Source organism: Bufo gargarizans, chromosome 2, assembly GCF_014858855.1.
Source record: "Bufo gargarizans isolate SCDJY-AF-19 chromosome 2, ASM1485885v1, whole genome shotgun sequence".
Taxonomy (NCBI): domain Eukaryota; kingdom Metazoa; phylum Chordata; class Amphibia; order Anura; family Bufonidae; genus Bufo; species Bufo gargarizans.
Window position 1 is genome coordinate 229,104,397 of NC_058081.1, and position 72,089 is coordinate 229,176,485.

Genomic DNA, 72,089 nt, shown 5'->3' on the forward strand with positions numbered 1-72,089 from the left:
GGAGAAATCTCGCCTTGCAGCGCCGCATACACCGACTTTTGTGTAATCTGACAGCAGCGCAATGCTTCTGTCAGAATGCACATCAGTGCTGCAGCTACTTGATCGCTTGGTCCACCTAGAAGGTAAAAAAAAAAAAAAAAAGGCCGCAACGCAATACATTTATTAACATTAACTTTAGAGAACATTAACTTTTATAAACTTTTGAAACTGAACAATAACTTTTTTGCTTACCAGTGATTTTTTTTAACCTTTATAAGACAAACCTCTCCTTCCCCATGGGACAATGTGCAAAGTGCAAATCGCCCAGAGATGTGGCGAAGTACATTCTGCACTTTGTCCCAGGTGAAAGGAGAGGTTTGTGGCAACTCTGTGTGAAAGGGCCCTAAGACCCCTGTGTGCCTGTCCTGTGTACGCAATCCCTACGCTAATAGTGTACCTGAGTGTGGAACTTGCGGAAACACTCCCCTATGCATAGGGCAGGCTGGTCAGGACAGTCAGGACAAAAAAAAGGTGGTGTCACGCCTTATTCCACCCCTGCTACAGACACAACATCTTTTTCTTGGGAAACGTTGAGTTGGGGTACCAGGATAGACAGACGGGAAGTGTCTGCCTTGTAGCCGGCTCACTACATCAGGGACTTGGGGCACGGACCCTCCTGGATACAGGATTTCCAAAATGATCTCTTCCTGGAATTTTAGGAAGGATCCTGTTCTCCCAGCCTTACTGTAGAGAACAAAACTATTATAAAGAGCCAATTGGATCAAATATACAGACACCTTCTTATACCAGCGTCTGGTGCGTCGGGAAACTAAATAGGGAGCCAACTTCTGGTCATTGAAGTCCACCCCTCCCATGTGAAGGTTATAGTCGTGGACAGAGAGGGGTTTCACAATGACTCCAGTTGCCCTTTCAATTTGTACAGTCGTGTCTGCGTGAATGGTGGACAGAAGGTAAACATCCCTCTTGTCCCTCCACTTCACTGTGAGCAGTTCTTGGTCACACAAGGCAGCCCACTCCCCCCGTGCAAGTCGGGTACTAACGAGCCGTTGGGGGAAGCCCCGGCGACTAGGTCGCGCGGTGCCACAGCATTGAATTCCAACTAGATGTAAGTGCCGAAAGAGGGCCACGCTTGAGTAAAAATTGTCCACGTATAAGTGGTACCCCTTGTGGAGTAAGGATGACACCAAGTCCCAGACAATCTTGCTACTGCTCCCCAGGTAGTCAGGACATCCGACCGGCTCCAGTTTTGAGTCTTTTCCCTCATGGACCCTAAAATGATATGTATAGCCTGTGGCCCTTTCACAGAGCTTATACAGTTTGACCCCATACCGGGCGCGCTTGCTGGGGATGTACTGTTTTATGCCAAGGCGCCCGGTAAAATGTACTAGGAACTCGTCAATGCAGATGTTTTGAATAGGGGTATACGCATCTGCAAATCTGAATGACAAATGGTCTATGAGGGGCCGAATTTTGTGGAGCCGGTCATAAGCAGGGTGGCCTCTTGGATGACAGGTGCTATTGTCAGCGAAATGCATAAAGCACATGATGACTTCAAAACGTGCCCTGGACATTGCAGCAGAGAACATGGGCATGTAATGCATTGGGTCTTTAGACCAATATGACAGCAACACATTTTTTTTTGTTAGACCCATGCTGAGGATACGGCCCCAAAAAAAAATAAACTCGGAAACTGTGACTGGTTTCCACCGGAAACGCTGGGCATAGAAGCTTTCCGGATTGGCGGTAATAAACTGTGTGGCGTAGCGGTTGGTTTCTGCCACAACTGGGTCATAGAGATCCGCGGTGAAGAACAGCTCAAAAAACTGAAGGGCCGATCCTAAATGAGCCGTCTCCACGCGAACTCCAGACTGGGCGGTGAATGAGGGCAATACGGGTGCGGGGGATGCAGGGGATTGCTAATTAGGATTTGCCAGCAACTCTGGGAGACTAAGCGTTCTACGGGCCTGTGAACGCGGTGGCTGTGACGGGGGAGTTATTGCACGTACCACCGTACCAGCTGGAACTGCCCTTCTGGTGCTCGCCACTTCACCAGGGAATACGGCAGTGCTGGTAGAAGGTCCAGGGTGTGCTGCGCTACTGGTGTATGCCGCACCATAAACAAGATCAGCGCTAGCACCACTCTGCTGCAAATGAGGACCGTAGCAGGGACCTCTACCTCGGATCCCAGACTTCTTCTCACGCTTTAGAGCCCCTAAAATGCCAGGGCAGTATAAATACCCCATATGTAAACCTATTTTTGGAAAGAAGACATCCCAAGGTATTCAATGAGGGGCATGGCGAGTTGATAGAAGATTTTTTTTTGGCACAAGTTAGCGGAAATAGATTTTTTATTTTTTTCTCACAAAGTCTCCCTTTCCGCTAACTTGGGGCAAAAAGTTCAATCTTTTATGGACTCAATATGCCCCTCACGGAATACCTTGGGGTGTCTTCTTTCCGAAATGGGGTCACATGTGGAGCATTTATACTGCCCTGGCATTTTAGGGGCCCTAAAGCGTGAGAAGAAGTCTGGAATATAAATGTCTAAAAAATTTTACGCATTTGGATTCCGTGAGGGGTATGGGGAGTTCATGTGAGATTTTATTTTTTGTCACAATTTAGTGGAATATGAGACTTTTTAAGAAAAAACAAAACAAAAAAATATCAATTTCCGCTAACTTGTGCCCAAAAAATTTCTGAATGGAGCCGGATCCGCGAAAAACATACGGACATCTGAATGGAGCCTTACAGGGGGGTGATCAATGACAGGGGGGTGATCACCCCATATAGACTCCCTTATCACCCCCTGTCAATGATCACCCCCCTGTAAGGCTCCATTCAGAGGTCCGTATGTGTTTTGCGGATCCATGGATCGGATCCGAAAAACACATACGGACGTCTGAATGGAGCCTTACAGGGGGGTGATCAATGACAGGGGGGTGATCAGGGAGTCTATATGGGGTGATCACCCCCCAGTAAGGCTCCATTCAGAGGTCCGTATGTGTTTTGCGGATCCGATCCATGGATCCGTAAAACACATACGGACGTCTGAATGGAGCCTTACAGGGGGGTGATCAATGACAGGAGGGTGATCAATGGCAGGGGGGTGATCAGGGAGTCTATATGGGGTGATCACCACCCGGTCATTGATCACCCCCCTGTAAGGCTCCATTCAGACGTTCGTATGTGTTTTGCGGATCCGAAAAAGACATACGGACGTCTGAATGGAGCCTTACAGGGGGGTGATCAATGACAGGGGGGGTGATCAGGGAGTCTATATGGGGTGATCAGGGGTTAGTAAGGGGTTAATAAGTGACGGGGGCGGTGTAGTGTAGTGTGGTGCTACTTATTACAGAGCTGCCTGTGTCCTCTGGTGGTCGATCCAAGCAAAAGGGACCACCAGAGGACCAGGTAGCAGGTATATTAGACACTGTTATCAAAACAGCGTCTAATTAAAAAAAATCCGCTGCCGCTGGCAGGCTGTAGATCCACTTGCTTGCCTGCAGTTCCTGTGAACGCGCGCGCCTGTGTGCGCGCGTTCACAGGAAATCTCGCGCCTCGCGAGATGACGCGTAGATGCGTGACTGTGCCTGAGTGAGCCGCCTCCGGAACGGGATCCTGCGTTAGACGGTCCGGAGGCGGTTAAAAGGGAAACAGTCAAAAATGTCGGTATTAGATGACTATTTGATTGGTACTATTTTAGGGAAACAGTCAAAAATGTGGCCTGCTGGAGCCTAGACACATTTTATTTTAGGCCCCACGGGAGTATAGGCCCCAAAAATTATTTATTCACCGGACAGAAAAGATCAAGTGATTATGTGGCTGGAGGTATATTAGACGGTCATTGGATATCAATTTTACTGCAAGCCAGTACAAATACATGTCAAATACATATGTTTAAATGAACAAAAAATATAAAATTGGATTAAAAACATGGCTAACGAAATCCCCCCTCTTGGAAAAAACCCAAATGATAATAATTTAAAGTCGATAACACGTGGTCGTCACAGGTGTTGAATTCCTCCGAGGTCCCAAACATTAGGCATTCGCTGTACAGAAAAGGCCTTTTATGCCGCTGTATTTACATAAGACAGGGACCATTATTTGTTCTGGGTGGTGGTGGATATGTGTGGGCTGGCATGAGGAAATTCAATTAAACGTGGTCGTCACAAGGGTTGAATTCCTCCAGGATACATGCCGCATTCATTTTTAGAAATGTGAGGTAGTCCACACTGTCGTGAGCAAGGCGAGTGCGCTTATCGGTCACGATCCCCCCCGCTGCGCTGAACGTCCTTTCGGACAAGACACTCGACGAGGGGCAAGCCAAGAGTTCCATGGCAAATTGTGCCAGCTCTGGCCACAGGTCAAGCCTGAACAGCTAGTAGGGGGACGGATCCATGGGGGACGGATCCATTTTCAATTGCACCATATTGTGTCAGTGAAAAAGGGATCCGTCCCCGTTGACTTACATTGTAAGTCAAGACGTATCCGTTTGGCTCCGCATAGTCAGATGGTCACCAAAACGCTGCAAGCTGCGTTTTAGTGATCGTCTAAAAAATGCAACAGAGGCCAAACGCAGCCAAATTTATGCATTCTGAACGGATCCTTATCCATTCAGAATGCATTTGGGCTTAACTGATCCGTTTTGGGCCGCTTGTTAGAGCCCTGAAACGGATCTCACAACCGGACCCAGAAACGCCAGTGTGAAAGTAGCCTTATACGGGGGTCCCTCTTCAAAGACTGGAGCATGAAGGCCCCCATTTGCACTAAATTGGAAGCGGTGGTGGAGACTGGCTCCTGCTCATCGCCCAGGAGAATGTCGTCCTCTGTATCCTTCCCCCATCCACAGACAACACCAGGGATCCCAGAAAAGTTTAAAGCCTTCTCTTCTTGCTCCTACTTCTAGGCACCATCCTCCTCTGACACGTCTAAAGAGTCCTGCTGACTTGTCTCAGATGGAGTAGCCCCGCTGGGAATTCATTCAGCATTGCAACCTCCTCATCTTCCACGTCCTGCTCCTCGACGCCTTGTTCAATGACACGATGCAATGCACGCTCCAGAAAGAAAGTGTAAGCTACGATGTCACTGACGGCGCCCCTGGCTGCGACTGACCAGTTTGGTGATCTCATCAAATGGCCGCAGAAGTCTGCATGGATCACGCATGAGCAGCCACTGGCACAGTGGGGGAAAAAACAAGCTCCCCAGAATCTGTCCTGCCGCAGAGTTCGTACAGGCAGTTGTTAACGGCACGTTTCTGCTGGAGAAGCCTATCAAGCATATACAAGGTGGAGTTCCAGCGCATCGGGCAGTCACAAATCAGACATCTGACGGCAAATATTTCCTTCTGGGGACCTTCCATTGCAGTGTGCCAATGGCTACAAATTTTCTAAAGGCCTCTGAGTCCACCAGTTTATATGGCAATCACCAAAAACAAGACACACATGAATATTAAAGTAACATATCACGTATGGATCACATGGTCAGGGCTAGGACTGCGATATGAGGAGTTAGGGCATAATACAGTCTGACCGATCCACTCACTCGAGGTGTATCAGGTAATGATGGGGGTTTGTCCAATTGTAGGCAGGATACGGAGAGGGATGGGTGAGATGTTTAGACATGCCCCCAGGAAGAAGCTCAGGCGATACGTGCGTTAGGGTTGGTGTGCCCTGTCACTCTCCTAGTCTGTATGACAATGATAGCTATTTCTCACATGGATATTGTCAAGTGGTTGCCTTGTGGGTTGAATTATATAGTGTTGATTGCATATTGAGGACAGTTGTTCCCTTATACTATATGCTTGCAACAGTGTAGCCAACCTGCTGGGCATTATATGCGATATGTGGTATGGTGTATTAGCTACATATGGGACAATTAGGTTTGGATTACAATATGTAATTGATATTAGGATTTACCATTGCCTACTGTCTCTTAGTGATGTATTTTTTTTGGACTGGGAGTATCTTGGGGATATCTCTAACATTGCTGCTTATTTTCATATATTTTATTGTCTGATAATTAATTGATTTGTAATAATAAATGTTAATTTACTATTCAGGTGTGTCTTGTGATTGTTGATGTTGTGTAGCACACATTCAAACTTGGTAGTTTGTCAACTTTTTTGGTTTTGCAGTTTATATGGCAGTAGTTGGCAGGCTAGCAGTTCCGACAAGCCGGCGGGCAGCCGTTGGGCAAGATAGTTACCCGGTGTCATCAACTTTTTATGTTCGAACATTTGTGCCACGGAAGCTTGCCTTTTGCCAGATGAACGCGACGACGGCATGGTGGAAGGTGGAGGAGAAATGGGAGAAGAAGAAGCAGGACGTGGAGCGCCGGGAGTGTGGCTTTGTGGGTTCTGACGGTTTTGCTCCCACTGGGCTCAGTTATCGGAGGCCAGGTGTCTTCTTAAAGGGATTCTGTCACCAGGATTAACGATATGTAGATATTTATATGTGCCCATTAGTCTTCATGCAGTGTTTATAATGATCCCTCTGTTTATGCTCTGTGTGCCTTATATTCTTATGTCAGGAGTCCAAGGGGTTGTCCCACAATCTCCTGTAAACCAGCACCGCCTACTACTTAAGTTATTCAGTGCACTATCCTGACGTCATGTAATCTCTGCTCCGTATTTTCTCGCTTGCTGCGAGACTACGGAGCAGAGATTACATGACGTCAGGATAGTGCAGTGAATAAATTAAGTAGTGGGCGGTGCTGGGCTCCGGATCGATGGGCATGGCCGGGCTCCAGGAGATCGTGGGACAACCCCATGAGCTTCTGACAGAGGTTATTTACATATTAATAAGATTGCTTTATATAAGAATATAAGGCACACAGAGCATAAACAGAGGGCTCATTGTAAACACTGCATGAAGACTAATGGGCACATAAAAAATATCTACATATCGTTAATCCTGGTGACAGAATCCCTTTAAGGTGGTCGTCCCCAGGTGAGTGTTGGGCTTACCGCGACTTATGCATTGACAGCACAGGCTGCAGATGGCAACACTATTGTCAGCAGCTGACACGTTAAAAAAAAAAGCACACACTGCGGAGCCATGTGCCGGTGTCCTGGGAGCAGATGTGACCGTGCATGGTGGATGGCTCGCTCCAGATACATTTGCAGTCTGCTTTTTGCCTCCTGTGCACTGAGTTATGCCTGCTTCTCCTCCCTATCTGCTGCGCCGTCTCTCCCTTTGAACTCCCCTTCTCTTCCTCTCTTCTGGGCACCCACGTGACGTCCATCGACAGGTCATCATCGTCACCTTCACCACCACTGACATTAGAGATGTCGGAGTAGGCAGCAACAGCGGCACCACCCTCTTTGGGCTGATCTGGGTACTGTCGTAAGACCGCTGGGTGGTGGCCTTTGCTACCTCCTCTTCCTGATCCGATGCAAAGAATGGCTGCGCATCGGTAAGGTCTGGGAATGGATGGGAAAATAATTCCTCTGACTCGAGTGGAGCGGCTATGGTAGTGGTAGTGTCTTTGGGGGTACACACAGCAGAGAGTAAGGAGGGTGCCGATACAGAGGATGAGGAGGGTGCAGAAGCAGAAGGCTGAGTAAGCCACTCAACCAACTCTGGTACATCCTTTGACGCAATCGCACGCACCTTCTCCAACTTAAACTCCGGCCTGGTGCACCTGCCTGACCCTTACCACCCCTGCGGAATGGCCTGCCTCTTCATCTGCCTGTCATTTTCAAAATGACCCTATAGAAGAGCAGTATTTGTGGAAGCAGGTATATAGAACCCCTTAATGAGTATTTGCTGGAAGCAGGTATATCAAACTCCCAACGCTCAAACAAGTTCTTGAGCTTTTTTGGGGCGTTTTGCCGCGCGTTCCCGTACATAGATATTCGGGAACGCGCAACAATGTGTGTTCGCCTGTCTCTGTATGCGCGATTGTAAACGCCGGTACAATCGCGCATACAGAGTGCTCCTTTCAGAACGCTCAGGTCTGAACCCAGGGTAATAGTCTTGTCATAAGACTACGAAACCAATAGATGGAGCTGTTCATGAATAGTGTAAATTGCGAATATTCTAATCACTAATTTTTATCGCAAATATTCCATGTAAGTGGTTTTTCGGCTGAAAAACAAGGCAGATTCTGCTCATTTGCATGTCTTTCCCATATGCCTATGTTTATGCAAATGAGTCTACATGACAAAACTGTATAGAACAGTTATTGAATATTATGTTAAGACAATCAGAAAACTTTGTCATCCGAATGATATTGATCTAGGTGCGCAGATCCACCCAACAGATATGAAGCAACTTTGAGGCTTACTGGCTCTCAGTTAGATGAGAGCTGGTTTGGAATGTCTCAGTACAAAAGGCTGCCATTGTAAGTTATGCTGACTGATATCAGTCTTATGGATAGATTGTTGGCTTGCACATACCTGGCTTTTGGCATATAGCCTTTATGTGGTTGTCTATTGCAGGCATCCAGGGCTGTTGCAAAACTGCTCGAACAGCCTACAGGTATCGGCCTACAGCAGGGCATTGTGGGAGTTGTAGTTTACAACAGCTGGAGGGCTGCAGTTTGAGATAGCCTGGTCTATTGTATATCATAGTTAATGGGAGTCCAAGATGCATCCACCCATCCTCCTAATGCGGTTTCCAAACCATTTTGATGGCGTTTCTATCAATTTCTAACCTTTTTTGTTAACCAGACACCCTCTTCTTCAGGGCGGTGCCTGGTTTGATGCCCACGTCTCCCACCGACTTTCACTGTATTAAAATCGTACTTGAGCACACGCAGTACTCGGCCGAACACTGCAATGTGCAGAGCATAGCGATACTCGAGCCGAACAGCAGTTTGACCAAGCATGCTCGCTCACCACTTTGGGATTGGCACCATTTCAATTGGCACTACTTTGGGGTGCATATGACTTTGAATGCTTGCTCTGACACTTTGTGATAAAAAGGTGACAAAAAAATTGCTTTTTTGACACTGCTTTCATTTAATATTTTTTAAGGTGGTGTTCACCTGAGGGACTTCATATGTACCCGTATATTTTGCTTAAGACGCAAAATGGCCGTGCATCTTATAAAGCGAATACTTCGCTGGCCGCTATGCTGCACAGCGCGGCCACGAAGTATCAGTGTGGAGAGAGGAGGCGGGGACAATCATGGCCAGGCCCGATGCAGTGACTCTACTCTAATACACCGGGCCCCGCAACTGTTAAACATTCAATCTGATCTACGGTATATCTAATTGTATATGCTCTGTACGGTACTTAGGCCCCTTTCACACGGGCGAGATTTCCGCGCGGGTGCGATGCGTGAGTTGAACGCATTGCACCCGCACTGAATCCGGACCCATTCATTTCTATAGAGGTGTGCATATGAGCAGTGATTTTCACGCATCACTTATGCGTTGCGTGAAAATCGCAGCATGTTCTATATTCAGCGTTTTTCACGTAACGCAGGCCCCATAGAAATTAATGGGGTTGCGTGAAAATCGCAAGCATCCGCAAGCAAGTGCGGATGCGGTGCGATTTTCACGCACGGTTGCTAGGTGACAGTCTATTCACTGTATTATTTTCCCTTATAACATGGTTATAAGGGAAAATAATAGCATTCTGAATACAGAATGCATAGTATAATAGGGCTGGGAGGGTTAAAAAAAAAAAAAGTTAACTCACCATATCCCCATGATCGCCTAGTTCCCGGTCGGTCTGTTCTTTAGCTGTGGCTAAAGGACCTGTGGTGATGTCAGATCACATGCTCCATCACCATGGTGATGGACCATGTGATTGGAGCATGTGATCTGACATCACCAAAGGTCATTCAGCAGACAGCTAAAGAACAGACCGGGATCTACACGATCATGGGGATAAGGTGAGTAAACTTTTTTATTTTTTTTAACCCTTCCAGCGCTATTATACTAAGCATTCTGTATTCAGAATGCTATTATTTTCCCTTATAACCATGTTATAAGGGAAAATAATACAATCTTCAGAACATCAATCCCAAGCCCGAACTTCTGTGAAGAAGTTCGGGTTTGGATACCAAACATGCGCGGTTTTTCTCACGCGAGTGCAAAACGCATTACAATGTTTTGCACTCGCGCGGAAAAATCGCGGGTGTTTCCGCAACGCACCCGCACATTTTTCCGCAACGCCCGTGTGAAACCAGCCTTACTGTAGTACCGCAAGTATAGCATTAAGACGGCGCAGACCGGCATCTCCCTTGGTCATGCGCCGCCTGCACCAGTTCCCTCTGTCATGCGCCGCCTGCCTGTTCATTCATAAAGCGAGATAAGCAGGCAGGTGGCACATGAGGAGGGAGCTGGGGCAGGCGGCGCATGAGGAGGGAGATGCCGGTCTGCGCCGTCTTAATGCTATACTTACGGTATTGGACTGGGCCCCGCCTCCTCCCTCCACACTGATGCATCTGATGGGGGATCTGTGGATGACAAGCGTCATCCACAGATCCCCCCCTAACAGTGCGTCATCCACAGATCCCCCCCTAACAGTGCGTCATCCACAGACCCCCCCCCCTAACAGTGCGTCATCCACAGATCCCCCCCTAACAGTGCGTCATCCACAGATCCCCCCCTAACAGTGCGTCATCCACAGATCCCCCCCTACAGTGAGTCATCCACAGATCCCCCCCTAACAGTGCGTCATCCATAGATTCCCCCACCCCCAACAGTGCGTCATCCACAGATCCCCCCCCAACAGTGCGTCATCCACAGATCCCCCCCCCAACAGTGCGTCATCCACAGATCCCCCCCCAACAGTGCGTCATCCACAGATCCCCCCCCAACAGTGCGTCATCCACAGATCCCCCCCCCTAACAGTGCATCATCCACAGATCCCCCCCTAACAGTGCGTCATCCACAGATCCCCCCTACAGTGCGTCATCCACAGATCCCCCCCTAACAGTGCGTCATCCATAGATTCCCCCCCCCAACAGTGCGTCATCCACAGATCCCCCCCCCCAACAGTGCGTCATCCACAGATCCCCCCCCCAACAGTGCGTCATCCACAGATCCCCCCCCCTAACAGTGCATCATCCACAGATCCCCCCCCAACAGTGCGTCATCCACAGATCCCCCCCTACAGTGCGTCATCCACAGATCCCCCCCTAACAGTGCGTCATCCATAGATTCCCCCCCCAACAGTGCGTCATCCACAGATCCCCCCCCCCAACAGTGCGTCATCCACAGATCCCCCCCCCAACAGTGCGTCATCCACAGATCCCCCCCCCCAACAGTGCGTCATCCACAGATCCCCCCCCCCAACAGTGCGTCATCCACAGATCCCCCCCCCCAACAGTGCGTCATCCACAGATCCCCCCCCCCAACAGTGCATCATCCACAGATCCCCCCCTAACAGTGCGTCATCCACAGATCCCCCCCTAACAGTGCGTCATCCACAGATCCCCCCCCTAACAGTGCGTCATCCACAGATCCCCCCCTAACAGTGCGTCATCCACAGATCCCCCCCTAACAGTGCGTCATCCACAGACCCCCCCCCCTAACAGTGCGTCATCCACAGATCCCCCCCTAACAGTGCGTCATCCACAGATCCCCCCCTACAGTGCGTCATCCACAGATCCCCCCCCTAACAGTGCGTCATCCACAGATCCCCCCCCCTAACAGTGCGTCATCCACAGATCCCCCCCCTAACAGTGCATCATCCACAGATCCCCCCCCTAACAGTGCGTCATCCACAGATCCCCCCCCTAACAGTGCGTCATCCACAGATCCCCCCCTCTAACAGTGCTTCATCCACAGATCCCCCCCCACAGTGCGTCATCCACAGATCCCCCCCTAACAGTGCGTCATCCACAGATCCCCCCCTAACAGTGCGTCATCCATAGATTCCCCCCCCCAACAGTGCGTCATCCACAGACCACCATTAGTTCAAAACCTACCAAAAGCACACCTTTTTGTTCAAAATATTTTTTTCTTATTTTCCTCCTCAAAAACCTAGGCGAGTCTTAAAGCAAAAAAATACGGTATACATCTCGATACAGACGCGACAATACCTAATGTCTACTTCCCTTATGTTACAAATTTTTTAACTTTATTTTTAGAAAAGGACGCTTTTTACTTGAAAAATTGATTTTTTTAACTTTACTTTTTTGTCCCACTCTGGGACTTGAACTTTTGGGGGTCTGTTCCCCTTTACAATGCATTACGATACTTCTGTATTGTGATGCATTGGCTGTAAGTGTATTACACACTAATACACTTACAGCCTGTCTGCCTGTGAGAGGGGCTGGATCTCACAGGCTGTCACGGAAGGCAGCCACGATGCCTAAGGAAGGCATCGGCCTGCGTTCCCTGCCATTGGGTCCCCATCACAGCAGCACGGGGATCTGATGGCTGCTTTCTCCCTGCACTGACAACGGCTGTGCAGGGGTTAATGCGCCAGCACCGGTGATTTTACCGATGCCGCCGCATACAGCCAGGCTCCAGCTATCAGTATTATCAGTAACTGCTAGACCCCTGCTGCTGATCGGGCGGGCGCAGCTCCTGCACTGCCCAATCAGCACACCGTACATGTATGGTGCTGGGCGTGAAGGGGTTAAAAAGAAAAAAAAAAAAGAAAAAAAAAAAAAAAAAAAAGAAAAGAGACAAACATCGGCTTATTTGGTAAAATATTCAGTTTTTATTAGGTCACAGACAAATAGGTCAAAAACATTAACTGTTCCTACTACATTGGCTGAAACATTAAAAACAAAGTGGTTAGTGCAATGGTCATTTATCGCTTTAATGTGTATAGACAGTGAGTGTTTTGTAAAACACAAAAAGCTAATTCCTCAGTCTCTAAACAGGAGCACCGCAAAAGTCCAATCAAAAGTAGGTCAACTTCAAATCATCAATAATGTGCAGTACCAGACTTGCGCTGCTTCTACAGGACAAACAATGGTTCGATGGAGATAACTGTTACCACATCCACTCCGAGATTTTGAAGATCCCTCTCGATTTCACCACTGGTATAGTCCATCACTGTTCCCAGCTGTGAAGCACCGCACTCAAAAAGAAAAAAAAAAAAAAACACAAAGGAGCATCCCAATAGTGAAGTACTGCAGACCAAAGTGCTTCTGCACTTGCTGGATGGACCGATAAACTATCACTTGTTTGCTAATTAACTGAGTGTCATAGTGATTTTGACTATTGCACGTGGTAAATCTATCATTGAGCACCAGACCGACATTTTATGTCAGAGTGCCAAGCATTTTCTTCTGTTGGGCTGGGACAGGGAGACCAGAGGCAGGGTGACATTCCTCTGCATCATATGGTTATCCAGCATCTCCAATGTTTTATTTGACGTTTGAGGCTGTAGCGCTCACAGGAATGCTTCAAACAGTCGATCAGCAGAGGATCTGATCTTTAGCTCTTAAACAAATCTGTTCACCATATCACCACCAGCAGTTAAAACGCAAATCATACTTCCCTTCACCGAGTGCTTGTCATTTGAATTACACAAGAAATAATTTCAGATCTTGAACATGAGAATGAGAACGATAGAGACATTTTAAGGACAAGCGTTCTTTGTGGCACAAGGAAATCAGAACACCAGTTACAGGTTGATTCTCTCTCCTTGTACAACTCGTGCTTTTACCATCCATACATCCTGAAGCAAAAAAAAAAAAAAAGTCAGAGAAAACGCTGCTGCGACATAAATTACTACAACTAAAAATAAACTCTTGAAACAAATCTGTACTGGTAATTCAGCAGAACCAAAAATGAAAAAAAAATCAAAATATGTACAGATGTATCCATTCTTATTTGTTCTCTTGCTGCACTTTCTGTATAACAATGATGCAATAAATACACTCTTTCAATGGCTTTTGTTGTCTAATGAAGAGATAAGGCACTACAATGGCTCACACTGAGTAAGAATGGATGCATCTGTATTGTACTTCACTGGGTGCAAGTTATTATTTGTACAGCCTAAATATGCATTACTTTTGCTGGTCCAGATTTACAGCTAGTAATATACGCTGGTTGTCAGTCCAAACAATTGACAGCTCTGCTGTAGGACACATCCAGTCTCAGTGAGAAGTTCCCAAAAGCAAAGAAATCAGCTAATATTTCAGAGAGATTACAGCTGTCTAAGGCCTCATGCACATGAATGTGTGGCAGCCGAGCCTGTGCTGCAGGTTGCGGTCCGCAACACACGGGCACTGATCGCATGCTCATCGTCTGCGGACACAGACCCATTTACGTGAATGGGGTCCGCAATACACATCCCGCGGTCTGCATTGCAAAAAAGTAGTACATGCACTCCTTTTTTGCGGTGCGGAGGCACAGACAGAAAACCCACAGAAGGACTCCATAGTGCATCCGATCCGTGCTTCCATGCCGCACCTTCCGAATTGTGGACCCATTCAAGTCAATAAATCCACAACTGTGATACGGTGAACACACAGCCAGTGCATGTATATTGCAGATCTGCTGTTTGCGGGACACAATATTCGCACAGACCTGCTAAGATCATATTTATGAGGACCAAGTATGAAACCTGATAGGCTCATTACAAGTCAAAAGAGATGATCTGTGAGGCTCCTTTGCAAAATGGTTCAGTTGTAAGAAAGGTTCCCCATGGTGTCCATGAAACCCATAAGCCTTGACACCAGTGTGAACAGGGCTTTAAGAACAGTGATCTACTAAATGTCTTTTTAGGCAATTGAGCCAAATTAGCTGTGAAACAAGATCGCACAGTGTAATAAATGAAGCATGATTACATACATCATACATTCTTACTTTACTGTGTAGTGAACAGAGCTAGTTACTGCAGCGCTGCGCCATTTGAAGTGAATGAGCGCAGCACTACAGTAACCAGCTCTACCCATTATGAATTGGACAGAGCTGGTGATCGTGGCGTGGGTCTGACCCCTGCTACTGGTTTCTCCTCAGGCCATCAATATTAGAATCCTGGAATCCCCCTTTAAATAAATAAAAAAATATATAGTTTCCAAGTAATGTAACGGCGTAATGTTATACCTTTAAGGTCCTAAGTGACTCCATTGCAAGCTGTTTCTTTACTAATTCAACAAACTCTCTCTCAATGTATTCCTGACTTGTTCCCTTGACATCTATATAGTAGCACTCTGAGCTGGCAAAATGGCAGGAAATAGCCTATAATCACAAGATAAAAACAGGGATTTATTCCACACGGACAATATAAATAGCATTAAATCTAAGAGTACTGTCACACTAACGCTTTTGTTTTCCGTGTCACAGGAGCTCAATACTGGAACGTTTTAGCCTAATACATTCTGAATGGAGAGTATTCCGTTCAAGATGCATCAGTTCAGTCCCTCTTACGTTTTTGGACGGAGAAAATACCGCAGCATGCTGCAGTTTTCTCTCCCGCCAAAAATACTGATCACTTGTTGCCAGCATTAATTTACATTGTAGTGTATTAGTGTTAAAGCAAAGTGGATCTGGCCTTAGTCTGCGCATGCGCTAACCTTTAAAAATGAAAAAATAAATAAAATACTGGATACGTTTTTCCCAGATGATACCGGAGAGACGGATCCGGTATTTCAGTGCATTTGTCAGACGAATCCGCCTGACAAATGCCATCAGTTTACGTCCGGATTGCCGGATCCGGCAGGTAGTTACGGCGACAGAACTGCCAGCCGGAATCCTCTGCCGCAAGTGTGAAAGTACCCTAAAGCTCGACATAACTAATACTTCTGTAGTCAGGGTGAAACATAAAACATTTATGTTTACTTTTTTTCTGTATTTCTACTTAGGATAGTTGTTGCTGACATCATATAACTTCATATTGTTGTGCATTTTCATACGTATACAATAATATCTAATGACATTATAACCAACATGAATGCTCATCTCATTGCCTTTAAGAATAAAATCAGCCTGAACCAAAGTTCTATTATGTGGCCGAGTTCATGGCAAGTTCAGTTTATATAAAAATATTTGTGAACATAAACAGACATTGTATTTAAAAGTTATTGCTAAGGATATGGGTTTATCTATGCGGAGTATACCAGCCTCCTCAGACATGTCTGTCTGAAGGGCACAAGGTTGTTTCATGGATAAGCCATGACATAAGAATTCATATCCTTGAGGCACACCTGCTGTATGAGGTTCACTATATATATGTGTATATATGCACACACATACATATCTATCTATCTCCCATCTATGTATGGTATACTTAGTTTACAATATATTTTAACCAATAATCCATATAATGTGTTATCCATGCGTAACAATGCATCGATTTATATAGATATTATACCATGTATTTATCAGGTATTGTAGAAGGTAATGAAACATTGAAGTAAGTTTATGTTAAATTGGATTTCTGAGAAGAGTAAATGTCATTTCAAAACAATAGTTATTCATGGATGTAGATAAGTGAAATGTACAAGTTCCGATGCCAAGCATCAAAGCAGTTATATAAAATTTTTATCAAGTTAACACACATTTCAAAAAGATAGGATAAGATAGCCAACTCCAACAAGTCCAGGATATAGGTAATTAAAAAAGTGTCAGGGAAAGACCTTCCTCAATGATGTTAATTAATAAGGTCAAGAAGGTCATGTGAATGTATTAGATAGTTCGTTTTAAATGCTTAGAAGTTGTGATGTTAATCTGCAATACCACAGTGCCATCTGGAGGCAGATGGACAATATTATATTATTTCATTATTTGTTCTATGCCATATTAGGATTTAATATGACATCATGATATTAGCATGCAAATACACCCACCTTACCCGATTGGAAATCCCTAATTTAAAAAGGGGATGATTCTTAGATAAGGGGGGGGGGGGGGGGAATAATTACTCGTGTGCAGAGCATTAGGGGAGCGAGAGAGCCATAGATTCATTGATCCATCCAATCAAGACAAAGATAATTTTACGAGAAGAAACTTGGATTATTTGTTTTGATTACTAGGAAAGTTCTTGAGAACTGGTCCCATCTAAACTCTGTCTACATTTTGACCCAGTAACATATTTTGTTTAGTGCTCGTGATATTAAAGGGATTCTGTCACCACGTTTCACCCCCTCCAGATAAAAATATGGTTATGTTCAGGGAGCTTTAACCATTCCTAATGTGGTCTTATAAATGTAATCTGTAGGTTCATTTTGCTAAAAATACACCATTACTAACCTGTCATTCATAAAAATAAGGTGCCCAAGGGGATGTAAATGGCTCCAAGCTGCCGCCCGCACCTGCTGCCGTTCGTGCCCAACCCCACCTCATAATCTTCTGTGACGTCTCCTGTTCTCCCTCCCTCCTCCTAGATTCACACTGAAGGCATCAAAACTATGAATTAACACATGTGGAATTATATACATAACAAAAAAGTGTGAAACAACTGAAAATATGTCATATTCTAGGTTCTTCAAAGTAGCCACCTTTTGCTTTGATTACTGCTTTGCACGCTCTTGGCATTCTCTGGATGAGCTTCAAGAGGTAGTCACCTGAAATGGTTTTCACTTCACAGGTGTGCCCTGTCAGGTTTAATAAGTGGGATTTCTTGCCTTATAAATTGGGTTGGGACCATCAGTTGCATTGTGGAGAAGTCAGGTGGATACACAGCTGATAGTCCTACTGAATAGACTGTTAGAATTTGTATTATGGCAAGAAAAAAAAAAAGCAGCCAAGTAAAGAAAAACAAGTGGCCATCATTACTTTAAGAAATGAAGGTCAGTCAGTCCAAAAATTGGGAAAACTTTGAAAGTGTCCCCAAGTGCAGTCACAAAAACCATCAAGCGCTACAAAGAAACTGTCTCACGTGTGGACCGCCCCAGGAAAGGAAGACCAAGAGTCACCTCTGCTGCGGAGGATAAGTTCATCCGAGTCACCAGCCTCAGAAATCGCAGGTTAACAGCAGCTCAGATTAGAGACCAGGTCAATGCCACACAGAGTACTAGCAGCAGACACATCTCTAGAACAACTGTTAAGAGGAGACTGTGTCAATCAGACCTTCATGGTAGAATATCTGCTAGGAAACCACTGCTAAGGACAGGGAACAAGCAGAGGAGACTTGTTTGGGCTAAAGAACACAAGGAATGGACATTAGACCAGTGGAAATCTGTGCTTTGGTCTGATGAGTCCAAATTGGAGATCTCTGGTTCCAACCACCGTGTCTTTGTGCGACGCAGAAAAGGTGAACGGATGGACTCTACATGCCTGGTTCCCACCGTGAAGCATGGAGGAGGAGGTGTGATGGTGTGGGGGTGCTTTGCTGGTGACACTGTTGGGGATTTATTCAAAATTGAAGGCATACTGAACCAGCATGGCTACCACAGCATCTTGCAGCGGCATGCTATTCCATCCGGTTTGCGTTTTGTTGGACCATCATTTATTTTTCAACAGGACAATGACCCCAAACACACCTCTAGGCTGTGTAAGGGCTATTTGATGATGGAGAGTGATGGGGTGCTGCGCCAGATGACCTGGCCTCCACAGTCACCGGATCTGAACCCAAATCGAGATGGTTTGGGGTGAGCTGGACCGCAGAGTGAAGGCAAAAAGGGCCAACAAGTGCTAAGCATCTCTGGGAACTCCTTCAAGACTGTTGGAAGACCATTTCAGGTGACTACCTCTTGAAGCTCATCAAGAGAATGCCAAGAATGTGCAAAGCCGTAATCAAAGCAAAAGGTGGCTACTTTGAAGAACCTAGAATATCACATATTTTCCATTGTTTCATACTTTTTTGATAAGTATATAATTCCACATGTGTTAATTCATAGTTTTGATGCCTTCAGTGTGAATCTACAATTTTCATAGTCATAAAAATAAAGAAAACTCTTTGAATGAGAAGGTGTGTCCAAACTTTTGGTCTGTACTGTATGTCCGTAAAAACTTTGGGCTGTCAGTAAATTTCAGTTCAGTTTAAAGGAAGGTTGGCAAATTTGGACAGTACATTGCTCTTATGTTAGGTTATTTTGCGGTTACTATTTATGTGGTGCAGTCTGTTTTACCTTTCTGAAGCCAGCTGTCTTGTTCATTCCTGATCCATGGATAAGTATGGGGTGAAAGAACACTGCGTCTCCCTTTTCCATGGTTAAGTGCACTCCAGGGATGTTTGGATCATAATCACGAACTCCATGGTACATCTTATTATTGATCTTTTTGGGCATACAGAAAAAGTCAAATAGTTGCACAATCAGCATTTTGCACAAAAAATTCCTGTTTTCTGTTGCTCAGTGCAATTTTATAACAAGTGGGCAGGGCGTGGTAGAAGTGTGCAGGGACTCCTTGGCCTGACACATTGGCCTAGATTTCAGATGCTGCAGAGTTTGTGCTGGCTGTGCTCCAAATATATTAAGATGCACTGCTTCTTAATACATTTATTTTATATTTGGGGGGGGTTTAGACATGCTGTGCCTATGGCAGGTGGGACACTTTTTGCACTTTTGACATGTATAAATAAGAACCAAATTTCAAAATAAAAAATAAATAAAAATCATGCTAACTAGGCGGGGAGGCAGTGGCGTAAAAATGACTGGGCCCAACAGCAAATTTTTGAAGGGACCTCTCCCCAGCAACCTCTTCACAAACCCCTCCTCCTTTAAAGGAGAATATAAGTGGTAATATTATAGCACTATTGATAACACTATGTTATAAAACTATAACACAGTATTACCATATAATTCATCCAGATTTTTTCCTTACTTTCCCTAATGTAAACCACGTAATCTGGTAACCAAAAATAATGCAAAGCTTCCAACTAAATTACATACTATTCATATTTACGCTACATATAAATGATATAGCATTTCCTTTAGACTTGGCTGAAGTGATGAAAATGTTCCTTACCTCCCACTCTGGATAATCATGTTGTTTGAGTTCTCCTGTGTGAGTTCCTGGAAAAACCACGAGGCATCCATTGCTTCGGTCAATGTGCTCCATGGCTGTCCAAGCACAAACCATGCGGTCTGCAGGCCTGACTGGGAAGTAGTACAGATCCTGATGGAGTGGATGCCGAGAAGTCTTCTTACCTGGAATAAAAGTGATAATACAAAAAAAAAAAAAAACTACATTTAAATATTCCCCCGATTCTGCTCCTCCTGGATTTCCCCACTTTAGAGAATTTTAAAGCCCCCCAAAAAATGTAAGAAATAAAAATACATAAAAACTATTAAATAAAGTTAAGATGAAACTCTCGCAAAATAACTCATACCATTTTTCTCGCAGCTTCCAGTGTTGAGCACCAGTCCTGCAGTGATGTCACCTTCTAAGCTTTCAAACAATACCAGAATCACAGCATTAAATCCATTACATCAGAAGATGGCAGTGAAGCAGGTTTCATTTCTTTCAATCCCAACTCGAATTTTAACAGCTATATCTTCCAATGTAGTGGGTATAATGCTGTGATTCTGGAAAGAAGACCAGGCCCATAACTCTAGCTGCTACTTATCCCAAGATAGGAGAAGCTAAAGCGGCCCTACCCTCTTCTTAATTATGGTTTTCTTTGGGAACTTGACAAAGCTCACCGAGCTGGGCACTTAGGAGCAGTATTTCCAGCAAAATAAAAGCACTTTTCCTGGACATGCAATGAAGACACAAAGTACACACAGGTATGTTTAAAATGTGTTTGCAATCTTCTGTGGGGTAATGCTGGTAGTAATATTGGTCAAAATGACATGCCAGATTCCCCTTTAAACACTAAGGGGCACATTTATTAAGACCCACATTTTAGATGCCAATCTTAACCCCTTAGTGACCACACATTTTTTAAAAATCGCATTCCAAGAGCTATAACTTTTGTTTTTTCATCAATGTACTTGTATGAGGTCTTATTTTTTTGCAGGACAAGTTAGTTTTTAATGCACCATTTTGGCTACATGTAATGATTGATTAAAGCAAGGTGTTTTTAGCTAAACACCTTTGTTAATGTCAGTAAAAAGGTGTATTAGTGGTCACTAAGGGCTTAATAAGGACTTGCGCTGGTGGTGGTTCCGCCCAAGTTATGTAGAGGCACCGGCCTCTACATAGCTTCAGCAGATCCACCCCCGCTCCTAAATGGGATGGAGCACAGAGGCACACGCCGGCCCCGTCTGGCAGAGACAGCAGCAGGCAGGAGATGGAGATATGACAGGTGAGACAACAGGAGGTATGGCAGAAGGCCCAGGCCTAACACCTCCTCATTGGATGCAAGAATTATCCAGATGATAATTTCATTATACATTTTAAACCACCGATTAAATATTTGCCTGTACTCATGACTCCAGAGTGATATAATAGGTACAATGTAAACTTATTACTTGATATTTATAATAAACTGATGCAAAGGTTGATAGTAGCTCCATTGCCCCTGAAGATGCCACAGCAGTGGTGAGACATGTTGGGGGAGCTGCAATTTAGGTTTTAAGCAAATGTGGCTGAGACTTAGTGTCCGTATCTTGGTGCGCTGCAGGCACTCAGTACGCAGACACAAACGGCAAGAGGAATTCAATCCTAGGTGAGAACTAGGAAGGAAGGAAGGGATAGATAAAGGATACTAGAGGAATACTCCCAGATTCTGGTGTATGGAGATAGAGAGCAGAGGTCTCGTCATACTAACAGACAAGAACTAGAGCAACATCGGATCCCTAAGGAAAGGAAAAATAGAGGAAAGTGACTGCAAATAAAAGCAGTAACATCTATAAATAGTAATCAAATTACCCCAGCGCCGCAGAGCCCAACCGCATTTTATTTTTAAGACACCCGTTTCTTTTTTTCTTTCTTCACGTATATTTTAAATAAAGTAGTAAACGTTATGTTTTAAATTAGACCTGAAACGGGAATCTATTAGCCCTAGGCTATTTGAACTGCCTGTACTCATGACTCCAGTGTGATATAAAAAGGCACAATGTAAACTTATTACTTGATATTTATAATAAATGGATGCAGTGCAAAACACAAGAGTGGTGTATAATATCGGTCAGAGTTTATTGCATTATAAGTGAGCTATTTAAGGGGAATGTGTTGCGTAATCAATAATATTGATCAATACCAGTCTTGTGACTTATGTTCTTGAAGTTAACCCCGGGGTATAACAGCAATAATTATATTTAAAAAGGGTGCATATTGCAAGGACTACCTAATTTGCGTTTCATACAATTTATTGGATGGCATAATGGCAGAAAATGTGTCACTTTGTAAAGTTCTTTTTGTTTACTGTGTTCACTGTGCAGGATAAATTGCATAATCACTGTATAGTTCAGGTCGCTACTTATGCGCCAATACCAAATATGTGGAGGGGATTTCCTTCGAATTTTTATTTTTTCCCCATTTTAAAACTTTCAGGAAGTGGTTTTTAAAAATAAAAATGTAATTCTTACTATTATCACTTAATAATCTGACAAGGGGACTTTGACATACAATCCTTTGATCGCTTACAATCATAATACACTTTACTACTTATCTGGTATGGTGCATTATGTTGCCAGTCAGGAACTAACTGGCAACCCATTAGGCTGTAAAAATAGCCAAGCTCTGGCTTAACCATTTCCGGCAGCCAGGGCTGTGGAGTCGGAGTCGGAGTCGAGGAGTCGGAGTCGGAGTCAATTTTGGGTACCTGGAGTCGGAGTCGGAGTCGGCAAAAAATGAACCGACTCCGACTCCTACTAAATTTAACCACTTCAGCCCCGCTAGGTGAAACCCCCTTCATGACCAGGCCACTTTTTACACTTCGGCACTACACTCCTTTCACCGTTTATCGCTCGGTCATGCAACTTACCACCCAAATGAATTTTACCTCCTTTTCTTCTCACTAATGGAGCTTTCATTTGGTGGTATTTTATTGCTGCTGACATTTTTACTTTTTTTGTTATTAATCAAAATATAACGATTTTTTTGCAAAAAAATGACATTTTTCACTTTCAGCTGTGAAATTTTGCAAAAAAAACGACATCCATATATAAATTTTTCGCTAAATTTATAGTTCTACATGTCTTTGATAAAAAAAAAATGTTTGGGCAAAAAAAAATGGTTTGGGTAAAAGTTATAGCATTTACAAACTATGGTACAAAAATGTGAATTTCCGCTTTTTGAAACGGCTCTGATTTTCTGAGCACCTGTCATGTTTCCTGAGGTTCTACAATGCCCAGACAGTAGAAAACCCCCACAAATGACCCCATTTCGGAAAGTAGACACCCTAAGGTATTCGCTGATGGGCATAGTGAGTTCATAGAACTTTTTATTTTTTGTCACAAGTTAGCGGAAAATGATGATGATTTTTTATTTTTTTTTTTTTCTTACAAAGTCTCATTTTCCACTAACTTGCGACAAAAAATAAAAAATTCTAGGAACTCGCCATGCCCCTCACAGAATACCTTGGGGTGTCTTCTTTCCAAAATGGGGTCACTTGTGGCGTAGTTATACTGCCCTGGCAATTTAGGGGCCCAAATGTATGAGAAGTACCTTGCAATCAAAATGTGTAAAAAATGACCGGTGAAATCCGAAAGGTGCACTTTGGAATATGTGCCCCTTTGCCCACCTTGGCAGCAAAAAAGTGTCACACATGTGGTATCGCCGTACTCAGGAGAAGTTGGGGAATGTGTTTTGGGGTGTCATTTTACATATACCCATGCTGGGTGAGAAAAATATCTTGGTCAAATGCCAACTTTGTATAAAAAAATGGGAAAAGTTGTCTTTTTCAGAGATATTTTTCTCACCCAGCATGGGTATATGTAAAATGACACCCCAAAACACATTGCCCAACTTCTCCTGAGTACGGCGATACCAGATGTGTCACACTTTTTTGCTGCCAAGGTGGGCAAAGGGGCACATATTCCAAAGTGCACCTTTCGGATTTTGAAGGGCATTTTTTACACATTTTGATTGCAAGGTACTTCTCACACATTTGGGCCCCTAAATTGCCAGGGCAGTATAACTACGCCACAAGTGACCCCATTTTGGAAAGAAGACACCCCAAGGTATTCCGTGAGGGGCATGGCGAGTTCCTAGAATTTTTTATTTTTTGTCGCAAGTTAGTGGAATATGAGACTTTGTAAGGAAAAAAGAGAAAAAAAAAAAAATCATCATTTTCCGCTAACTTGTGACAAAAAATAAAAAATTCTAGGAACTCGCCGTGCCCCTCACGGAATACCTTGGGGTGTCTTCTTTCCAAAATGGGGTCACTTGTGGCGTAGTTATACTGCCCTGGCAATTTAGGGGCCCAAATGTGTGAGAAGTACCTTGCAATCAAAATGTGTAAAAAATGCCCTTCAAAATCCGAAAGGTGCACTTTGGAATATGTGCCCCTTTGCCCACCTTGGCAGCAAAAAAGTGTGACACATCTGGTATCGCCGTACTCAGGAGAAGTTGGGCAATGTGTTTTGGGGTGTCATTTTACATATACCCATGCTGGGTGAGAAAAATATCTTGGTCAAATGCCAACTTTGTATAAAAAAATGGGAAAAGTTGTCGTTTGCCAAAATATTTTTCTCACCCAGCATGGGTATATGTAAAATGACACCCCAAAACACATTCCCCAACTTCTTCTGAGTACGGCGATACCAGATGTGTCACACTTTTTTGCAGCCTAGATGCGCAAAGGGGCCCAAATTCCTTTTAGGAGGGCATTTTTAGACATTTGGATCCCAGACTTCTTCTCACGCTTTAGGGCCCCTAAAAAGCCAGGGCAGTATAAATACCCCACATGTGACCCCACTTTGGAAAGAAGACACCCCAAGGTATCCAATGAGGGGCCTGGCAAGTTCATTTTTTTTTTTTTTTTTTCGCATAAGTTAGCGGAAATTGATTTTTTTTTGTTTTTTCTCACAAAGTCTCACTTTCCGCTAACTTAGGACAAAAATTTCTATCTTTCATGGACTCAATATGCCCCTCAGCAAATACCTTGGGGTGTCTTCTTTCCAAAATGGGGTCAGTTGTGGGGTGTTTGTACTGCCCTGGCATTTGAGGGTCTCCGCAATCATTACATGTATGGCCAGCATTAGGAGTTTCTGCTATCCTCCTTATATTGAGCATACAGGTAATGAGATTTTTTTTTCAGTTCAGCTTCTGGGCTGAAAGAAAAAAATGAACGGCACAGATTTCTTCATTCGCATCGATCAATGTGGATGAAAAAATCTCTGCCAAAAAAAAAAAATGGAGGGGAAAGGCGTCTGCCAGGACATAGGAGCTCCGCCCTACATCCATACCCACTTAGCTCGTATGCCCTGGCAAACCAGATTTCTCCATTCGCATCAATCGATGTGGATGAATAAATCATTGCCGGGATTTTTTTTTTTATATATATATATATATATATATACAAAATGCTTGCCAAAGCATAGGAACGCCGCCTCCTCCTCAGCTCGTATGCTTCGGCAAACGTATCTGTCACTGCAGAGGAGAAAATCCCGTCTTGCAGCGCCGCATACACCGACTTGCGTGTAATCTGACAGCAGCGCAATGCTTCTGTCAGAATGCACATCGGTGCTGCAGCTAGTAGATCGGTTGGTCCACCTGGAAGGTAAAAAGACAAAAAAAAAAAAAAAAGAAAAAACCAGGCCACAACGCAATAATTTTATTAACTTTGGAACAGAACATGTAACTTTAACTTTTGGAACTAAACATTAACCTGTTTGCTTACCTGTTTTTTTTTTTTTGTTTTTTTTTTTACCTTTATAGAACAAACCTCTCCTTCCCCATGGGTCAATGTGCAAAGCGCAAATCGCCCAAAGATGTGGCGAAGTGCGTTATGCACTTTGTCCCATGTGAAAGGAGACGTTTGCAGCAGCTGTGAGTGAATGGGCCCTAATAGCCCTGTGTGCCTATCCTGGTGAGATGTGATCCCTATGCTAGGTGTACCTGTGTGTGGTACTTTCGGAAACACTCCCCTAAGCATAGGGCAGGGTGGTCGGGACAGTCAGGACAGAAATAACGGGTGTCACGCCTTATTCCACTCCTGCTACAGACACGACATTTTTTTCGGGGTGGCGGTCGGTTTGAGGTACCAGCAACGACACTGGGGAAGTGTCGCTCGTGTAGACGGCTAACTACACTGGTGGATGGGGCCACGGAACCTCCTGGATACAGGAGGTTCGCGATGATCTCTTCCTGAAATTTGAGGAAGGATCCAGTTCTCCCAGCCTTACTGTAGAGAACAAAACTATTGTACAGAGCCAATTGAATTAAATATACAGACACCTTCTTATACCAGCGTCTGGTGCGTCGGGAAACTAAATACGGAGCCAACATCTGGTCATTGAAGTCGACCCCTCCCATGTGGAGGTTATAGTCGTGGACTGAGAGGGGCTTTTCAATGACACGGGTTGCTCGCTCAATTTGGATTGTCGTGTCTGCGTGAATGGAGGAGAGCATGTAAACGTCACGCTTGTCTCTCCATTTCACCGCGAGCAGTTCTTCGTTACACAGTGCGGCCCTCTGCCCCCTTGCAAGACGGGTGGTAACGAGCCGTTGGGGGAAGCCCGCGCGACTAGTTCGCGCGGTACCACAGGCGCCAATCCGTTCTAGAAACAAATGCCTAAAGAGGGCCACACTTGTGTAAAAATTGTCCACATAAAGATGGTACCCCTTGCCGAATAAGGGTGACACCAAGTCCCAAACTGTCTTCCCACTGCTCCCCAGGTAGTCAGGGCAACCGACCGGCTCCAGGGTCTGATCTTTTCCCTCATAGACCCGAAATTTGTGGGTATAGCCTGTGGCCCTTTCACAGAGCTTATACAATTTGACCCCATACCGGGCGCGCTTGCTTGGGATGTATTGCTTGAAGCCAAGGCGCCCGGTAAAATGTATTAGGGACTCGTCTATGCAGATGTTTTGCTCAGGGGTATAAATATCTGCAAATTTCTGGTTGAAATGGTCTATGAGGGGCCGAATTTTGTGGAGCCGGTCAAAAGCAGGGTGGCCCCTGGGACGGGAGGCGGTGTTGTCGCTAAAGTGCAGGAAACGCAGGATGACCTCAAATCGTGTCCTGGACATAGCAGCAGAGAACATGGGCATGTGATGAATTGGGTTCGTGGACCAATATGACCGCAATTCATGTTTTTTTGTCAGGCCCATGTTGAGGAGGAGGCCCAGAAAAGTTTTAAATTCGGAAACTTGGACTGGTTTCCACCGGAAAGGCTGGGCATAAAAGCTTTCCGGGTTAGCGGTGATAAATTGTGTGGCATACCGGTTTGTCTCTGCCACGACTAAGTCTAAAAGCTCCGCAGTCAAGAACAGCTCAAAAAATCCCAGGGCCGAACCGATCTGAGCCGTCTCAACCCGAACTCCAGACTGGGCGGTGAAAGGGAAAACTACGGGTGCGGCTGAAGTTGGGGACTGCCAATCAGGGTTTGCCAGCACCTCTGGGATTCTAGGGGCTCTACGGGCACGTCTTTGCGGTGGCTGCGACGGGGTCACTACTGCACGTGCCACCGTACCAGCTTCAACTGCCCTTCTGGTGCTCGCTACTTCACCAGGTTGTACGGCAGTGCTGGTACTAGGTCCAGGAAGGGCTGGGCTGCTGGTGTATGCCTCACCACGTAATCCGGCAGCACCAGCCCCACTCTGCTGCTCTTGAAGCGGATCCTGCGCAACCTGTGGTCTAGCGACACGGGGCCGGGTACGCCTGCTGCTATCAGGGACCTCAGCCTCCTCGTCCGAACTTTGGGTCAGAGAGCCACTGCTTTCTACAGGTTCGTATTCTGACCCGCTGGATTCATCAGATGAGGGTTCCCACTCCTCATCCGACTGGGTCAGAAGCCTGTAGGCCTCTTCAGAAGAATACCCCCTGTTTGACATGTGGGCAACTAAATTTAGGGGTATTCCCTGAGACTACCCAAGAAAAAAAAAGCAAGCCTGTCTTACAAATGGGAGGCTAGCGAAGTACCGGAGGCCGCTGCGGTTGATAAAAAATATCAAAACTGATTTTTTTATCGCCGCAGTGCGTGTAAAGTGAATGTGCAGTGATCAAAAAAAAAAAATTTTTTTGTCACTGCGGTGGGGCGGGTGTGGGCGAACGCACGTGTGGGCGACCGATCAGGCCTGATCGGGCAAACACTGCGTTTTGGGTGGAGGGCGAACTAAAGTGACACTAGTACTATTATAGATCTGACCGTGATCAGTTTTGATCACTTTCAGATACTATAAAAGTACAAATGCTGATTAGCGATACGCTAATCAGCGAATAACGGACTGCGGTGCGGTGGGCTGGGCGCTAACTGATCGCTAACTACCTAACCAAGGGACCTAAACTATACCTAAAACCTAACGGTCAATAACAGTGAAAAAAAAAAGTGACAGTTTGCACTGATCACTTTTTTCCTTTCACTAGTGATTGACAGGAGGGGGTATAAGGGGTGATCAAAGGGTTAATTGGGGTGATCTGGGGGCTAGTATGTGGTGTAGTGGGTACTCACAGTAGATGTGCTCCTCTGCTGGAACCAACCGACCAAAAGAAGGAGCAGAGGAGCACAGCAGCCATATAAACCCATCATATTTACTAATATGATGGGTTATGTGGCTGCTGATTGGATTTTTTAAAAATCAGCAGCCTGCCAGCCAATGATCGTGGCCGGCAGGCTGCTGACGAAATAGTCTTCTGCGAGATGCCGGCCCGCGATGCGCATGTGTCTCGCGAGAGGACGCGCCGATGCGTCCAGGAGGAACTAAACAACCACCTCCCGGACGCATCGGTGCGTACAGCGGTCGGGAGGTGGTTAAATTGGAATAAAAAAAAAAAAAAGCAAGTTTAAATGTCCGAATTCATAAACAGTTATAATTAATGACTTCTCTACTGTAAGAATAAAGGCCAATGCATGCCTCATGTAACCGCAAAACAAACGCGTTCAGTGATGTGAAGAAGCATGCTTTTCATATGCTTCACTATATGGCACGCAATGCACAATTAGGAGTGGCAATACATATACTTTCCATTGTGTTGTGTTCTGATGTTACAGGGAACACAATGCCCATGGTTTACCTAGCCTCTCACTGATAAGGGATTAAGTAAATATGTGTTTTGCAGGACTAGAGACACTTGTATAAGTGAAGGGAATGGAGGGTCAATAGTTCAAGACTGAAGCTGTAAACCATTGGAAAAACTGCTGTCATTCAGCTAAGGCCCCATGCACACGGCCGTGTGCGGGCCGTGGAACCGCGGCCTGGATCCCTCCTGAGAGCAGGAGCGCACGGCGTCACTGGTTGCTATGACGCCGTGCGCTCCCTGCTGCCGGCACAGTACAGTAATACACTGGTATGATCTATACCAGTGTATTACTGTTCTGTGCCGGCAGCAGGGAGCGCACGGCGTCATAGCAACCAGTGACGCCGTGCGCTCCTGCTCTCAGGAGGGATCCAGGCCGCGGTTTCACGGCCCGCACACGGCCGTGAAACACGGCCGTGTGCATGGGGCCTAAGGCTATAAAACGTGTAAACTCAGAATGTTATCTTAAACTTTAAACATGACTATGGGATTCTTCTAGGGAAATCATGTTTTAAAATAAATGTCCCTTCCTGGATCCTCCCACTGCTCTGTCTTCAGCAGAAGATCAGCACACAAAGGAGAAGGCAGCAGCTTCTGCCCAACTACCTCTCTGTGCTAGAAGAGCTTAGAAGAACTTCTTTCTTTCCTTCAAGGAATGTATAAAATACATTTGCATATTAAATACAGAGGAGTCGGAGTCGGGGAGTCGGAGTCGGAAGTACAAAAAACTGAGGAGTCGGAGTCGGAGTCGGAGCATTTATCTACCGACTCCACAGCCCTGCCGGCAGCCCCATAAAAGTGAATGGAGTGGTGGCTGCACTTGCTTAAAGGGAATCTGTCACCACATTTGAGCATATTAGACTGATCAAATGATCTCCTCTCTCCTTTTCCACTGCACCCGCTACGAATTTGACCGCGCAGCCGCAGTGGAAAAGGAGAGAGGAGGAGAGTAAATGGGCGGGCAAAGGCACACAGAGGGCGGGGTTATGAGCCGTTGAGGAGGTGCTGCCTGGGGCTCAGACGATTGAGACGCCGCTCTGGGCACTTGAGAGGGTGCATTTACAGAATCTTAAAAGTTCATTTTTGGCTGAAAGAAAACTCCATTAGATACAACAAAGGTACCGTTTTTAAGTTCTCGGTGGCACATATAACGCTATTTGATCAGTCTAATATGCTCAAATGTGGTGACGGTCTCCCTTTAAATAAATGGGACCTCCGAAAATAGAGTGTGCCAATTGGCCATTTTCGACGCTCCCATAGGAATGAATGGAGGGCCGTTGCACATGCACGGTGCACCCTTTCAGTACTTTGCGGGCTCCATTCTAAGTATAGACATTAGCAATATGCCCCCAATGTCTGAAATGGGAATACCATTTTAATGATAGCTGAATATCCCATTAAAGAAACCTTAAGACATCAGTTTTAATACTGTCCATAATGGTTATAGTACAAAGTAAGCTGCATTTATATACTGTGCACAATTAGCAACTGCAATTATGTGACAATTTGGGTGTATTCACATGTTCGCAATGGACTGTGAATACCAGTCTGTTTTCAGGTGGCCAAAATCTAGTAAAAATTGTTAGTTTTGATGTTTTTTTACTCGCGTGTGAATGTACCCTAAATTAAAGGCTATGTACACATCAGGCAGCCTTTAAGTGTTTATGACCTTTAAGTAATTTACAGATAAGGGTCATTAGATTACCGACAAAGTGAACTTACCATTCACAAAGCTAGAAAAACAGTTAACCCTTTGAGAAAGAACGGATCCATATTTTTAACAAACACCGACTGAAAAAATTATTTTTTGCCCAAAATTAGTAAAATGAAGCCCTGAAAAAAATGCCCCGAAGGTGTACATAGCCTTTAAAAATTTGTCGTACATAAGGAAAAACTAAATATGTAAATAGATTTACACTAAAGATGTAGAACAACCATGATATAAGAAAATAAACTCTGTTATGACTGATTACAGCTCTCATTTTATTAGCATTTGAGAAGCCGCTTGCCTGCATCCGGAGGCTTATTGATCAGCATGGTGTGCATGGACATGATGTTGGGGCCAGTGAAACACTCCACGTACTGCAGAATCTAAGAGACAAGAACAAGCTTTCAGTATATGTAACATAGTACATAAGGCTGAAAAAATACATTTGTCCATCCAGTTCGGCCTGTTAACCTGCAAGTTGATCCAGAGGAAGGCAAAAAAATAAATATCCCCGTGAGGTAGAAGCCAATTTTCCCCACTTTAGGGGGAATAAAAAATTCCTTCCCTCCAATCATAATAACTCCCTGGATCAACGACCCCTCTCTAGTAGCTATAGCCTGTAATATTATTACACTCCAGAAATACATCCAGGCCCCTCTTGAATGCCTTTATTGTACTCACTATCACCACCTCCTCAGGCAGAGAGTTCCATAGTCTCACTGCTCTTACCGAAAATAATCCTTTTCTATGTTTGTGTACAAACCTTTCCTCCAGAAGCAGAGGATCTCCCCTCATCACAGTCACAGTCCTGGGGATAAATAGATGATGGGATAGATCTCTGTACTGACCCCTGATATATTTATACATAGTCATTAGATCTCCCCTCAGTCGTCTTTTCTAAAGTGAATAACCCTAATTTCAATAATCTTATTGGCCTTGGCAGCAGCTGCCTGACACTGGTTTCTACAGCTTAGTTTGCTGTTTATTAAAATTCCTAGATCATTTTCCATATCAGTAATACCAAGTGTTTTATCATTTAGTATGTACGGGTGTCACGGCGGATGTGCACTCTGTACAAAAAAAGATAACACACCAACCAGGCTCTGGACGAGAAACAGGGGAAGGGTCACCTCCTAGCTTATCCCTGACCTCTTTCCCTGCACTGCTCAGCCCACAAGCAGACCTTAAAGGTAGGTGTGCTTGTGTCCTCCAGCCTGGGCCGACAAAAGCCTGAACTCCCCAAGATGGTGAAGTGGGGAGATAGGAGCAGTCTGCTTGCACAGAACCTGAATGGAATAGAAGACACAAACAACCGAACTAGAAATGACACTTATCTCCGAGAGCAGGAACTGACAGCCAACCTTCCCAGACCAAATGAACAGTATAATCCGCTCAGGGCACTGGGCAGTGTGCTATTTAATCTAATGACCCCACCCAGTGCACCCGATGAGAGGCGGATCCAGCACGGCTCCAAAGCAACCACTAAACTCGTGCTGCTATCCTGGCCGACCTCCGCACATTGTCAGAGTGGGGCATGACAACGGGTGACTTGCATTATTCCTTCCCATGTGCATAACTTTACATTTGTCAGTGTTAAACCTCATCTGCCACTTATCTGCCCGAGCCTCTAATCTATCCAGATACCTCTGTAGTAGTATACTGTCCTCAGTGTAAATTACTTTACACAGTTTAGTGTCATCTGCAAAAATTGATATTTTACTATGCAAGCCTTCTGCAAGATCATTAATATATTAGAGATTAGGGCCCAATACTGACCCCTGAGGTACCCCACTAGTGAAAGTGACCCAATCTGGAGTGTGTACCATTAAGAACCACCCTCTGTTTTCTATCATTGAGCCAGTTACTTACCCACATACAGACGTTTTCTCCCAGTCCGAGCATTCTCATTTTATATATTAACCTTTTATGTGGTACAGTCCTCTGGAAAGTTTTCAGACCATTCACATTTTGTTATTGTGCTAAAAAGTTCAAGTTGCCCCCCAATCTGCACGCAATACCCCATAATGACAAACTGAAAACAGAATTTTAGAACTTTTTGAATTTATGTTTGCATTTATGAAAGTATAAACTAATATTTCCCATGAACATAAAATAAGTATTCAGGTCCTTTGCGATGACATGAAATTTAGCTCTGGTGGCCCCCAGAAGTGGCGTCTGAGATCCCCAAGGGCCAAGTAACTAAGTTTTCATATGAAATATGTTTATGTTATACACATATAGCCTACACTGTGCCACACAATATACAGTATACCGCTACACTGTGCCAAAGGAGTGGGGTTTAAACAGGAGGAGGGAGGTGCGAAGTGCGCTGGAGGGGCCCTTACAAATATTTGCTGAGGGGCCCAGTCACTTCTAGTTACGCCCCTGCTTCCATACCAAGTAATTGCGGCAAAAAGGGCCTTGGTAAAAGAAGTGACCAAGAACCCAATGGTCACTCTGGCCAAGCTCCAAAGATCCTGTGTGCAGATGGAAGAAACTTAAAGAAGGTCAAGCATCACAGCAGCATTCCACCAATCTGCACTTTATGGCAGAGTGGACAGAAAGAAGCCTCTCCTCAATAAAAGACACGTGAACGTTTGCAGAATAGCACCTAATGGACTCAGACTGCGAGAAACAAGATTCTCTGGTCTGAGGAAACAAAGATTGAACTTTTTGGCCTGTATTCTAAGCGTCATGTTTGGAGGAAACCAGGCACTGCTCAATATAATTTTTACAGTGAAGCACGGTGGTGGCAGCATCATGCTGTGGGGGTGTTTAGCGACTGGGACAGGGAGACTGGTTAGGGTTGAGGGAAAGCTGAATGGAGAAAAGTACAGATATTCTTAAGGAAAATCTGACACAGAGTGCTCTGGACCTCACATTGGGCCGAAGGTTTATCTTCCAATAAGACAATGACTCTAAGCACACAGCCAAGACAAAGCAGGAGTGGTTAAGGGACAACGCTGTGAATTTCCTTAGGTTCAAGTCAGGGCTCTGTCTGTGCCACTCAACCAACCATCTCTGGTGAGACTTAAAAAATGGCTGCCCACTGACAGTCCCCATCCAAAATTGACAAAGCTTGAAAGGATCTGCAAAGAAGAGTGGCAGAAAATCCCCAAATAGAAGTGTACATTTGTGGCAACAAATTCAAGAAGACTGGAGGCTGTAAATCACTGCCAAAAGGTGCTTCAACTACTGTAAGTACCGAGTAAAGGGTCTGAATACTAATATCAATGCAAGATTTTATTTTTTTTTTATTTTCAATTAGGCATCTTTCACACCTGCAGCTGGCAGGTCTGGTAGACAATGGCGGCCAGACAAAAACTTCTGCCGCAGTGTTTGTTGTCCAGCCAAAACGCTGCATATTTGCAAGGTTGAGGCCAGAAGGTGATAGTATCTCTACCTGAAAAGCCTGCCAGATTTCCCTGCTGCTAGTGTAAAACTAGCCGAAGTTAGCAGTTTGTTTCCACTTACTCATTATGGGGTATTGAGTGCAGAATGATGGGAAAAATTTTGAACTTTTTATTTTTTATTTTTACCCCAGGCAGGCCGCAACATAACAAAACGTGAAAAAAGTGAAAGGGTCTGAAGACTGTCCACTGGATGTCAGCCCTTAAATGCAAAGTTTTAAAAGAAAATATTGAGAACTCAAAAGGTGACAAATGCATAGATTCTTTAAAACGTACTTGTATCAGGTAACATTTATCAATTACCTGTCATGAGAAATATCAGTATATCTGACTAGTGTACGAGTTAAATCCTGTATTTTCCCCTCTTTTGCTTAATCTAGCTCAAATTGCACACTGAACACAGGAGATCCTGCTCCCATATCTTTCTGTAGCACACCCTCACTAGAATCATGGAGGACATTATGCAGCAACACTGAGCAGTGCATTTACAGTCAGATCCATAAATATTGGGACAGCGACAATTCTAAAATTTTTGGCTCTATACACCGCCATAATGGATTTGAAATGAAACGAACAAGATGTGCTTTAACTGCAGTCTGACAGCTTAAATTTGAGGGTATTTACATCCAAATCAGGTGAACGGTGTAGGAATTACAACAGTTTGCATATGTGCCACTTGTTAAGGAACCAAAAGTAATGGGACAGAATAATAATCATAAATCAAACTAATTTTTTTTATACTTGGTTGCAAATTCTTTGCAGTCAATTACAGCCTGAAGTCTGGAACATAGACATCACCAGATGCTGGGTTTCATCCCTGGTGGTGCTCTGCCAGGCCTCTACTGTAACTGTCTTCAGTTCCTGCTTCTTCTTGGGGTATTTTCCCTTCAGTTTTGTCTTCAGCAAGTGAAATGCATGCTCAATTGGATTCAGGTCAGGTAATTGACTTGGCCATTGCATAACATTCCACTTTTCCTTTACAAACTCTTTGGTTGCTTTTGCAGTAATGCTTTGGGTCATTGTCCATCTGCACTGTGAAGCGCCGTCCAATGAGTTCTGAAGCATTTGGCTGAATATGAGCAGATAATATTGCCCGAAAGACTTCAGAATTCATCCTGCTGCTTTTGTCAGCCGTCACATCATCAATAAATACAAGAGAACCAGTTCCATGGTCAGCCATACATGCCCACACCTATGACACTACCATTACCACCATACTTCACTGATGAGGTGCTATGCTTAGGATCATGAGCAGTTCCTTTCCTTCTCCATACTTTTCTCTTCCTATCACTCACATAGGATGTTGTTCCAGAATTGTGAAGGCTTTTTTAGATGTTGTTTGGCAAACTCTAATCTGGCCTTCCTGTTTGAGGCTCACCAATGGTTTACATCTTGTAGTTTTTATAGTCCATGCACGAATGCACTTTGTCCCTTGTATAATGAGGGTCCTCAATTTAAAAAAAAATTAAAATAAAACACAAGTAAAAGGAGAAAGATAATAGTAACAAAGGGGCAGTAAGAGATAAGGGTTAGGCCTCATGCACACGACTGTATCTTGTTTCCGTGTCCGTTTTTTTTGGTGGATAGGATGCGGACCCATTCAAAAAGAAAAATAGTGCACTTCCTTTTTTTCTAGTTTGCGGACAAGGATAGGCATTATTACAATGGATCAGCAAGCAAAGTTTAAAAATTGCTTACCGCAAAACACATACGGTCGTGTGCATGTAGCCTTAAAAGGGATATAAGTTTTTGTATGCACTTTTAAATAATCTTTTATTTTTATTATGATCTTTTTCCTTTGAAGATGGTGATGTTTTGATCTATGGGGCATGTCTGGTAATATTATATTGAAGATGTATAAGGTCAAAGGATAATTTACCTGAGGGTTTTGAGAATAGGGACTGAAGGACCTTTTGAAAGGATTATGTGATGTTGATGTCATGATCAGCTGACCAGCCGGTGATCACATGGTCTACTAAGATTGCACAAGGTCAAGAGATTATTTATTCGAAGATACTTAGAACAGTGACTGAAGGAACTTTGAGTCAATCATGTGATGGCGATATCAAGATCAGGTGATTAGCTTGTGATCACATGGTTGGGGGTGACGTGGCCGACGCATGCGCTATGTGACTGCCGTCCGGATGTGCTCCAATCACGTCGCTTGATTTGGGCGACGGGGAGGCGCTGAAGGAGGCAGCCACACATGGACAGGACTGCGCCAGAAGTTCCCCCAATACAGGTGATTGTGATTAAATAATTAGTTAAATAATTGATTTCCCTCCTCTCTGCCCTATATATGCCCAGTGTGTCTTCGTGTTAAATGTACCTCCTGACGAAGCCTACGTGGCGAAACACGTGTAGAGGTTGAACCATTTGGGGATCCATTGTCACCGCGAGCAGTAGCAATATGGGTATGTAATATGAGACTTAGTTGATGTCTTGACTGACTGTACCACCCAGTGTCAAGTAGTTACCATGATTACAGGCTTTGACCATCAGTCATATAATTAGATATTGCCGTAGTCTGACATTCAACCCGAGTCCTAAACTGAGGAGGGTGAAAGGATTTTCTGTATAATTATGTTAGAGGTCTGATGTGATATGTCATTATTATTGTTATCCATTATCAATTTGATTGTCATCCGACTCTTCATTATTTTGGTAACTGTGGCTGCTCAAGGTGCAATTTTCCTCCAATGCGATTCTCCGCATTGTTGAGCCCATTTTTTAGAGGCTCGCTTCTCTACATCCCATCCCTTTTGACTACAAGTGATATTTATTGTTTGATATAATTCAATAAAATTATTAATTTTATATAAACAGTATCCTCGTTTTTGGTGTTTTCAGTTCCTTTCCTTATCCATACTATTTTCTTCCCATCACTCTGGTACAAGTAAATTTTGGTCTCATCTGTCCATAGGATGTTGTTCCAGAACTGTGAAGGCTTTTTTAGATGTTGTTTGGCAAACTCTAATCTGGCCTTCCTGATTTTGAGGCTCACCAATGGTTTACATCTTGTGGTGAACCCTCTGTATTAACTCTAGTAAAGTCTTCTCTTGATTGTTGACTTTGACACACATACACCTACCTCCTGGAGAGTCTTCTTGATCTGGCCAACTGTCGTGAAGGGTGTTTTCTTCACCAAGGAAAGAATTCTTCGGTCACCCACCACAGTTATTTTCCGTGGTCTTCCGGGTCTTTTGGTGTTGCCAAGCTCACCGGTGAGTTCTTTCTTTTTAAGACTGTTCCAAACAGTTGTTTTGGCCATGCCTAATGTTTTTGCCATCTGATGGGTTTGTTTTGTTACTTCAGCCTAATGATGGCTTGCTTCTCTGATAGTGACAGCTCTTTGGATCTCATCTTGAGAGTTGACAGCAACAGATTCCAAATGCAAATAGCACACTTGAAATTAACTCTGGGCCTTTAATTAGGATAATGAGGGAATAACACACACCTAGCCATGGAACAGCTGAGAAGCTAATTGTCCCATTACTTTTGATCCCTTAATAAGTGGGAGGCACATATGCAAACTGTTGTAATTCCTACACGGTTCACCCCATTTGGATATAAATACCCTCAAATTAAAGCCAACAGTCTGCAGTAAAAGCACATCTTGTTAGTTTTATTTCAAATCCATTGTGGTGGTGTATAGAGCCAAAAAATTTAGAATTGTGTTTATGTCTTAATATTTATGGACCTGATTGTATTTATGTTACTCACTCACAATAATCATAAAAAAAAAAATATGCATCAATACTGAGCAGTGTAGCTGTAAATCCACCACTTAGGCAAAATACAAAATTTAACAGACAGGAGCAGGGTCTGTGTGGCTGTGCCTCCCTACAGTTGACCCTTCTTCATCCCCTTTCCATTTATATAGACTTCTGTTCACTGTGCGTAACCTGGTCCCCAAGGTGGAATTTACCGTAGCTTTGAAAGGAGACAGAGGAGAGGAGATGAAGTGGCTCATACCTGTGGTAGACTGCAGTATCGGAATAGTCCAGGAAGCTCCTGAAAATACTGAACTTTTGTAATTGCTTTTTGATCTGAAACATTTTCTGACTTGGCAACGACAACATCCCGCATTACAAGCATTCCAGGTGCTGTCAATTCTTTCCTGCAAACTTTGTCAAAGACATCCCTGGAAAAAATAGCGAGATCAATTCAGTAATGAAAGACAGTAAATAATGCCTGAATAGTTGTAAGGCAGTGACTTGCCTACAAGGAGAGAAATAATTATATGAATGTGTATTTGTACCTAAATTCATCTATGTCCTTGTGTGATACCAGGTTTTTTATAACAAGGAATCCATTCTCCTCATAGAACTGTCTCTGTTCTGGGGTCAGAAGATTATTGTCCAAGGTGTAGCTGTTGGAAATGAGCACAGAAGCAAAATCACCATCAGAGGTTTTTGTAATGCAGACGGCAATAGAAGGAAATATAGGTAACAGGTTATCAATGGTGATCAGTGTTATTACTGTATGTTCTTGACTATATGCCTGGTGTAAGGTCCAAGTTATGGCTGTTTATGCTGCTCATGTACTGCAATTACTCATCTCTGCTTCCTCCTAGCTTGTAGCTCCTTACATGTTACCAATAGCACACGTCACCTGTCACCTATGTACTTCAAGTCTTACAATAAGTAACAATCTTTTCAGCTATGTAGTCCTAGTTGTTTTACTTTTATTATTAATTCAATCAAAAGTAAATTAAGGCAGACAGTTACCAGGCCACAACTGGGTACTACCGTTCCACTATATGTCCACAAGATAAATAGTATAGATTTATAGTGGCTCACCCTTCTAATAGCTAGGGTAGGTGCTCTAACTAAAGGTGTGGTTCACCCTGACCACAATATAAAATTTGAAAGATATAGGCATGTTATAGTGGGCACTCAATATCTATTGCTATATATCAGGTCCGATTTGTAATAAATTATTTATTATATCACAATATATCATACATGATACAAAATAAGACAGTATAAAATATCTCAGTCTGGTATAGAATATTGCGGTTTGTTAAAATTGATAATGTCAGATGTATATCTTTATATCTAAAAAAGTTCTGTTTATATCCTTATAAAGGTTGCACCTTTGTTCATAGTGCTACAGAGTCTCAATCGTATGTTTATGCTATTGGGGAAACAATTCACAGTCCTGTGCAGTATATCCGTGAGTATGAAGTTCAATGTTACTCACTATTTGGGGTCCGACTTGCACGTATCAGCCCGTGGTGGCGTCCCACCACAGGTCAGTACACTCACCCGGTTTCTTTATGACACTATGAAGTGTCTTCCGATATTCAATATCCGCAGTATCGTTACGGAACTTGAAGATCTGCTCACCGCTGGCTTCTATGCGCCCCACGTGTAGCTGGCGTTCTATGTTTTACCTGCACTCCACGTGGTCAGGGCGTCAAAGGAATCCTCACTTAGTATTCAGTTCGAGGCTCCTATGGTGAGTCAGGGATGATGTAAATTACCGGCTATGCGGTTATGTCCGTAACTGTGCGTGCTGATCAGCTGATGTCTCCGGTATGATGAGGTGTCTTGTTCAGTATAAGGGTCCCATAAGGCTATGGATGGGACCCTTATACTGAACAAGACACCTCATCATACCGGAGACATCAGCTGATCAGCACGCACAGTTACGGACATAACCGCATAGCCGGTAATTTACATCATCCCTGACTCACCATAGGAGCCTCGAACTGAATACTAAGTGAGGATTCCTTTGACGCCCTGACCACGTGGAGTGCAGGTAAAACATAGAACGCCAGCTACACGTGGGGCGCATAGAAGCCAGCGGTGAGCAGATCTTCAAGTTCCGTAACGATACTGCGGATATTGAATATCGGAAGACACTTCATAGTGTCATAAAGAAACCGGGTGAGTGTACTGACCTGTGGTGGGACGCCACCACGGGCTGATACGTGCAAGTCGGACCCCAAATAGTGAGTAATATTGAACTTCATACTCACGGATATACTGCACAGGACTGTGAATTGTTTCCCCAATAGCATAAACATACGATTGAGACTCTGTAGCACTATGAACAAAGGTGCAACGTTTATAAGGATATAAACAGAACTTTTTTAGATATAAAGATATACATCTGACATTATCAATTTTAACAAACCGCAATATTCTATAATATTCTATACCAGACTGAGATATTTTATACTTTATACTGTCTTATTTTGTATTATGTATGATATATTGTGATATAATAAATAATTTATTACAAATCGGACCTGATATATAGCAATAGATATTGAGTGCCCACTATAACATACCTATATATGTCCACAAGAGTCTGCCATTATCAGCAGTGGCTGGACAGTGTCAGACTGTGCAGGGACACCCCTCCAACAAAATACTGCAATCTGAAAATAAAAATGTACTTACCGAAAGGTGGTTGTGGCAACCTGACCTGACACAGGAACTGCTGTCTGAACTCTATGTAAGGTGAATACAATCCTTTATCTGTTTTTACTACAACATACCTAAACACACACACAAAAAAAGTAAAACTCATCTATTTTCACATATGATGATCATAACCAAGAGAAGATAAAATACTACTGTATGCACTACTATGTGATTTTGCACAGCAAAAAAAGAACTGAGTCCGATTTACACAGTGTTACGATCAAACTTTTTTGCACGCCTAAAGAGCAGTCGCCCATTCCCCCTAAAAAAAGATATCCCCAGAGGTCAATATTTGCGGTTAAGGAGGACCTGCTCTCAACATTTAGATTTCTTGGGGAAGGCAGCAGATCTGAAAACTAGATTTTCAGACCGTGGCTACCCTATAGACACACTTAAATCAGCCTTTCAGGCAGCTCTGGCATGTGGCCGTACATCCCTTCTTACTCCCAAAAATATGCAGGCTCCTGTGAATATCCACCGGAAAAACACACGGGAGATTCAACTCATCAGCACCTATGATGAGGCTTCAGTCAGATTGAGGGAGATCATTTCTAAGCACTGGCATGTACTTAGAAGGGACCCCCAATATCTGAAGTGATCAAGGAACATCCTAGCATCAGGGACGTAGCTAAAGGCTCTTGGGCCCTTGTGGAAGAGCTCAACTTGGGGCCCCCCTTCCCCTCACTGCCTTGTGGCCAGGGTTACAGAAGCGCATTGCCTTTGTGCTGCATGAGTAAAAAATTTAAATGGCACCCCCCCCCCCATACCAAATTCTTGACCTAACCCCTTCCCTCCAGCCAGATGTGTAACTTGACCAGCATGCACTTTCTATAATACCAGTGTCTTCTTATGTGGCACAAGGGTCTTTGCCCCTCAGGCTCCTGGGCCCGGTAGCGACTGCTTCCTCTGCACCCCCTATAGCTACACCCCTGCCTAGCATCACTTGTAGGAGAGGAAGGAGTGTACGGGATTGGTTGGTTAAAAGTCCTTTTTTTGCCAGAACCAGTATCCAGAACATGGTTGGACAAACGCACCTACGGGAACTACAGATGCTGTGTAGCGTGTAAATACATGAAGTGTGGTAAAACCTTTGAGAGTAAAAACACCAATAGGACATATGAAATCAGGGACTTGATAAACTGCAAATCCAAAAGGGGTGTTATATTTAAAAAAAAATAAAAAAAAATCACATGTTCCTGTGGTAAAGAGTATGTCGGCAAAACAACGAGAGAGCTGAGAAGGAGAATTGGGGACATCAATAACTCAAGAGACACTTCCGTTTTGCGTCATGTGAGAAATGAACAGTGCAGGGATCCAGACAAAAAAATAAATAAAAAAATAATACCTAGTAGCCATTGGCTCCTGAACTGAAAAATTTAGGAGCCAATAAAAATTATTAGTTGCCAAATCGAAACTGAATGAAAATTTTGGTATCGTGACAACGCTGCACCGATCAGATCGGCGTAGGGTTGTTTCAATACCAACATTTTTATTCGCTTTCATCACCATAAAAAAGTATTGTGATACTCAATACCACGCAGAAAAGCCACATGCATTTTATGAAACGTTCGGCCCATAATAGAACAGTCCTATGCTATTTTTTGGGGTGACAAGGTGACTAAAAATTGGCAAATGCTCACCGCATAGGAGATATTTTTTAATAATTTTATAGTTTGGACTTTTCGGATGCAGCGCTGTGTAATATGTTTATTTATTGTACTTTCACACTAGCGTTTTTCTTTTTCGGCATAGAGTTCCGTCCTAGGGGCTCTATACCAGAAAAAAACTGGTCATATCCTCATGCATTCTGAATGGAGAGTAATCTGTCCAGGATGCATCAGGACGTCTTCAGTTCAGTCATTTTAACTGATCAGGCAAAAGAAAACCGTAGCATGCTACGGTTTTATCTCCGGCGGCAAAAAAACTGAAGATGTTATAAGGGAAAATAATAGCATTCTTTAATACAGAATGCATAGTAGAAGGTCAATATAAAACATTGGTGGCGCAGTGCGCCCCCCCAGTATAATAAACATTGTACGCCCCCCCCCCCCAGTATAATGAACATTGAGTGCGCTCCCCCAGTATAATAAACATTGGGGGTGCAGTGGGCAGGGCCAATGAGGGTTAAAAAAATAAAATAAAAATTAACTCACCTCCTCCAATTGATCGCGTAGATGTCGGTCTCCTGTTCTTTCTTTAGGACCTGTCAAAGGACCTGTGGTGACATCACTGTGGTCATCACATGGTACATCATATGATCCATCACCATGGTAATGGACCATGTGATTAGCTCAGTGATGTCACCACAGGTCCTGAAGAAAGAACAGGAGACGTTAATTTTTTATTTATATTTTTTTAACCCTCATTGGCACTTCCCACTGCGCCACCAATGTTTATTATACGGGGGGGGGGGCGCACTCATTGTTTATTATACTGCGCCACCAATGAAGATAACTGACGTGTTAATAGAAATACAGGAGGCGGGTGCCGGAATGAAATAGCTGGCACCCGACCTCCATGACAGGGGGCTGCGATCAGCGGCAGTTGAGGGGTTAACTGCCGCTGATCGCAGCCCCCTGTCATAGAGGTCGGGTGCCAGCTATTTCATTCCGGCACCCGCCTCCTGTATTTGTATTAACACGTCAGTTATCTTCATTGGTGGCACAGTGGCCACAGCCCCTCCCCCTCCCATCTCTCTTAGTGGAGGAGGTCGCGGCAACACAGGGGGGGGGGGGGGAGAGGGAGAGACCCCTTCTCCACTGCGCTGCTGAGAAGAACATCGGCGGGGCAGAGAACGATCAGCTCCTGTGCCCCACCGCTGCACTCAGAGCTGCTGCGGCCGGTCTAGTCGCAAATGGCGACAAGACTAAAAAGTCTTGTCGCCATTTGTAAATTCTAAGTCGCATTGGCGACCATTTTGGTCACCATCTGGAGCCCTGGAGTGTCTTTCCTTTATGGGTATCGAGATGATTAAACCAACGAGGAGGCGAGGAGATTGGAATAGGAGAATTCTCCATTGTGAAGCGAAGTGGATCTTCTACCTAAAAATGGTACACCTAAATGGTCTTAACGAGCAGAAGAATTTTAGTTGCTTTATTTGAATCATTTCCATAACATTCATTTTTTGTCACCTGTTTGATCCATTTAAACTACCGTGGAGACTTGTGTATGTGTATCTTTTGAGTCACCAATTGTTTTTCCTTTGTTATTTCAGTATCTCCCTTCACTTCATAAAAGCCCCCTGATGAGTCTCGTTGCTGGGACGAAACGTGGCATGTAGGGAACCCAAGTGAGGGTATTTGTAGGGAATAGGCCCCAAACAGGGAAAGGTTCCGTGTCTGATAGGCAGGCGCTGATTAGTCCCTTTACTCTTTGGTAGAACGGGCTTTATATTTAGGGCTAATTAGAATACGTATAATTTTCTGCCGTCAAAACTAGGAGCACCGGTCACTCATGTCCTTTTACTACTCAATAGGATATTGTGTCACACAGCCGAGGCTGACCTCAATACTTCTGTAAGTGGTAAGACCGATTCATTTTTTTCTTCTTTATTGTAGCCTCAGGAAGTAGTGACTGGAGCTTGTTTACTCACTGCTATTGTTAGCGGTTTATTTATAATATTTTAATATACTTAGTAAAAGTTATGTTTTAATAGTATACCCTGTCCATAGAGCGCTTTAACATGCCTAAAACTACAAGTTGAGGTGAATGATCGACTACTTAAAATCAATAGAAAAAATGTCAGATGAACTGTCAAAGCAAGCAAAAACTTGTATTTACAAGTATATTAAAAGCTCTGTTTTACCCTGTATGAGCGGCTTGGGCAAACAAACGTTGTTACTTTCATCTGAAAACTGATGTAAATTCAACTAGAAGTCTAAGCCATCTTCTAGCTGGCGTAAATTTCTCTTTTTGGTGCACAGACCTCCCAAAATGTGCCAAAAGGCACATGCTTCTTAATAAATGTGTTGCACCTTTCACCAGAGTACTTTGTTACGACTGGCATGAAAAATGCCACTCAACAAATTTCCCCCAAAGTCAAAAAGAAAACTAAAACTGTAATTGGACTTCCCGGTAATTCTGTTTCCTTGAATCCACCATGATGGCTACGGATGAGATTGACCTCTTGTGCCAGATACCAAGTGGGTATATTCACAGTACAGACCAAAAGTTTGGACACCTTCTCATTGAAAGAGTTTTCTTCATTTTAAGGACTATGAAAATTGTAGATTCACACTGAAAGCATCAAAACTATGAATTAACACATGTGGAATTATATACATAACAAAAAAGTGTGAAACAACTGAAAATATGTCATATTCTAGGTTCTTCAAAGTAGCCACCTTATGCTTTCATTACTGCTTTGCACACGCTTGGCATTCTCTTGTTGAGCTTTAAGAGGTAGTCACTTGAAATGGTTTTCACCTCACAGTTGTGCCCTGTTGGGTTTAGTAAGTGGGATTTCTTGCCTTCTAAATGGGGTTGGGACCATCAGTTGCGTTGTGGAGAAGTCAGGTGGATACACAGCTGATAGTCCTACTGAATAGACTGTTAGAATCTGTGCTATGGCAAGAAAAAAGCAGCTAAGTAAAGAAAAAACGAGTGGCGATCATTACTTTAAGAAATGAAGGTCAGTCAGTCCGAAAAATTGGGAAAACTTTGAAAGTGTCCCCAAGTGCAGTCACAAAAACCATCAAGCGCTACAAAGAAACTAGTTCACATGCAGACCACCCCAGGAAAGGAAGACCAAGAGTCACCTCTGCTGCGAAGGATAAGTTCATCCGAGTCACCAGCCTCAGAAATCGCAGGTTAACAGCAGCTCAGATTAGAGACCAGGTCAATGCCACACAGAGTTCTAGCAGCAGACACATCTCTAGAACAACTGTTAAGAGGAGACTGTGTGAATCAGGCCTTCATGGTAGAATATCTGCTAGGAAACCACTACTAAGGACAGGCAACAAGCAGAAGAGACTTGTTTGGCCTAAAGAACACAAGGAATGGACATTAGACCAGTGGAAATCTGTGCTTTGGTCTGACGAGTCTAAAATTTGAGATCTTTGGTTCCAACCACCGTGTCTTTGTGCGATGCAGAAAAGGTGAACGGATGGACTCTACATGCCTGGTTCCCACCGTGAAGCATGGAGGAGGTGTGATGGTGCTTTGCTGGTGACACTGTTGGGGATTTATTCAAAATTGAAGGCATACTGAACCAGCATGGCTACCACAGCATCTTGCAGCAGCATGCTATTCCATCCGGTTTGCGTTTAGTTGGACCATCATTTCTTTTTCTACAGGATAATGACCCCAAACACACCTCCAGGCTGTGTAAGGGCTATTTGATCATGAAGGAGAGAGTGATGGAGTGCTGCGCCAGATGACCTAGCCTTCACAGTCACCAGACCTGAACCCAATCGAGATGGTTTGGGGTGAGCTGGATTGAAGGCAAAAGGGCCAACAAGTGTTAAGCATCTCTGGGAACTCCTTCAAGACTGTTGGAAGACCATTTCAGGTGACTACCTCTTGAAGCTCATCAAGAGAATGCCAAGAGTGTGCAAAGCAGTAATCAAAGCAAAAGGTGGCTACTTTGAAGAACCTAGAATATGACATATTTTCAGTTGTTTCACACTTTATTTTTATGTTTATAATTCCACATGTGTTAATTCATAGTTTTGATGCCTTCAGTGTGAATCTACAATTTTCATAGTCATGAGGTGGTCCCTCCATTTAGGACGAAGACAGCAAAGAAAATCCGCAGCACTCCTTGAAGTATAAATTTTTTTTTTAAAATTTTATTCACACATGTCAAAATTTAACAACGTTTCGGTTCTCACAGAACCTTTCTCAAGTCAGGTGAACATAAAGTGCATATGTGCAAGTATAAATACATTATCACATTGTTACCAATTGATTCATCAACCAATAAAAAACCAGTACACTCCCATATTTAAGGCATGTTACAATTCATTCATTAACTCCATGTGTACAGATAAAGACGGATCGCAGTGCTTCCTCATCATTTCCATATCGATTGTACTAGTAATTACACTGCACCGCTGCTAAAAGAGAGACGATGTGCAGTGTATCAAAGAGGAAGCAGCGCTCACATGGAGCACCGCAAATGCCCCTAAATACTACAGTGTAGAAATAGTACCATACAGATAGTCCCCTATAGTAACAGGTCTCCCCAAAGTACCACTAACACTAATAATTCTCTCCAAGAGAGCCCTTATTAGTAATAGTGCAAGTAGTGATAATGCTCCATGAAAGTAGTTATTTTAGCAGCAGTGGCCTCCAAATTGTGCCAAATAATGATAACACTTCCCAATTATACCACTGGTAATAGTAATAGATACTTTTCCTCATAGTGCCTCCTATAGTAATAAAGCACCCCTATAGTAAAATTGCCCTCAGAGTGTCCCCAATAGTGATAAAGATATGCATAGTGTCCGCGGTATTGATAAAGACTGTAGGACACACACATTCTTTCAGGTCAGCCTGCTTGTGGACTGTCCATGAATCTATGGCCGGTTGGCAACCCTGGCAGGAAGTGGAAAAAGCAAATAGAAATGTATAAATGACAGCTTTTAGAAAACTACACATCAATCTGCTCAGCTTCTCCTGCTCTCTAACAGGCTGCCTGCAGATTGCATTGCATTTTGTGGTGACAGGTCCTCTTTAAAGGGGTTGTCCAGCTCTGAAACATTATTCAGCAGTTTCCCCATCCTGATGCAGCCAATGCCTGGAACGTGCTGCCTAGAGATGGATGAACGGGAGCCAGGGTACAGAACTTAATATAACAAAATAGCGGATACCGCGCTAATAATCTAAAGCGATCTATAGAGATGAATGTTACTGAGAACCAAAAACCAACTATATAATCTGCTACAAATTGGATATCACAAGTCCATATTAAGCATGTGAAAAAAACTGATGCGAAAAGACAGATGTTATAAGTCTATGTTTCCCACATGAATTAACCACTTCGCTTCACTGCGCATAGACCAAAAAGCAGTTGTCTCGCGTCTATATTCACCATGCAATGGACCCGCTATCCGCCTCTAACATGTAGTTAGATCTTGCTGATGGCACCAACCACTCGTTCTTAAAGGTCAGGATTATTATGCAATGGACAATAATATGCCTCTCCAACAGATGGTTAGATCTTACTGTAAGGCTCCAGCTGTTCGTTTCATACAGGTCGGAATTACCATGCGATGAACCAGCTATCCGCCTCTAACATGTAGTCAGATCTCACTGATAGCACCAAACGCTTGTTCCTACACAAGTCAGGATTATCCTACAATGGACAATACTCTCCGTCTCCAACAGGTGATCGAATCTTGCTGTGAGGCACCAGGTGTTCGTTCCAAACAAGTCAGGATTACCTTTGCAAAGGACAAAGAAAGATGGTGCAATACCCTCACGGCTTAGAGGTAAGAAAATTTTATTCTACTCACAAGCATAAGTTTTCACATGCGTATAAAATGCCCGACCCGGGTTTCGCACTTAGCTTCATCAGGGGCTGCGTTATGAATGCCGCCAAAGGTCCACAGGTATATAACAACCCTTAACAAGTACGGACTTCCGTTTGTCCAGGCAATATGTTAAGACGTCACGATATACAAATACTAAAATAACTCTAATAATACATAAAAATTGTCATTAAGATACAATAAATATAGAAAAATTTAAAATGACATTACATCCACAGAAACTTAAAACAGTATTAAATATGCTTAATTTTGACAACTTGCTTGCATAATTAAAAGCAAATTAGGAAAAAAGTATTTTTATTTATTATTGTAGGGGTTCAGACCATACAGACTGATTTGATGTCCCATTCAATATTATGTCCATGTGGCTGCAACGTATTCATTTCATAAATCCATTGCGCCTCCCTTTTGTTGATTTGTGTGGCGGGATTACCTCCTCGCCAGTGGGCTTTTACTAATTCCACACCGCAGAATTTGAGGCCAACAGGGTCTTTTTGATGGAATTTTTTATAATGTGCAGAAACACTGTTTCTAATCCCTTTCTAATATTTTTAATGTCTTCTGCAACCCGAACTTTTAACTTTCTCAGTGTTCTCCCAATATACTGGAGACCGCAAGGGCACTCCAGCATATAGATAACACCCATCGACTCACACGAGATGTTTCCACTAACTTTTTTTTAAATGGATTTCGAGGTAGACACAATATCTTCTTTTTCGCTCAATTTTTTATCATTTCTTGAGCGGTTCCTGCAACATAGGCAAAAACCGCACCAAGTGAAAACATTACGCAATTTGGATGTGTTAGAGGGCTCTTTGACATAACTGTGAACTATGCGGTTTCCAGAATGTATGGTGGTCACTGCTGACTGGTTGCAGTGATGACATGTCCCCCGTTTGGTACACTTGCCTGAAAATGTCCTTTATGGGGATCTGTCACCAAACACTTCACAAACCCGGTCGTAAAATAATTCAGATAAACATTTCCATTGCAAACAGACATATCAATCAGATGATTGCTGCTGATCCCCAAGGCTAACAAACAGTAACAATGTTTAGAACATGGCAATCTCATATGTCATTCTGTCACTTGATCTAGTTCTTAAGGCAATCATACATAGTAGATTAGTGTTAGTGGAACCCACCAATTTCTGCAGGGCTGGCCGTCCACTGATTGTGTATGGGGGTATCCCAGTAAGGACTGGGTTGTTGGATTTAAACATGCCAAATCCTTTTGTTCTCATGAAGGGGCGGGGTTTCAGCTCCACTTGCGCCCAGCCAGCATCAGCCCAACCGCCGCCCAGCTCATCAATATTCACTTAGCTGGGCGGCTTCTGCAGTCCCCGCCCTTCGAGATCCGGCACATGCCCAATAGAAAGCTATGGGCATCGGACTCGCTTTCAGCTTCTGCGCATGCGCCCGGCACCCATAGCTTTCTATTGGGCATGCGCCAGATCTTGGAAGGTCGGGGACAGCAGAAGCCGCCCAGCTAAGTGAATATTGATGAGCTGGGCGGCGCTTCAAAACGGCAGTTGGGCTGAGGCTGGCTGGGCGCAAGTGGAGCTGAAACCCCGCCCCTTGGGCAGAAAGAACAGCGATTAGTTCAGGTTATAAAACGTGAGTTTACTGTATTCATAATGTGGACAGGGGTTATGCTTATATGTTTTTAATGCACATTAGAAGATCTGTGCATGGATATGTACAGCTAATTATGGTTATTGGGCCTGTCAGTGTCCCTTTAAATATTAAATAATTTAAATACTACGCACATGGGGACAAGGGAAACAAGTTGATGTCTCACTTGGTCAAAAAAAAAACGAAAAGCTCAATTTATAAATAGCATCAAAACTCAATCAGGCTCTTTAACAACTGATTTTAAAAGCATAGCAAGGGAATTTAACCGTTTCTACCATCAGTTATATAACATTCAACCTCACACACTACTAACCAAGGACTGTTCCCACATGGATCAGTTTTTGAAAGGTCTGAACCTAATCACGCTCACTGAAGAGGAAGGTTCACACCTTCTGTCTCCAATCTCCGCAGACGAAATTTCAGAGATTATCACCTCCATGCCAATGGGGAAGGCCCCAGGTCCTGACAGGTTGCCGGCAGGATATTATAAAAAGTGTTTACCAACCCTCCTCCCACATCTCACATCCTGGTGTCAAGCCTTACTTACAGGAGAACATCTTCCAAAGCAAGCTTTACAGGCGACAACAACAATACTGCCTGAAGAGGGCAAAGATGAGAAAGTCTGGGGCAATTACAGACCCATTTCTCTTTTGAACTTGGATGTGAAGATATGGGCAAAACTTAGCGACTAGACTAAACAAGATAATTCCTAAGATTATACACCCAGACCAAACGGGCTTTGTCTCCGGTAGGGAGGGAAAGTTTCACTCCTGCAGAGTCATGAATGCTTTTAAAATAGCTACTGACAAATAGCTTCCCCTCATCCTCGTGGGAACGGATGCAGAAAAAGCGTTCGATAGGGTCAACTGGCTCTTTATGCAACAGGCTTTACTTAGATTTGGGATCCCTCAACACTTTATTAGCAGGGCTAGCAGGGCTGTGGAGTCAGTAGATAAATGCTCCGACTCCTCAGTTTTTGGTACTTCCGACTCCTCTGTATTTAATACATTCCTTGAAGGAAAGAAAGGCAACATACATGTCATTACCACACAACTACTGGCTAGGAAGCTGCTGCCTTCTCCTTTGTGTGCTGATCTTCTGCTGATAGGGCAGTGGGAGGATCCGGGAAGGGGCATTTATTGTAAATGATTTCCCTAGTAGAATCTATAGTCATGTTTAAAGTTTAAAGTCATCTGAGTTTACAAGTTTTTATAGCCGCAGGCCTCTTTCACACTTGCGTTGTCCGGATCTGGAAATGCGTTCAGTGTTACTATGGCAGCCAGGACGTCACTCTGGAGCGACCCGGGAGCCGCATGGACGGCAAGTATGCTGCTCCCCCGCTCCCCACTGCACTTTACCATGGCTACCAGGACTTTAGCGTCCCGGCAGCCATGGTAACCATTCAGAAAAAGCTAAACGTCGGATCCGGCAATGCGCCAAAACGACGTTTAGCTTAAGGCCGGATCCAGATCAATGCCTTTCAATGGGCATTAATTCCGGATCCGGCCGTGCGGCAAGTCTTCAGGACTTTTGGCCGGAGCAAAAAGCGCAGCATGCTGCGGTATTTTCTCCGGCCAAAAAATGTTCCGGTCCTGAATTGAAGACATCCTGAACGGATTTATCTCCATTCAGAATGCATTAGGATAAAACTGATCAGGATTCTTCCGGCATAGAGCCCCGATGACGGAACTCTATGCCGGAAGAAAAGAACGCAAATGTGAAAGAGCCCTTACCTTGAATCGGCTTTGCTGTTCTATACTGTAATCCGTCCAGTAGTTTTGCTGAAAAACGACTTTCATAATTATGCTAATTAATCCTGAAGGTGCCCAGAGGGGCATTATGTTCCACTTTGTGTGCCCAGTAACGCCCCCTGCAGTGCCCAAAACGCCTTCCTCCTGAATCCCTAACCGAAGCCCCGACGACGGAACTCTATGCCGGAAGAAGAGAACGCAAAAGAGCCCTTAGCTGAATGACAGCAGTTTTTCCAAATGGTTTACAGCTTCAGTCTTGAACTATTGACTATCCTTTCCCTTCACTTATACAAGTCTTTAGTCCTGCAAAAAACATTTACTTAATCAGTTATCAGTGAGCGGCTAGGTCAGGGATCAGCAACCTCTGGCGCTCCAGCTGTTCTGAAACTACAACTCCCAGAATCCTTCTTTCACTTCTATGGGAGTTAAAAGAACAGCCAAGAAAGTGTGCATGCTGGGAGTTGTAGTTTCACAGCAGCTGGAGTGCTGAAGGTTGCTGATCCCTGGGCTAGGTTAACCATGGGTGTTGAGTTCCCTGTAACAGTGGAACACAACACAATAGAAAGTATTGCCGCTCCTTAACTGTGCGTTGCGTGCCATATAGTGAAGCATATGAAAAGCATGCTTCTTCATGGTCACTTAACGAGTTCGTTTTGCGGTAATGTGACGCACTGCATGCATTGGCCTTTATTCTTTCAGTAGAGAAGTACCGAATTTTTTGCAAAAGTGAGGGAAATATAGCAGTGCGTCTTATGGGGCCAATGCTGCAACCGTCCGGTGAATAGGTTGAGAGGGAGGAGGGGCTGGGGGCCAGCATCTGTTTCTGTAATGGCAGCGGGCCCGATGCAGTCATTGTATTCTACTACACCGGGCCCCGCTCACTGTAGTATACGGTAATCATATCTAACTTGTGGGTATTGTTAAAGTATTCCAATCATCTTAAATCTAACGCTGTACTACTTACTACTAACTTCTTGGCAGTCAGGAGGCCGGGTGGGCGCTCGTAGCGTAGCTCACTACAACACGCGCCTGCTCCGCCCACTTTATGAATGAAGCAGGCACTGGGCCCCGCTGCTGCCATTATAGAAACAAATGCCAGCCCCCATTCACTACACAGGGACACTTATATGGGGGGGGGGAGGGAATCTGTGGACAGGGCCGATGCAACCATATAGGCGAACTAGGCTGCATGCAGCCCTGGGCCCCCAGTGCTGTTACCGGGGGGGCAGGAGGTGGAGGTCCTTCTTAAATATAGCAGAGAAGACATCTGCTTACCCTGATGGTGCTTGCTCTGCCAGTAAATTACCGGCGGAAAGGAGGCGGGCAGCAAGGGTGTGTGCGTGTGTGTTAGTGAGTGTGGATGTCTGTCGGTCAGCAAGTCTGTGTTTGTCAGCGAGTATGTGTGTGTGTGTGTATGTATGTGTGTCTGCCAGTGAGTTTGTGTGTTTCAGTGGGTGGGTGTATGTCTGTTAGTGTGTGTCTGTCAGTGAGTATGTCTGTCAGTGAGTTTCTGTGTACGTCATTCAGTGAGTGTCTGAATGCATGTCTGTCAGTGTGTGTGTGTGTCTGTCAGTGAGTGAAAGACATGAGGGGGCGGCAAAAATCCGTGCACCGGCCCTGTCTGTGGATGACACATAAGATAAGATGCTGTATATGTGTCATCCGCAAATGCCCCATAGCGTCTTATAGGGCGAAAAATACGGTAATTATAACTTTTTGTGAATTGGGACATTTTATTCTATTTTTTTATTCCAATTTAAATCTAGTAGGGGTCAGAGTCGGTTCATTTTTTGCCGACTCCGGGTACCCAAAATTGCCTCCGACTCCACAGCCCTGTTTATTAGGTGATGTCTCTTTACCAAAACCCCAGCGCAAGAGTCCGTGTCAATGGTGCGCTCTCTGAACCCTTTACCATTAGTAATGGAACTAGACAGGGGTGCTCCCTCTCACTGACATTTATTATTGTAATGGAAACGCTGTTGCAAGAAATAAGGGACAACCCAGATATAGAGGGCCTGAGAATTGAAGAGATGGCTTCAAACATGTGTTCCAAAATTTAGGATCTTAGGTTCCAGTATAGAATTAGCTAATATCTCAGACAGTTGATTAGCAGGCCTTTGGGAAGTTCCAATTTCACAAACATGGGAGGTTTGATAAAAGGGGTATACAACACCATCATTGCCATTCACACCATCAGGACTCTTTTCTGATTCTATGAATAACTTGCCTTCATCTCTAACTCCCTTTCTACTTTATCCCACCACTACAGGGGCATTATCATAGAGGTGGCATTATACATGTGGATACTACGAGGGGGTGCCTTATATGTAGTGGCACTACCAGGGTCATACAGGGGCCACTATATAAATACAGGGGCCACTATATGAGGCATTATAAATTATTACCGCTAGGGGCTTTAAAGGGATGCCTAACGCCTCATGCACACAACAGTTTTTCTTGGCATCCGTTCTGAGTTTTTTTGCGGGTAGGATGGGGACTCATTTCAATGGGTCAGCAAAAAAATGCTGATCGTTCCTCCGTTTGTGTTCCGCAGCCGTTGTTCGTGTTTCCCTTCAGCAAAAAAAAAATAAAAAATTGCGCATGTCCTACTTTTTTCACATTTGCGGACAAGGATAGGCATTTATTACAAAGGATCTGTTGAAAAAAACGGATCCTCCAAATAAAACGGATGCTGCATCCACTTTTTACAGCGGACGCACAATTTGCAGACACAAAAAACAACTGTCGTGTGCATGAGGCCTTAGAGGGGACTTGTTACTGCTGGGGGGCACTATAGAGGGTTTTATTTCTACTAGGGACCCTATGGGGGCATTATTAAGCACAATAAGGAGTTGCTTTTGGGGTAATATTAATAGTGCCCCCTATTAATATTGGAGGCAGTCTAACAGCACTATTACTATGGAGTGGGGGAGGGGGGGGCTATCTTTATGGCAGTATAATTTCTATAGTGCAGTATTTGGGGGCCTTGGGGAGCACGGGGTCCACAGTATTAGGAGGTGGTAGCAGGATGACGATATTGGGACACCAGGAGGAGGAGAATGATAGTAAAGTGAGGAACCTAAGGTGTCTCTGTGCTGAACTCTGCAGAGACAAGACACAGCTGAAATAAGTAACATTTTTGTAATATATAAATTATTAGTGTGGGGAGGGAGGGGCCCAATACTGAGTTTTGCTATGGGGCCCCATGATTTCTATGTACGCCCCTATATGCAGGTGCACCTGGCACTACTATATAATAAACAGACGTGATAATAAAGTGTTACAGTTTAAGGTACCATTACATGAGGTGATGATCGGTATGACTGAGTGCGAACAAATTGTTTCTTGGTGAACGTTACCAGTGACCCTTTAAAAGTGCTGATTATCGTTCACAAAATCATAATTTCAATCACATATCCCATCGTGTTGCATTTACACAAAGTCAAATTTGAGGGCCGTGCGGTAAGGGATTACTGTTTATGAACTCGTTAATGTCCAACGATGATTTTTGCTACCACACAAATGAACCACCAAAAAATCTACCGATTGTCGCTCTCTCACTCATTGCTTTTACGCTGCTTGATAATCGTGCAGATATGCGCAATTTAGCGATAATTTACAGGATAATCTCCTTGTGTACAGGTACCTTTAGTTCTACTGCATGAAGACCCAACCAAGTTGTTAAGACTGGTGTTTCCTGGAGTATAAAGCTCCACATCTATTAAAAGGGTTCTCCGAGACCACAAACCCCTTCTTATTCTTATGGCCAGGCAGGGTACATGGGTTAAGTAAAAAGATCCACCTGTGATGTAGACAGCACATCAGTCTCAGTCCCAGTTCCGGGGACCAGAAGCAGTGGCGCTGCAGCCGGAGCATCGGTGACCCTGCCTAGAGATATGAGGGGCAAAACTATTGGCTGTATAACCTGAAACCTGGTGTACGGGGTAAATTCTGATAAACCTGTCTGGCTGTAGAGGCCCTTCTATGTGAACAACTGGAAAAGAAATCAAATAGTTATACTGATCTATACACACACACACACTTTACAGTGCAGCCAGGTCACATATAGATAGGTTCCCCCCTCAGTACATTTCATTACTACATCCCTGCCTATAGCGATGCAGACTGCGCAGTGCCCAGTGGAGACGCCTGTGTACCAGTCACCCTATACTAGCCTCTTCCTGCAGACTGCACAGTGCCCGGTCCTGTGTACCAGTCACCCTATACCAGTCTCTTCCTGCAGACTGCACAGTGCCCGGACCTGTGTGCCAGTCACCCTATACCAGTCTCTTCCTGCAGACTGCACAGTGCCCGGACCTGTGTACCAGTCACCCTATACCAGTCTCTTCCTGCAGACTGCACAGTGCCCGGTCCTGTGTACCAGTCACCCTATACCAGTCTCTTCCTGCAGACTGCACAGTGCCCGGACCTGTGTGCCAGTCACCCTATACCAGTCTCTTCCTGCAGACTGCACAGTGCCCGGACCTGTGTGCCAGTCACCCTGTCTTTTCCCGTTGTCAGCTCGGCAATGTGCCGGACCAATGTAAGGATACGAGGTGTCGCTGGAGGACGGACAGGCGGCCGCCTCCTCGCGGAGTGATACCGCTGTCCCGGGCCTGCATGCTTCTAGCGGAGTCTGCGGATCTTCCAGGCATCACTTAATGGCGCAGACCTCACAGTCCGGACTTATAAATCTCCCGCCCCGGGCCTGACTCCTCCCAACACAACTCCCTACACCGCCCCAGCCAAATGACTGCGAGTAGGGCGTCTGGTGACGGGAGTCTGTACGGACGGGGTATACCGGGCACCTAAGACTAGGTGGCGCATAGCTGCAGGAAGAGCTGAAAGTACACGGTGATAACTGTGCATCTGGCTGTATACACCTCACAGCCCCATCCTAAACCATCCGCCAGGGCAGGCTCCTCATCCATACAGACATTAGAGGGCAGATTTACCATAGACCTGCTGCCTATACAGGTGTGTGATACCCAGGTGCGGTGCCACATGCTGCGCTTTACACTGTGTGACTGCAAACCAATATGGGCCCCCTAGAGTCAAAGGGCCCAGGGCTACCAACTAAAACGCCCCTATTATAATCCGCCATTGCTCAAGAGGCAGCAACTGGACCCGGGGCAGCTGCCCCTTTTGCCCCGCGTTAAAGACGGCCCTGTCTATGCACCTATACCAATATCTGCGCCAGCCCCAGAAAACTGCTGTAAAAGATGCTAAAAGTGGTGAGGCCCACAGCGAGATGGTGCTCGCTCTCTCTTTTTTTTTCTTTCTTGAGAAATGGCTTTAAAAAGTCACAAATGTGCAGTTTACCACCTTTCATGATAAATACAGAGTGGCCCATGAAAAAGTAGCCCGCCTCCAGCAATACTATGACAAGATGAACGAGCAAGTGGATTGTTTTCTTTTAATCACCCACAAGTCACAACAGATGCTGAATGTGGTCCCCGATCAGGTCTCTGCATCTTTGGGCAGGTCGGATTATGTTGGCTGACACTGCTTGTGATGCTGCTTTTTCCAATAAGACGGGGCAACATGCCGCACCTCACAGAACTCACTGGCACGGGTTCATGAACGGTTTACGGAGGAGAGAACTGTGAGCGAGGGGTTATGGCCACCACGTTCTCCAGACCTGTCCAGATCTGTGGGGAATTATAAAACAGAAAGTGTCCGCTAACAATCCACATCCCCGGATGAACTCCAGGAAAACATCCCATACACCATCCGCAGCATCACAAGCAGTGTCATCCAACATAATCCGACCGCCCAAAGATGCATAGACGTGAATAGCAGAGGCGTAGCTGAAAGCTCATGGGCCCTGGTGCAAGAGTTCAGCTCGGGCCCCCCTTCCCTCAGTGCTTGTTGGAAAGGGGCAGGGGAGCACGTAACCTTCCTGCTGCCTGAGGCAAACATTGAAAGGGCACCCCCTCATGCCAAATTCTTCACCTAACCCCTTCCCTCCAGCCAGAGGTGTAAATTGACCAGCATGCACTTTCTATAATGCCAGTGTCTTATGTGGCACAAGGGTCATTGGGCTCCTGGGCCCGGTAGCGACTGCTACCTCTACATCCCCGGAGAACACTTTCAGCATCTTTTGTGACACGTGGATAATTAACCCCTTCACAACCTCTGCTGTATGTGTACGGCAGAAGTTGCATCTTTAAATATAGTGTCCACTTGCACGTGACAGGGAGGGGGCACCATAGCCACCGGTTCTGTTCTGCTGTTTCAAATAATTTATAAGGCTGATCGCATACATTTCACTCCTCAGATGCCGTAGTGACTACAGTATCTGAGCAGACCAGAAGCAGGAGCTGCGCTCTCCCACTCCTGTAACAGTGTTTCCCGGCTGAGATCAGGGAACCTGTTATGATGACCTCAGCCGTGTTAGCCCCCCCATATCAAAATTTTTGAACAAAATATGTGCAGTTGGTTAGATCTTTGTTAGATCAGGTTAGATCAATTGTTGTTTGCGTTAGATCTCATACAGAAGTAGAGATATTAACAGTTATTTGCAGGGGGGGCTAACCCGTCATCAGCCCCCCCTTATCAAAAAATTTACCAAACAATTAGCTATTTTGGAAGATATTTGTTAGATCAGGTATGATCAACTAGTTGTTTTGTTAGATCTCACATAATTGCAGACTTATTAAGTGATTAATGAGGGGGGGCTAGCCCCCCCACATGCAATTTTCATGTAAAATTTGATGCAGACTAATAGGCCTTCGTTAGATCCGGTAAGATCAAGTGGTTTCAACGTTAGATCTCATTTAATTACAGAGATATTTCACATAAAAATACAGATATTAGGTAGTATTAAATAGGGGGGCTAGCCCCCCCACATGCAATTTTCTGGTAAAATTTGATGAAGAGTAATAGACCTTTGTTAGATCCGGTAAGATCAAGTGGTTTCAACGTTAGATCTCATATAATTGCAGAGATATTATGGATATTTGGTATTACGTCAGGGGGTGCTAGCCCCCCCACATGCAATTTTCTGGTAAAATTTGATGAAGAGTAATAGACCTTTGTTAGATCCGGTAAGATCAAGTGGTTTCAACGTTAGATCTCATATAATTGCAGAGATATTATGGATATTTGGTATTACGTCAGGGGGGGCTAGCCCCCCCACATGCAATTTTCTGGTAAAATTTGATGCAGAGTAAAAGGCCTTCGTTAGATCCGGTAAGATCAAGTGGTTTCAACGTTAGATCTCATATAATTACAGAGATATTATGGATATTTGGTATTACGTCAGGGGGGGCTAGCCCCCCACATGCAATTTTCTGGTAAAATTTGATGCAGAGTAATAGGCCTTCGTTAGATCCGGTAAGATCAAGTGGTTTCAACGTTAGATCTCATTTAATTACAGAGATATTTCACATAAAAATACAGATATTAGGTAGTATTAAATAGGGGGGCTAGCCCCCCCACATGTAATTTTCTGGTAAAATTTGATGCATACTAATAGGCCTTCGTTAGATCCAGTAAGATCAAGTGGTTTCAACGTTAGATCTCATATAATTACAGAGATATTATGGATATTTGGTATTACGTCAGGGGGGGCTAGCCCCCCCACATGCAATTTTCTGGTAAAATTTGATGCATACTAATAGGCCTTCGTTAGATCCGGTAAGATCAAGTGGTTTCAACGTTAGATCTCATTTAATTACAGAGATATTTCACATAAAAATACAGATATTAGGTAGTATTAAATAGGGGGGCTAGCCCCCCCACATGTAATTTTCTGGTAAAATTTGATGCATACTAATAGGCCTTCGTTAGATCCGGTAAGATCAAGTGGTTTCAACGTTAGATCTCATATAATTACAGAGATATTATGGATATTTGGTATTACGTCAGGGGGGGCTAGCCCCCCCACATGCAATTTTCTGGTAAAATTTGATGCAGACTAATAGGCCTTCGTTAGATCCGGTGAGATCAAGTGGTTTCAACGTTAGATCTCATTTAATTACAGAGATATTTCACATAAAAATACAGATATTAGGTAGTATTAAATAAGGGGGGCTAGCCCCCCCCCACATGCAATTTTCTGGTAAAATTTGATGCAGACTAATAGGCCTTCGTTAGATCCGGTAAGATCAAGTGGTTTCAACGTTAGATCTCATTTAATTACAGAGATATTTCACATAAAAATACAGATATTAGGTAGTATTAAATAAGGGGGCTAGCCCCCCCCCCACATGCAATTTTCTGGTAAAATTTGATGCATACTAATAGGCCTTCGTTAGATCCGGTAAGATCAAGTGGTTTCAACGTTAGATCTCATATAATTACAGAGATATTATGGATATTTGGTATTACGTCAGGGGGTGCTAGCCCCCCACATGCAATTTTCTGGTAAAATTTGATGCAGAGTAATAGGCCTTTGTTAGATCCGGTAAGATCAAGTGGTTTCAACGTTAGATCTCATATAATTACAGAGATATTTCACATAAACAGAGATATGAGGTTATATGACATAAGGGGGAAAGGTCGCCTTTCAAAAAGTACAGTATCAGCACCAATTTAGAGATGATTGGAGGATATACAGCCGAGTGATACACAAATAAAATACATTTCCCTAAATAGTTGAGCTGCTTGAATGCATTTTTAACAGTTAACTCCTGAGTTTAGTGTCATTTTAAAGTAAAATTAGGGCTTGTAATTGTAGTATAGAAATCCGAAACATCACTGAGATATATTCAAAACAGTGACAGATACCGCACCGCTGTTCTATCAACATTACAGACAGTGACAGATACCGCACCGCTGTTCTATCGACATTACAGACAGTGACAGATACCGCACCGCTGTTCTATCAACATTACAGACAGTGACAGATACCGCACCGCTGTTCTATCGACATTACAGACAGTGACAGATACCGCACCGCTGTTCTATCAACATTACAGACAGTGACAGATACCGCACCGCTGTTCTATCAACATTACAGACAGTGACAGATACCGCACCGCTGTTCTATCGACATTACAGACAGTGACAGATACTGCACCGCTGTTCTATCAACATTACAGTTCTTATCAATTGTGTTTGACTTTTGAGCTATAGTATGAAAACCATATTCTCCACTTATTCCATTCACCTCGATCCATATCTAATTCCTGTGTATCTTAGGGTACCACCATTTTTCACATGTAATTCTGTTAAAGACAGATAGACAGACAGAATTAGGTAATAGATTTGGTAGGAGGTGTCGTGGCAGTCCAAAGTTTAACTACCGTATTTTCCGGCGTATAAGACGACTTTCTAACACTAGAAATTATTTTCAAAAGTCGGGGGTCATCTTATACGCCGGGTATGAGGCAGCACAGGGGAAGCAGTCCCTCCCTCCCCCCTGTGCTGCCCGCTGCCACCAATGATGACAGAGGGGCGAAGGAGGGGCCTGTGTTTTATTTATTGCAAAAAATATATATTTTATAGATATACATATTACCAGTACCGGTACCTTTGTGGCCAAGGGGCTGACGCCGTTTTGTGCCCAGACGCGCCCCGAATCCTGGATCCCAGCTCCGCCCCTTTCTTAATTTATTCACTGCACTCGTTCGTTCTTGCTGTGAGGGAGGAGGGAGTAGAGGAGACAGCGCCAACTAACTGCGCATGCGCAAGATTACAAGCAGCTTCAGAAGATAATTTATTCACTGCACTTTGGTTTTTGTAATCTTGCGCATGCGCAGTTAGTTGGCGCTGTCTCCTCTACTCCCTCCTCCCTCACAGCAAGAACGAACGAGTGCAGTGAATAAATTAAGAAAGGGGCGGAGCTGGGATCCAGGATTCGGGGCGCGTCTGGGCACAAAACGGCGTCAGCCCCTTGGCCACAAAGGTACCGGTACTGGTAATATGTATATCTATAAAATATATATTTTTTGCAATAAATAAAACACAGGCCCCTCCTTCGCCCCTCTATCATCATTGGTGGCAGCGGGCAGCACAGGGGGGAGGGAGGGACTGCTTCCCCTGTGCTGCCTCATACCCGGCGTATAAGATGACCCCCGACTTTTGAAAATAATTTCTAGTGTTAGAAAGTCGTCTTATACGCCGGAAAATACGGTAGTTAAACTTTGGACTGCCACTACACCTCCTACCAAATCTATTACCTAATTCTGTCTGTCTATCTGTCTTTAACAGAATTACATGTGAAAAATGGTGGTACCCTAAGATACACAGGAATCAGATATGGATCGAGGTGAATGGAATAAGTGGAGAATATGGTTTTCATACTATAGCTCAAAAGTCAAACACAATTGATAAGAACTGTAATGTTGATAGAACAGCGGTGCGGTATCTGTCACTGTCTGTAATGTCGATAGAACAGCGGTGCGGTATCTGTCACTGTCTGTAATGTCGATAGAACAGCGGTGCGGTATCTGTCACTGTCTGTAATGTCGATAGAACAGCGGTGCAGTATCTGTCACTGTTTTAAATATATCTCAGTGATGTTTCGGATTCTATACTACAATTACAAGCCCTAATTTTACTTTAAAATGACACTAAACTCAGGAGTTAACTGTTAAAAATGCATTCAAGCAGCTCAACTATTTAGGGAAATGTATTTTATTTGTGTATCACTCGGCTGTATATCCTCCAATCATCTCTAAATTGGTGCTGATACTGTACTTTTTGAAAGGCGACCTTTCCCCCTTATGTCATATAACCTCATATCTCTGTTTATGTGAAATATCTCTGTAATTATATGAGATCTAACGTTGAAACCACTTGATCTTACCGGATCTAACGAAGGCCTATTACTCTGCATCAAATTTTACCAGAAAATTGCATGTGGGGGGCTAGCCCCCCCTGACGTAATACCAAATATCCATAATAGATCTTATATATTTGCAGAGATAACGTTGAAACCACTTGATCTTACCGGATCTAACGAAGGCCTATTAGTATGCATCAAATTTTACCAGAAAATTGCATGTGGGGGGCTAGCCCCCCTATTTAATACTACCTAATATCTGTATTTTTATGTGAAATATCTCTGTAATTAAATGAGATCTAACGTTGAAACCACTTGATCTTACCGGATCTAACGAAGGCCTATTACTCTGCATCAAATTTTACCTGAAAATTGCATGTGGGGGGCTAGCCCCCCCTGACGTAATACCAAATATCCATAATATCTCTGTAATTATATGAGATCTAACGTTGAAACCACTTGATCTTACCGGATCTAACGAAGGCCTATTAGTCTGCATCAAATTTTACCAGAAAATTGCATGTGGGGGGGCTAGCCCCCCCCTGACGTAATACCAAATATCCATAATATCTCTGCAATTATATGAGATCTAACGTTGAAACCACTTGATCTTACCGGATCTAACAAAGGCCTATTACTCTGCATCAAATTTTACCAGAAAATTGCATGTGGGGGGGCTAGCCCCCCTGACGTAATACCAAATATCCATAATATCTCTGTAATTATATGAGATCTAACGTTGAAACCACTTGATCTTACCGGATCTAACGAAGGCCTATTAGTATGCATCAAATTTTACCAGAAAATTACATGTGGGGGGGCTAGCCCTCCTATTTAATACTACCTAATATCTGTATTTTTATGTGAAATATCTCTGTAATTAAATGAGATCTAACGTTGAAACCACTTGATCTTACCGGATCTAACAAAGGCCTATTACTCTGCATCAAATTTTACCAGAAAATTGCATGTGGGGGGCTAGCCCCCCCTGACGTAATACCAAATATCCATAATATCTCTGTAATTATATGAGATCTAACGTTGAAACCACTTGATCTTACCGGATCTAACGAAGGCCTATTAGTCTGCATCAAATTTTACCAGAAAATTGCATGTGGGGGGGGCTAGCCCCCCCTGACGTAATACCAAATATCCATAATATCTCTGCAATTATATGAGATCTAACGTTGAAACCACTTGATCTTACCGGATCTAACAAAGGCCTATTACTCTGCATCAAATTTTACCAGAAAATTGCATGTGGGGGGGCTAGCCCCCCCTGAGGTAATACCAAATATCCATAATATCTCTGCAATTATGAGATCTAACGTTGAAACCACTTGATATTACCGGATCTAACAAAGGCCTATTACTCTGCATCAAATTTTACCAGAAAATTGCATGTGGGGGGCTAGCCCCCCCTGACGTAATACCAAATATCCATAATATCTCTGCAATTATGAGATCTAACGTTGAAACCACTTGATCTTACCGGATCTAACGAAGACCTATTAGTATGCATCAAATTTTACCAGAAAATTACATGTGGGGGGGGGGGGGGGGGCTAGCCCCCCTATTTAATACTACCTAATATCTGTATTTTTATGTGAAATATCTCTGTAATTAAATGAGATCTAACATTGAAACCACTTGATCTTACCGGATCTAACGAAGGCCTATTAGTCTGCATCAAATTTTACCAGAAAATTGCATGTGGGGGGGCTAGCCCCCCCTGACGTAATACCAAATATCCATAATATCTCTGTAATTATATGAGATCTAACGTTGAAACCACTTGATCTTACCGGATCTAACGAAGGCCTATTAGTCTGCATCAAATTTTACCAGAAAATTGCATGTGGGGGGGGCTAGCCCCCCCTGACGTAATACCAAATATCCATAATATCTCTGCAATTATATGAGATCTAACGTTGAAACCACTTGATCTTACCGGATCTAACAAAGGCCTATTACTCTGCATCAAATTTTACCAGAAAATTGCATGTGGGGGGGCTAGCCCCCCCTGAGGTAATACCAAATATCCATAATATCTCTGCAATTATATGAGATCTAACGTTGAAACCACTTGATCTTACCGGATCTAACGAAGGCCTATTAGTATGCATCAAATTTTACCAGAAAATTACATGTGGGGGGGGGGCTAGCCCCCCTATTTAATACTACCTAATATCTGTATTTTTATGTGAAATATCTCTGTAATTAAATGAGATCTAACATTGAAACCACTTGATCTTACCGGATCTAACGAAGGCCTATTAGTCTGCATCAAATTTTACCAGAAAATTGCATGTGGGGGGCTAGCCCCCCTGACGTAATACCAAATATCCATAATATCTCTGCAATTATATGAGATCTAACGTTGAAACCACTTGATCTTACCGGATCTAACGAAGGCCTATTAGTATGCATCAAATTTTACCAGAAAATTGCATGTGGGGGGGCTAGCCCCCCTATTTAATACTACCTAATATCTGTATTTTTATGTGAAATATCTCTGTAATTAAATGAGATCTAACGTTGAAACCACTTGATCTTACCGGATCTAACGAAGGCCTATTACTCTGCATCAAATTTTACCAGAAAATTGCATGTGGGGGGGCTAGCCCCCCTATTTAATACTACCTAATATCTGTATTTTTATGTGAAATATCTCTGTAATTAAATGAGATCTAACGTTGAAACCACTTGATCTTACCGGATCTAACGAAGGCCTATTAGTATGCATCAAATTTTACATGAAAATTGCATGTGGGGGGGCTAGCCCCCCCTCATTACTCACTTAATAAGTCTGCAATTATGTGAGATCTAACAAAACAACTAGTTGATCATACCTGATCTAACAAATATCTTCCAAAATAGCTAATTGTTTGGTCAATTTTTTGATAAGGGGGGGCTGATGACGGGTTAGCCCCCCCCCTGCAAATAACTGTTAATATCTCTACTTCTGTATGAGATCTAACGCAAACAACAATTGATCTAACCTGATCTAACAAAGATCTAACCAACTGCACATATTTTGTTCAAAAATTTTGATATGGGGGGGCTAACACGGCTGAGGTGTTATGATGCGCTATGATGCAGCTATTAGCGGAATATACCAATACAGGCCACTAGGTGGCAGCACTGTATTGTTATATTGAAAATGAAGTGTTGGATGATGGCTATTAGGGATGAGAGAATCTACTACAGATGAAAAAAAAGTTGATTCGCATAAAACTTTGTTTCAATACTGTATGGAGCAAGCGCTCCATACAGTATTAGAATGTATTGGCTCAGATGAGCCAAAGTTATTACCTTGCGATGTCTAATAACTTCAGAAATTGAAAGTCGATTCGCTCATCTTTAATAGCTATGAATGAACACATAAGGCAATCTAATGACTGCCAGCTATAGTAACCCAGGGTGACTTAACAGAGAAAAAAAAAGTTTTTAAAATATATAAAAAAAAGTTTAAATCACCCCCTTTCCCCATAATCAAAATACAAAATTAATTAAAAAAAATAATACACATTGTGGGCAAGACCCATACTATTAAAATGTAACAATATTAATCCCATACGGTGAATGGTGTAACAAAAAAAAATATCACAATTTTTTTGTCACTTCAATTCCCAATTTTATTTTTTCATAAAAAGTGATCAAAAAGACAAACACTTCAAAATGGTGTCGCTGAAAAGTACAGATCACCATGCAAAAAACGAGCCCCCACAGATCTGTACGCATAAATAGAAAAAAGTTATAGAGGTCAGAATATGATGATGGAAAAAAAATGTTTTTTCAAGGTTTGTCATTTTTTTCAACATTAAAGTGAAAAACAAAAATGCAAACCCTCTAAGGGTTACCCCCCCCCCCCCCCCCCCCCCCAAAAGAATCCACTTGCTCGTTAATTGTGTCATACTATTGCTGGAGGCTGGCTACTTTTTCATGGGCCACCCTGTACTAAGAATAAGGGCAACCTCTGCCTGATCACGATAGTGCTCCTCATACATACAGAGTGATGAGTGCTACTAAGGGCTATCTATACTGTATATAATTATGGTGTTCCATATCTCACTATAGGGCTCAATATATAAAAATTCATAATTCTGACTTTTTGAGTGCTACTGTTTGAGGGTACATTCATACGACAGTGCTGCCACCGTGCTCGTGTCACAGGCCGCGGGTCCGCAAAACACGAGTACTGGACATGTGAACTCCGCATCACGGTGCAGTCCCTTTGCCTTTAATACAGGACTGCATAGCCCGACAAATACATTAGTAAATTTCCCGCACATTTGTTAAAATAAACTTAAAGCAGACCTTTTATCCCCTTCAGGACCCTGCCATTTTTCACTTTAGGGACCAGACCGTTTTTGGGAAATTTGACGTGTCACTTTATGTGGTAAAAACTTTGGAACACTTTTACTTATTCAAGCCATTCTGAGATTGTTTTGTCGTGACACATTGTACTTCATGATAGTGGTACATTTCAGTCAATATTTTTCATTTTTATTACTAAAAAATACTAAATTTACAAAAAATATTTAAAAATTTGCAACTTTACAAATTTACATTTCTCAGCTTTTATAACAGATAGTAATACCTCATATAATAGTTATTACTTTACATTTACCATATGTCTACTTTATGTATGGATCATTTTGTTAGAAGGCTTAGGGTACTTTCACACTTGCGTTTTTCTTTTCCAGCATAGGGCTCTTTCAAACTTGCGTTGTCCGGATCCGGCGTGTACTCCACTTGCCGGAATTACACGCCGGATCCGGAAAAACGCAAGTGAATTGAAAGCATTTGAAGACGGATCCGTCTTCAAAATGCGTTCAGTGTTACTATGGCAGCCAGGACGCTATTAAAGTCCTGGTTGCCATAGTAGTAGTGGGGAGCGGGGGAGCAGTATACTTACAGTCTGTGCGGCTCCCGGGGCGCTCCAGAATGACGTCAGAGCGCCCCATGCGCATGGATGACTTGCCATGCGATCACGTCATTCATGCGTGTGGGGCGCCCTGACGTCACTCTGGAGCGCCCCGGGAGCCGCACGGACGGTAAGTATACTGCTCCCCTGCTCCCCACTACACTTTACCATGGCTGCCAGGACTTTAGCGCCACAGCAGCCATGGTAACCATTCAGAAAAAGCTAAACGTCAGATCTGGTAATGCGCCGAAACAACGTTTAGCTTACTGGCCGGATCTGGATTAATGCCTTTCAATGGGCATTAATTCCGGATCCAGCCTTGCGGCAAGTGTTCAGGATTTTTGTCCGGAGCAAAAAGCGCAGCATGCTGCGGTATTTTCTCCGGCCCAAAAACGTTCCGGTCCTGAACTGAAGACATCCTGATGCATCCTGAACGGATTTCTCTCCATTCAGAATGCATTAGGATAAAACTGATCAGGATTCTTCTGGCATAGAGCCCCGACGACGGAACTCTATGCCGGAAGAAAAGAACGCAAGTGTGAAAGAGCCCATAGAGTTTTGTTCTAGTGGCTCTATACTGGAAAAAAACTGATCAGGCATATCCCCATGCATTCTGAATGGAGAGAAATCCATTCAGGATGCATCAGGATGTCATCAGTTCAGTCATTTTGACTGATCAGGCAAAAGAGAAAACCGTAGCATGCTACGGTTTTATCTCCGGCGAAAAAAACTGAAGACTTGCCGGAATGACGGATCCGGCATTTTTCCCTATAGGAATGTATTAGTGCCGGATTCGGCATTCAAAATACAGGAATGCCGGATATGTCCTTCTGGTCTCTGCATGCGCAGACAGGTAAAATGTGAAAAAAGATACAAGACAGATCTGTCTGTCCACATGACAAGCGGAGAGACGGATCCATTCTTGCAATGCATTTGTGAGACGGATCCGCATCCGGATGCATCTCACAAATGCTTTCAGTCACATCCAGATCGGCTGATCCGGCAGGCAGTTCTGACGCAAGTGTGAAAATAGCCTTAGGCCTCTTTCACACGGGCATCATGTTTTTGGCCCGGATAAGATGCGGGTGCGTCGCGGGAAAATGTGCGATTTTTCCGCGCGAGTGCAAAACATTGTAATGCGTTTTGCACCCGCGTGAGAAAAATCGTCATGTTTGGTAGCCAGACCCGAACCCGGACTTCTTCACAGAAGTTCGAGTTTGGGTTAGGTGTTGTGTAGATTTAATTATTTTCCCTTAGAACATGGTTGTAAGGGAAAATAATAGCATTCTTAATACAGAATGCATAGTACAATAGGGCTGGAGGGGTAAAAAAATAATAATAATAATAATTTAAAGGGGTTCTGCACTTTCAATTAACTGATGATCTATCCTCTGGTGATCAGCTTCTGATCGGCGGGGGTCCGACACCCGGGACCCCCGCCGATCAGCTGTTTGAGAAGGCAGCGGCGCTCCAGCAGCGGCGCGGCCTTCTCACTGTTTACCGCCGGGCCGCCCGCCCACTGACGTCACGACTTGTATCAACTAGAGTGGGCGCGGCTAAGCTCCATTCAAGTGAACAGAGCTTAGCCGCGCCCACTCTAGTTGATACAAGTCGTGACGTCAGTGGGCGGGCGGGCGGCCCGGCAGTAAACAGTGAGAAGGCCGCGCCGCTGCTGGAGCGCCGCTGCCTTCTCAAACAGCTGATCGGCGGGGGTCCCGGGTGTCGGACCCCCGCCGATCAGAAGCTGATGATCTATCCAGAGGATAGATCATCAGTTAATTGAAAGTGCAGAACCCCTTTAACTCACTAACTTGCTCGCGCAGCCCGGCTTCTCTTCTGTCTTCTTCTTTGAGGAATAGGACCTTTGATTATGTCACTGCAGTCATCAAATGATCCATCACCATAGTGATGGATCATGTGACGGACCATGTGATGATGACCGCAGTGACGTCACCACAGGTCTTTTTAATGTGCACAGCAAAGAAGAAGACAGAAGAGAAGCTGGGCTGCGCGAGCAAGTGGATTAAGGTGAGTTAAATTTTTTTTAATTTTTTTTTAACCCCTCCAGCCCTATTGTAGTATGCATTCTGTATTAAGAATGCTATTAATTTCCCTTACAACCATGTTCTAAGGGAAAATAATTTAATCTACACAACACCTAACCCAAACTTCTGTGAAGAAGTCCGGGTTCGGGTCTGGGTACCAAACATGCCGATTTTTCTCACGCGGGTGCAAAACGCATTACAATGTTTTGCACTCGCGCGGAAAAATCGCACAACCATGTTATAGGGGAAAATAATAATGATCGGGTCCCCATCCTGATCGTCTCCTAGTAACCGTGCGTGAAAATCACACCGCATCAGCACTTGCTTGTGGATGCTTGCGATTTTCATGCAGCCCAATTCACTTCTATGGGGCCTGCGTTGCGTGGAAAACGCACAAAGAGGAGCATGCTGCAATTTTCACGCAACGCACAAGTGATGCGTGAAAATCACCGCCCATGTGCACAGCCCCCGCACTGAATCCTGACCCATTCATTTCAATGGGTCTGTGTACATGAGCGTTGTTTTTCACGCATCAGTGCTGCGTTGCGTGAAAATCGCAGCATGTTCTATATTCAGCGTTTTTCACGCAGCCCTGGCTCCATAGAAGTGAATGGGGCTGCGTGAAAAACGCATTGCATCCGCAAGCAAGTGCGGATGCGATGCGTTTTTCACTGATGGTTGTTAAGAGATGTTGTTTGTAAACCTTTAGTTTTTTATCAAGCGCGTGAAAAACGCATCAAAACGCATTGCACCCGCGCGGAAAAAACTGAACAACTGAACGCAATCGCAGACAAGACTGACTGAACTTGCTTGCAAAATAGTGCGAGTTTGACTGAACGCACCCTGAACGCATCTTGACCTAATCCGTCACGCTCGTGTGGAAGTTTTGAAGCAAATCTTGAAATTTTTCTGAAAATTCCCAAAGCCTACTTTTTAAGGACCAGTTTAGGTCTGAAGTCACTTTGTGAGGCTTAACATAATAGAAACCACCCACAAATGACCACATTTAAGAAACTACACTCCTCAAGGGATTCAAAATTGATTTTACAAACTTTGTTAACCCTTTAGGTGTTCCACAAGAATTAACCACTTCAACCCCGCTAGCTAAACCCCCCTTAATGACCAGGCCACTTTTTACACTTCTGCACTACACTACTTTCACCGTTTATCGCTCGGTCATGCAACTTACCACCCAAATGAATTTTACCTCCTTTTCTTCTCACTAAGTGAGCTTTCATTTGGTGGTATTTTATTGCTGCTGACATTTTTACTTTTTTTGTTATTAATCAAAATGTAACTTTTTTTTGCAAAAAAATGACATTTTTCACTTTCAGCTGTAAAATTTTGCAAAAAAAAACATATCCATATATAAATTTTTCGCTAAATTTATTGTTCTACATGTCTTTGATAAAAAAAAATGTTTGGGCAAAAAAAAATGGTTTGGGTAAAAGTTATAGCGTTTACACACTATGGTACAAAAATGTGAATTTCCGCTTTTTGAAGCAGCTCTGACTTTCTGAGCACCTGTCATGTTTCCTGAGGTTCTACAATGCCCAAACAGTAGAAAAACCCCACAAATGACCCCATTTCGGAAAATAGACACCCTAAGGTATTCGCTGATGGGCATAGTGAGTTCATAGAACTTTTTATTTTTTGTCACAAGTTAGCGGAAAATGATGATTTTATTTTTTTTTTCCCTTACAAAGTCTCATATTCCACTAACTTGCGACAAAAAATTAAAAATTCGAGGAACTCGCCATGCCCCTCACGGAATACCTTGGGGTGTCTTCTTTCCAAAATGGGGTCACTTGTGGCGTAGTTATACTGCCCTGGCAATTTAGGGGCCCATATGTGTGAGAAGTAGTTTGCAATCAAAATTTGTAAAAAATGACCGGTGAAATCCGAAAGGTGCACTTTGGAATGTGGGTCCCTTTGCCCACCTAGGCTGCAAAAAAGTGTCACATATCTGGTATCGCCGTACTCAGGAGAAGTTGGGGAATGTGTTTTGGGGTGTCATTTTACATATAACCATGCTGGGTGAGAGAAATATCTTGGCAAAAGACAACTTTTCCAAATTTTTTTATACAAAGTTGGCATTTGACCAAGATATTTTTCTCACCCAGCATGGGTATATGTAAAATGACACCCCAAAACACATTCCTCAACTTCTCCCGAGTACGGCGATACCAGATGTGTGACACTTTTTTGCAGCCAAGGTGGGCAAAGAGGCACATATTCCAAAGAGCACCTTTCGGATTTCGCAGGCCATTTTTTACACATTTTGATTGCAAAGTACTTCTCACACATTTTGGCCCCTAAATTGCCAGGGCAGTATAACTACCCCACAAGTGACCCCATTTTGGAAAGAAGACACCCCAAGGTATTCCGTGAGGGGCATGGCGAGTTCCTAGAATTTTTAATTTTTTGTCACAAGTTAGCGGAAAATGATGATTATTTATTTTTTTTTCCTTACAAAGTCTCATATTCCACTAACTTGCGACAAAAAATAAAAAATTCTAGGAACTCGCCATGCCCCTCACGGAATACCTTGGGGTGTCTTCTTTCCAAAATGGGGTCACTTGTGGCGTAGTTATACTGCCCTGGCAATTTAGGGGCCCAAATGTGTGAGAAGTACTTTGCAATCAAAATGTGTAAAAAATGGCCTGCGAAATCCAAAAGGTGCACTTTGGAATATGTGCCCCTTTGCCCACCTTGGCTGCAAAAAAGTGTCACACATCTGGTATCGCTGTACTCAGGAGAAGTTAGGGAATGTGTTTTGGGGTGTCATTTTACATATACCCATGCTGGGTGAGAGAAATATCTTGGCAAAAGACAACTTTTCCCATTTTTTTTATACAAAGTTGGCATTTGACCAAGATATTTATCTCACCCAGCATGGGTATATGTAAAATGACACCCCAAAACACATTCCCCAGCTTCTCCTGAGTACGTCGATACCACATGTGTGACACTTTTGCGCATCTAGGCTGCAAAAGTGCCCAAATTCCTTTTAGGAGGGCATTTTTTGACATTTGGATCCCAGACTTCTTCTCACGCTTTAGGGCCCCTAAAAAGCCAG

General features: G+C 43.7%; 1 protein-coding gene across 1 annotated transcript; it reads right to left on the minus strand.

The window, feature by feature from the left end:
- Positions 1-12,637: 12,637 nt before the first annotated feature.
- LOC122927828 (phytanoyl-CoA dioxygenase, peroxisomal-like) lies at positions 12,638-56,010 on the minus strand. Its single transcript, XM_044280089.1, has 9 exons — positions 55,857-56,010; positions 40,402-40,445; positions 38,250-38,360; positions 37,964-38,132; positions 30,880-30,961; positions 19,768-19,949; positions 18,930-19,076; positions 14,965-15,099; positions 12,638-13,591 (listed from the first exon to the last, which is right to left on the minus strand). Exons 1-9 carry the CDS (start codon positions 55,956-55,958, stop codon positions 13,538-13,540), a joined length of 1,026 nt encoding a protein of 341 aa, XP_044136024.1. The 5' UTR covers positions 55,959-56,010; the 3' UTR covers positions 12,638-13,537.
- Positions 56,011-72,089: the final 16,079 nt, after the last annotated feature.

What these genes read in the sequence shown, in the direction of transcription:
- LOC122927828 (XM_044280089.1), bottom strand. Translation starts at nt 55,958, where the DNA reads ATGCCTGGAAGATCCGCAGACTCCGCTAGAAGCATGCAGGCCCGGGAC. An exon ending in GATACTGCAGTCTACCACAG is followed by an intron (nt 30,962 to 37,963) that starts GTATGAGCCACT and finishes CTTGTCTCTTAG; the next exon opens with ATTCTGCAGTACGTGGAGTG. An exon ending in AGACAGCTGGCTTCAGAAAG is followed by an intron (nt 15,100 to 18,929) that starts GTAAAACAGACT and finishes TTGTGATTATAG; the next exon opens with GCTATTTCCTGCCATTTTGC.